We start from the raw sequence: 72,089 nt of genomic DNA, 5'->3' as shown, positions 1-72,089 counted from the left end.
AAACTACCCCACCCATGACTTAGAACTTGCCACAATTATCCACGCTTTGAAGACTTGGTGTCATTACTTGTATGGAGAGACTTTTCATATCTATATCAACCATAAGAGCTTGAAACATATATTCACTCAAAAAAATCTCAACAAGCGTAAGAGGAAATGGATATAACTCCTCAAGGACTACGATTGCAACATTTTGTATCACCCGAGCAAAAGTAACATGATAGTCGATGCACTCAGTAGAAAAAGTGCAGGTATATTAGCTCACCTAATGGTATCAGAATACAAAGTAATAGGGGCCGCATAACACGTATAACTTCAGGACCTTAAGAGAGTTACATGCTTAGTTCATATGACTATTCAACCTAAGTTGATCCAGAGAATAAAGGAAGCTCAATCCACCAATTCCACCCTAGCAACCCTCAAGAAAGATGCAGAACATAAAGTAAATCCAAAATTTCGAGTCTCTGTCGATGGTGTCTTAGATTTCAGGACATGATGTGTGTTTCATGTGACAGTGAGTTGAAAAGAAACATCATGACAGAGGCTCATAGCTCAAAGTTTACCATACATCCCGAAAATACTAAGATATATCAAAGTATGCGACTCCGATTTTGGTGGAATGGGATGAAAAGAGAGGTGGCCAACTTTATTTCCAAGTATTTGGTATGTCAACAAGTCAAGGCAAAGCATCAACGCCCAGCCAGGCTGCTTCAACCATTATCAATTTCGAAGTGGAAGTGGGAACGCATCACAATGAATTTCGTGATATGATTGCTTAGGGCACGATCGAGACATGATGCCATTTGGATAATTATTGACCGGGTCACCAAGTCTTTCTACTTCTTGGCCATCAAGATGACCGACCCATTAAACAAGGTAGTAAGAAGATATATCCCATAGATAGTCAGTTTACATGGAGTGCCAGTAACAGTATCCGACAGGGATCCCAGGTTTACTTTTCAGTTCTTGTCTAGTTTTCAGCAAGCCATGGGAACGAAACTGTCCCTTAGTACCGGATTCCACCTTTAGACCGATAGATAATCAGAAAGGACAGCAGACTGGAGGATACGCTTCGAGCTTGTGTTCTTGACTTCGAGGGTCATTAGGATGATTATTTACCCTTAATAGAGTTTACCTACAATAACAATTATCAAGCAAGTATCGATATGGTCCATACAAGGCGTTATATGGCTGCCCATGCAGATCACCGATCTATTGGGAAAAAGTGGGTAATAGAAAACTGTTCGGTTCAGATCTTGTAGAGGAGACTCCATCCAAAATAGTTAAGATCAGAAAGAACATCCAGATGACTCAAAGCAGGTAAAAGAGTTATGCGGATACCCCAATGAGGGATTTGGAAATCAAAAAAAGTGATCAGGTGTTCCTTAATGTCACTTCTTTCAAGGGAATCAGTAGGTTTAGCAAGAAAGAGAAACTAAATCCCTGTTTCATTAGGCCATTTGAAATCTTAAACAGAATTGGCACCGCCACCTACAGACTAGCACTACCTCCAGAACTATCTAAGGTCCATAATATATTTTATGTGTCCATGCTACGTAAGTACAACCCAGACTCCTCTCACGTCTTGGCTCACGAGCCCCTTTCACTCTAAGAGGATCTGTCCTATGAGGAGTTATCAGTGGGTTTTGAGGACCGAAAGAGCAGAGTACTCCGCAACTGAAAAATTCTCTTTGTTAAGGTCCTATAGCAGAATCACACACAGAGAGAGGCTATATGGGAGCTAGAATTAGACTTTAGAGCCCAGTATGTTCAACTGTTTGATTGAGTGAGAGAGAGATAAATTTGAGATACCAAATTTTTTTTAAGGGATGGATAGTTGTAATACCTGGGCCCAAAATTTGGTACAAGATTAATTTTAAAATTAAAAAATTTATGTATATAAAAATATAAATTTTAAATTTATAAATTTTATTTAATGTAAAATTAGGAAAAAAAATAGGTGATGATGAAATTAAAAATAATTTTGGAAAAAATTGGTAAAATTTTGGATTCGGCGGTATTTTTAAAAGAAAAATTGAAAACTGGGGGTCAAAATGCAATTAAAAAAAATTGCACTACGTAGAATCACCCAGTCAGCAGTCCCAATGAACCGGAGCGCACCGCGTGGTAAGGCATGCTGACTCGATGCCATACAGGAGGCTATGCTGTCAATCTGCGTACCTGCGATCGGATGGCCTGGATGCGTTCCCGCGCGCGTGGACGGTCCAGATCCGTTTCCTCCTCAGGTACGAACGGACGGTCACGATTAAACGTGATGGACGGTCCAGATTCGTTCAATCTTTAAATGCGATCGTACGGTCCAGATCAAATTACGATGAACGATCCAGATTAATTTTTTCTTTAAATACAATCGGACGGTCAAGATCAAATGCGATGAACGACCCATATTTAAGGGAGATAGGTATAAATATCTCACTTTACACTGAACCCAAACCCTAGCCGTCAACCCCCCTGCCAAAGAAGAAGAACCAGATGATGGAGAAGGGAGGCAACCGCTGCCCACCGCCGCGCCGGAGCCACCTCAGACTACAAAAAAAGTAAAAATTCTCTTATTCCCTCAAAATTTGATTTTGAACACCCTCATAGCCAAATCGGAGCAAAACGAACGACAGATGAGTCAAAAATTGCAAGTAAAACTCGACGGTGTTGCCGTGGAAAAAATAAAAAAATCGCCTCCAATAAGCCCTTTTCCATTTCCCGTTTCATGCAATTTTTCTATCATTCTGTTTACCATTCTCTTTTCTACAGGTTGACTGAAGAAAAATGTTCAGTCGCGGAAGTGAGCTCGCGAAGCCACCGCGTCAGAAAATTCTGTCACCGGTGAGTTTTTGTTTTTTCGACTTTTTTCGGCCAACCAAGGCCCCTTAACATATTTTGTCGCATGGATGAGTATAAAACCGGTCAAAACCAACCAAAACTAGCTAAAAATGGTGATTCCGAGGCAAACCGTCACCGCAGGCGATGGTGCTACCATGCTGGAATTCAAGAATTTGTCAGAAAAGGTTTCTAATACTGATTTTGAATTTTTTGGGGGTATTTCTAGGTACGTGAAGCGTGTTTTAATCTTCGCAGGAAAATTCAGGAAATCTAGGGACCGCCAGTAGGCGTAGTAGAAAGTTCAGTGTTTCGGACACCGATTTGAGTAAGAATCATTCACCTTATTCCCTGTTATGGAATTGAAATCTAATTATAAATAATACAGTATTTTGTATAATTTAAAAAATTTTAATAATTAATTACAGGTTACTAATGGAATCAGAACCCGTTATTTTTTATTGTTTGCCATATTTTAACTGATTGTTTGATTTTATAATTTTAAATGCATGATAACATACTGGAATTGGTTAAATGATTCAGTTTTTTTTTATGCATGTATTGTTTGTCTTGCGTTGATTTACGGTTAAATTGTGAAAATAAAAATTAAATGTAAATGAAAAATTGATTGGTTAAGTGAATGAAGGAATAGTAACCTTATTGGATATCTTAGGAGATGGTGGACGGATCGAGTACATAAGGAACCCTACCGTGAACGTCGTCTCATACCGAACGGGGTATCGAGGATTAATATTTTTGGCGCTCATACTGGAGGTGGTATGGAGATGGCCTATTTCACCCTCACACCGGACGAGATATGAGGGATAGTATCTTGGCGCTCATACCAAATGGGGTATAGGGACGGTCGGTTAGTTAATAAAGTTGGATGTTGGTTTCGCATAGTGGGACATCCCTATAGACCCCCATGGATACCAGTAGGCAAATAAAAAGGGAAAATTATTATTCTTGCTTACTTGAATATGAGATTATGATGTTGTTGAGCTATTGTCTCTATAGGTCGGTTTTGAAAATTTTGCTACGGTAAGTATGCAATAAATGATTTTATTTATGATAAATAAATTTACTTAATTTAAGAGCTCCATTAGTTATTTTATGATTTTTACCAACCTTCATATATGTATCAGTGAGTAGTGTGATATTCTTACTTGGGTAGTGTAGCTCACCCTTTCATTAACCATTTCAGATCAAAAGGACCAAGATTCAGATCCCAATCAACAAAGGGGCTGTGAATAGTTCACCACCCGGACTCCCTTCAAATGCTAGTGAATGTCGTTCTAAGATACCTAATTGTTTATTTTTCATTTATTTCTTGATTTTTCGCTTGTTCTTTTAGAATGGTCATTCTCGTAACCCTATTGGGTATTCTAAATTATTGTGTAAAGAATGTAAACTATAACTCTATTATTCTACTTCTGCATTCAATTTATAATTTATTTTTTTTCAAGTTCTGGGTCGTTACAGTATAGCCCAATTCGAGGGGAAGGGACTGACTATTTGAAAGAAAATGAATAGAACTGAGCAGCCCAGGAGGGTTCGCTTCGAGAGGATGTTGACTGACTATTTGAAATGCTGGAGAAACTCATCACTGCCCAGCAAGCCCTGGAGGAAAGGAGAGAGCTACCTAATCCTCCTTCGCTGACCAGGTTGAGCCACCCCTGTAACGGGAGGATCCTGAGCCACCCCGGTACGACCCTGCTCCTCCACAGTACCATCCAGCACCACCACAATATGGTCCGATATCCCAACCGCATCACCTGGCACCACCATAGTATAGCCTGGTGCCTTAACCGCATCACCCGACACTACCACAATACAATCTGGTGCCTCCATCGTATCATCCTCCACCTATGTTTTTTTCTAATTTTACATTAAATAAAATTTATAAATTTAAAAATTATATTTTTATGTATTTATTATTATTGTTTTTAATTTTTAAAATTAATCCCGGGCCAAATTTTGGGCCCGGGTATTACATTTCTCTTTGTTTTGCACTCTCTCAACGAAACAAATATATTGGTTTTGATACTACATATGTTGGCTGGAAAAATAGAGCGAAAGACTAAGGAGGACAAGGAACCTTTATACAGGATGTACAGATAACTAAAAAACCAAAATACAAAGAGTAAAATCTGCTAGTTATACAGATATCTTATTAGCCACTAATAGTAAATTTATAGGAACTAACATTAAGGAAAATCTACTGTATAACACCTTGAAACCCTTCTTTTTAACATGCGTCGGACTCCACTAATTGGGTCTCATGGCCATTTAAATTATGTTAATATTTAAAACTATTGATATTTTTACATTATATTAATTTAAATAATTTTTATTTATTTTTTCAAAAATTACTCTCGAATTAATAACATTTTTAGGGAAAACGGTAGGAATCAGCGAAGTAGAAAGCAAAAAATCCTTGTAGCCCGCGGCCTGCACACCTGCATGACCGCAGTCCTGTGCGCGGTCAGCTCCCGCGGGCAAGATTAGGTGCACACACTATGCACGATTGTGGGCATAGTACGTGCGCATAATGCGCAACATGGCTACACCCTGCTCATGGCAAGCAGCCTGCACCCACACAGCGCGCAGCATGGCTGCACCCAACATGCTACTATACGTTGATAACAGCCCATCGACAGGACAATATTTGCCTTGTCCCGTTGGCCATGTTTGGCCATGCCAAGTGGGCTATACCCTTTTACCACCCACCTCTCCGCTTTTTTTTATCGCCACTTTGTCGCACATCAAAAAGGTCCCAAAAAATCTATATAAAGCTTCCTTTCCCTTTCTTTCACACTTCACTTTCTCTTCCATTTTTTCACTTCCTTTAACACTCCATTTTCCCTTCAATTTTCCACTTTTTAAAGGGAGAAACTTTGAGAGAGGAAAAAAGAATTTTAAAGAGAAAGAAAGGCAAGAAAGAAAGAGAAAAGTAAGAGTTTTGCAAGCTTGTCTAAGGAATTTCTAGAAGCCCTTTTCCTCTACTTCTAAAAGACTAAATCGATTCAGTTTTGGTAAGAGATTCTTTAGTATTTTTATCTATATTTGTAAATTCTCTTTTTAGTTAATTAATTTGGTAAAATTAGAGATTTTTTGAAATAGATTTCTATGCTTGTTTTAGTGGTTAACTTTTGATATTTATTCATGATAAATGTGTTATAATGACGATTTAGGATATCTATGATTTTGATGTATGAACTCATATGCTTGTTTGGTGACTAATTGTTTAAATATAATTTCATGAGGTATGATACATGATAGTTATGCTATATGACTATGATGCATGAACTTCTATAAGATTGATGTTGTTTATATAATGTGAGACATGGTATTATTGAATACGATGGTTCGATGTATAAGTTTCTATGGTGATTGATCATTGTTTAACCACAAAAAATGTTGAGCACGATGCATGAAGGATATGATGATTGAAATTTACATGCAAGTTTAGCCCTTCGCTTTACCTTGGTAATGACGAGGAAGGTTATTCAAATGGGCCTCGACTCAAGGGGATGATTCAAAGGTCAAGAATGGGTAAATGGGCTTTCAGGCCAGATATATGAAATGAGCCTTCGTGCTGAACAGGTAAAATAAGCCTTCAAGCTGGATATTAGAAAATGGGCCTTCGAGCCGGATATGTTGTGGATCCCTATCATATCCGAAAATGGTTGTATTGAACATGTAACATGCAAATGAAAAGAATATAAAATTTGTTGTTAACATAGAATAAACAAGTAAAGAGAATAGAAAATTTATTCGACTGTTATCTCTAAGAGGTTTATGTTTCTCCCTCATATGAATAAATATTGGTGAACTACTTTCTGTGATGATTTTCGTTCCCTCTAACGAGAGAGGATACGTATTAGGTACGTGTAGGGCCACTGTGGCGACGTATGACCATGATCATAGTTTAGATGAAAAAATGATAATGGTCCGGAAATGGGTCGGTGATTCGGAGCAGTAGCCAAGGATCCCTTCTGCCCTCAGTAGATATAAATTATAATAGTTTCACATGAAGGTCAGTAAAAGAGTTAATAAAACTTACATATGATTTAGAATACTAATTGTATCTCTATGATGATTTGTATGATGATTCTTCTGTTTACTGAGCATTCTATTTGTTTGATTTTTATTGGACATTTGGTATGTACGAATATGCCAAATGTGACATAATATGTCTGCTTAAATGTTGAATACTGGTGCTTTTAGGTTGGTTATATAATTATCTCACTGGATTTTCTTAATAAAGACAAAAGGTTTTCTAAATAATTGAATGTCTTTATCCCGTGACAGTTCTCCAAGGTAAGAGGTACATATAAAGTATTGTTCAAGTTGTTTATTTTTTAAACCATAGTCGTATGGTTTTGAACATTATTTTCTTTACTAAATTTATATGGAACTCACCCCCAATCTGTGTCCTCCCGAATAATTGAGAAAATTGAGGATTCGCTCTCGAGTTGTCTTTGAAGCTTAAGTAGATCCATTCATAGATCTCTAGTAATCTTTTATGAGATAATTCGAGTGCAATGGTTATTCTGCACTCTGATGTAAAAATCCTGTAAAGACTCTATTTTTTGTATTTAATACTTAAGATTGCTAATTTATGACCTTTGATGAAAGTTTTAAATTTTAAATAGCTTTCTAAAGAATTTTTATTTTTCAGTTTAATGTCTAATAATGTTTTTAGCATTCGGAACTACTAAAGTAGTTGGCTCCCTTCTATCCATTTAATATTTAGGATGCCACATACTACATATGTAAATAAATGAGAACTAACTTATATACAAATAAATCTACGGCATATGTAGATTGCAAACTTATAGGAACTAACTTTGACCAATTCATTTAGATGACTGACTTTGAATCATTCTCAAAAGGATAAAGAGGGAGTTATCCCATAGCATGCATAGGCCATCTTTGGTACCATTAATTGGCTAAAACATGAAGGTTGAGTAGTTTAACTTTTTAAAGGGGAGGTTTGTCTAAAAGGCTGAAAACTTAGTTTCAGATAAAAACAAAAGGCAAGGTTTTGATTTATTTACAAGGGCCTTTAGTAATAAGACTATTGAGGAATGTTAATCCTCAAAAATTAGCAACTAGAAGTTTAATTTAAGGGCAAAACCATTGGGATTATAAGTTTTGTGGTTAAGAGAACAATAGAGGAGGCAGAGCTTGGAAATGAGCTTTTTAGTGGCACATGAAAAAGAGGTCTAATGGAGTATGATGAATCTGGAACAAGGGGAATGTTTAAATGAGGAGACATGGCCAGAATCTATTAGGGGAGGTGTTATATTATAGACGAGCTGAAAGGGAAGGCAGAAAACTTATTATAGATTGATCTCTATTTTTTATAGGAAGGGCTCACTAATTATCATATAATTGTTCATTTTGGCTATAGGAAAGTTTTGTGGTTGTATAGACCTTTTTCTAGGCTTCGGTACTAATAGAGCGAGTTACTATGGAGAGTCCAATAGATGGGGGGTTGGGGCGAGGAGAAGCGAGCAGAAGAGATAAAGGTTATGATTGAAGGGGGAACCCATAAGGCAGAGGAGGTGTTAGGGGTTTTATGGGTAAGGGTGATGACTTGTGCGTAGAGGTAAAGGGTTAGTGTGGAAGGAGCAGGGAAGTTGAGGAGAGAAGGCGTAAGCGAAACTAAATTGAGACACTTAGTTGGAAGTGGTAAAGACAACAGTTTGAATGGTTTGAGGAATGTCATAATATGCCAAAATAATTTGGTCTACTCATAGAGTTTATTTTTGGACTGCCACATATGAGGAAGTAAGAACTATTGATACTAGTATTGGTGATTTAGCAGGACAGAGAGATGATATATGGACCCACAATTATAACATATTTCATATATTATCTCATATTGGAAGTAAACCTAGATTTCTTCCCATTTGTACAAGGTAATGAACATATTTGGTAGGAGAAGTTGATTAAGATTAAAAGTCATTTTAATCATCAGACAATCAGACCAATGGGTTAAGGAACTTGAAATTTCAATATCAAGGTGGCATTTTGAGTGTTCATCATACCTAAAGGCAATACCTTGACACAAAACAAAAGTTGACCTGTATTGAAATCCATAATTTCTAAGAGGGTATAATGAGAATAGTGTGAAGAATCAGTGGTTTGCCCTTAATAGAAGAAACTCCTCAATTAAAGCATTTTCCTTACATAGTGGCGAGCAAAATGAAACAAAAAGAAGCTTGGCCTTTATTCTCTAACTTCAACCGATTGTTGTGTTTTACATATACTATTTAAACTATGTGTTATGAAAAGAGTAGAAATGATATTTGTAGATAAGATTTTGTCTAGAAGCACACTTGACCATTTTATATGTGTGTTATTGGCATCCACTATTAGCTTTAAATCTGCGCAGGTTTACTAGCTTGCTTGCTAAATGATGAGTTCTAAATTTTTAGGAGAAAAAATGATTTTTTGGAGGACATGAAAGTGTAGCCTGGGTAAAAAAAAAAAAGTTGACCCAAGATATCGAACAAAATAAAAAACAAATATTGGAATGAACCTACAATTAGGCAGAGAATAAAGATAATATACTGAAGTGTTGCAAAAAAAAAATAAAGGAATGAAGGGAAGTGAAAAGGAAAGGTGGGACGGTAATCTGTAAAATGATTAGTACAGGTAAAGGTAGAAAATTAATGACTAGATTGGTCACTAATGGACGTTTATATAACAGGTAAGACATGCAGAAGGAGGTAACAAAGAAGGAAGTTACAGCTCTAGACTGAGAGATATTAACCTAGAGATAAGAACAAAGACCTTTCTTTCTGTTTCAGTTCCAACATTTCTTTTATCACTTACATATGTTGTAATTTTTGTTGCTATTCGAGGATAACATATATGTATATATATAGTGCCTATATAGATACAGTTGCAAATATATATATATTTTTTAATTTTTATTTCTACGTTTTAATTATTTTTTTAACATCTTGTGTAATACCTGGTCCCGGAAAATTGGCTCGCAATAAATTTTATTAATTTAGAGATGTCTAAAAAATATATTTTATAAATTAATTTAATGAAATTTTTGTTATATTTGAAAAAAATAAATTAGAGATGAGATTGAAAATAATTTTGAGACAAAGAGATAAAAATTTGGGTTTGGATAGTGTTTTTAAAAGAAAAATCAGAAACTGGAGGTCAGAATGTAAATAAAAAAATTTGGCCACGTAGGACCATCCAATCAGCAGCCTCGACGAATCGGAGCGCATTGCCTGCCAAGGCACGCTGACTCAGTGCCAAGCGGGAGGTCACGCTGACGATCCATGTGTCCCATAATTGGACGATCCAGAAGCCATCCTGCATGCGTGGACGGTCCAGATTCATTTCCGCCTTAGGTGCGATCGAACGGTCGAGATCAAACGCAATAAATGGTCTAGATTTATTTTCTCCTTAGACGTGATCGAACGGTTGAGATTAAACGTAATGAACGGTCTATATTAATGCAAGATGGGTATAAATATTTCACATCACACTGAACCCGTACTCTAGCCGCCAGTCTCCCACAGGAGAAGAAGAACTAGTCACCCAATAAGGGAGCCGACCGTCAACTGCCGCCGCACCAGAGCCACCTCCGACCACTAAAAAATGTAAAAATTCTCCTACCCGCTTGGAATTCAATTCTGAGCACCCCTATGGCTATTTCGGAAAAAAATGAACAGCGGGTGAGCCAAAAACCACAGGTAAAACCCTGCAAAGCCGCCGCAGAAAAAACCCACAACCTCCTCCGATGAGCCCCTTCTCGTTTCCCGTTTCATGCGATTTTTCTACCGTTGTGTCCACTATTCTATTTTTTACAAGTTGAACAAAGAAAAAATCTTAGCCGTGAAGGTGAGCCGATGGAGCCACTGCATTTGAAAAACTCTACCACCGGTAGGTTTCTGTTTTCTAATTATTTTTGGTCAAACGAGGCCCCTTAACATCTTTACTCGCATGAATATGTATAAAGGCGGCCAAAATCGGCCAAAACTGATCGAAAACGGACATGCCAGGTAAACCACCGCTGCGGACAGTAGTGCCATCGTCGGAGCACGGTGGTGCCGTCATGCCAGAACCCCAAAATTTGCCATAAAGCATTTTTAACACCGATTTTAAGTTTTTGGCATATGTTTTAAGTGTGTGAAGCGTATTTTAATCTCCGTAGAAAAATTCAGGAAACTCAGAGACTGCCAATAGGTGCAGTAGAAAGTTCGGTATTTCGAACACTGATTCAGGTAAGAATCCCTCACCCTATTCCCTGTTATGGAATTGAAACTTAATAATCAATAATATGGTATTTTGTGAAATTTAGAAAAACTTTGAGAATAATTATAGGCCACTAATTGAACTAGAACTGGTTAGTTATTTATTTGTCCTATTTAACTGATTATTTGAATTTACAGCTTTAAATACATGATAATATATTGGAATGGTTAAATGATTTAGTTATGCTTCTTTGATGCATATATCGCTTGTCTTGCGTGATATACAATTGATTTGTGAAATTTAAAATTAATATGCAAATGGAAAATTGTATAGTTATGTGAATTAATGAATAGTTGTCTTACTGTATATTTTGAGAGATGGTGGATGGACTAAGTATATAGGGAACCATACTGTGAATATTACCTTATACTGGACGGGGTATCGATTGATGGTATTTTTAGTGCTCATACTGTACATGATATGGGGACGACCCGATTCACCCTCATACTGAACGAAGTATCGAGGAATTTATTTTTAGCGTTCATATTAAATGGGGTATGGGGACGGCTGGTTAATTGACAAGTTTAAATATTAGATTCACGCGTAGTACGACACCCATATGGACCCTCAGGGATACTAGTAAGCAAAATAAAAAGGGAAAGTTGTTATTCTTACTCACTTGAATATGAGATCATAATATTATTTGAGTTATTGTCTCTACAGGTCGATTTTAAAAATCTCACAACGGTAAGTAAGTAATAAATGATTTTCCTTATGATAAATGAATTTACTTACATTAAGAGCTTCATTGGTTGTTTTTATGATTTTTACCAACCTTCGGTTTCTGTATCGGTGAGTAGTGTGATATTCTTATTGGGCTAGTGTAATTCACCCCCTCTCCTATTAACCATCTTAAATCAAGAAGACGAATATCCAGATCTTAATCAGCAGGAGGGCTATGAGTAGGTGTCCCCCTTCCCTCCGAATTCTATTAAAAGCTAGTGGAAGTTAACCTTCCTATAATATTTATTTACTATTTTCATATATTATTACGTTTTTTATTTTATGAACCGTTGTGAAATTGATATTTATGTAGTCCTATTGGGCATGTTAATTTATTGTAAGGAATGTAAACGCTAACGTTATTATACGCTTATGTATTTAATTTACGACCTTATTTCTATTTAAGCTTTGGATCTTTACAGTTGATCTTAGAGCCGTGTTTTTTGAAAATATTCCTTACACAAAGACCTAAGGAAACACCAAAAAAATGAATTATCGTTCAACCAGTCCTTGTGAAATACAGGTACATATATATGAGGAGACGAAGACCCCCATGAAACCGAACAGTCCGGGAGGGTTCACTTCGAGAGAATGTTGACTGACTATTTGAAATGCTGGAGTGACTTATCGCTGCCCAGCAAGCCCGGGAGAAAAGGAGGGAGCTACCTGACCCTCCCTTGCTGCCATAGTTTGAGCCACCCCTGCAGCGGGAGGATCCTGAGCCACTCTGGTATAACCCTGCTCCTCCACAGTACAATTTGGCACCACCACAGTATAATCGGGTGCCCCTACCGCATCACCCGGCACCACTACAGTACAATCCGATGCCTCTACCGTATTATCTAGTACCACCACAGAGCCATCCGGTCCCTTCTCAGCACAATCCCGTCCCTCTTTCATAGGATCCAATTCCACCACGGGACCTAGTTCCACCCATGATGGACCCAGGCTACATTGACAGGTACAAAATACTAAATTCATCTACTTTTATAAGGGCATCCTCCTTTAAAGAGGCTTAGTACTGGTTAACTAAGACAGAGAAGGCTTTCACGACTCTTGGGGTAGTTCCCGAACAGAGAGTTATACTTGCCACCTACATGCTAGTGAGAAAGGCGGGTTGTTGATGGCAGCTCAAGCAGGCCACCATGCCCATTCTAGTCACTTGAAAACAGTTTCTGATGGCTTTCAATGCAAAGTATCTCCCAGAGCATCTCCGACATATGAAGAAAATAGAGTTTATACAACTAGTCCAGAGTGATATGATTGTGTTAGAGTATGCTTGAAAGTTTCTAGAGTTGGACCGATATTCCCCTGAGAGCATGATGGATGAAGGCAGAAAGGCAAAGAAGTCCAAGTGGGGCCTCCGTCCTGAGATTAGGTAGCAGTTGTATGTGTTCGACCTCAGTTTTACTCAGCTGTTCTGGCCAAGACACAGTTAGTGGAGAGGAACCTTCACATTTTTCCTCCAACAGTGGGGAATCTTAGGCCCCCAGTTTCATACCGCAGACCAGCACCCACTACACCTGTTCAGCAGAACAAGAGACCTACGTCAGTGACTCAGGTTCCTCCTCATATTCTGGTAACAGAACGCGGTAGAACTTGTTAGCACTGTGACAATGATCATGGGGACCGACCCTTTTATCCCTTCAATAATGCTTGTCGTATATGTGGGAGTGCTCAGTACTACGCGAGAGAGTACTTGAGGAATCAGAACTAAGTCAGACCTCCTATTCAGGGCAGAGCTTACAACCATACTCAGCAAGATGCAAAAGATAACCCAGATGTGATACAAGGCCAACCTAAGAAAGAAATTCACAATCGAGAGATTTCAGTAGTTTGAGAATTTCTGGATGCATTTTCTGATGAACTACCTAGACTGCTAGTGGATAGAGAAGTTGAATTCACCATAGATCTTCAGCCAAGTACCCAACCTATCTCGATTTCCCTTTACCACATGAGCCGTGTTGAGGTAGAAGAGATGAGAAAATAGGTCAATGAATTACAGGATAGTGGGTTCATCCGACACAGTGTGTTCCTTTGGAGTACTAGAGTCACATTCGCAAAGAAGGATGATAAGACGTTAAGATTATGTATTGACTACACGGGACTGAACAGGGTCACGATTAAGAACAAGTACCCCCTCTCCAAGATTGATGACCCTTTTGATAAGTTGTAAGGTGCTTAGGTCTTCTCAAAAATAGACCTGTGTTCAGGTTACCATCAGGTAAAGATCAAGGTAGAGGACATTCCCAAAACAATTTTTCGAACCAAATACGAACACTATGAGTTCCTGGTCATACCATTTGAACTAACCAATGCACCAGCCATCTTTATAGATTTGATGAACAAGGTTTTCAGATAATTCCTGAATCAGTTTGTCAATGTATTTATCGATGATATCCTGGTTTATTCAAAAAGCAGAGAAGAGCACGCTCACCATCAGACTCAGGTTTTGTAGGTTCTTAGAGAAAAGAAATTATATGCAAAGTTGAGTAAGTATGGGTTTTAACTCGAGCAGACTACCTTTCTAGGGCACATCATATCAAGGGATAGAGTGTTAGTAACCCCAAAAAAGTTGAGGCAATGCTTGGTGGGAGAAATTGACCTTGGTTAAAGAGATTCGTAGCTTTCTGGGATTGTCAGATTATTACTGCAGGTTTGTAGAAGGATTTTCTAGCCTAGATACTCCTTTGACCTAGCTCATAAAGAAGAACTTCAAATTTGAGTGGAACGAGGACTGTGAAATGAGCTTTTTAGAGCTAAAGAAGCGGTTGACTATTGCACCTGTATTGTCCTTGCCAAGTGGGATAGGTGGATACACAGTTTATAGTGATGCCTCCTACCTGGAGTTGGATTGTGTTCTAATGCAGCATGGGAAAGTTATAGCCTATGGGTCTAGGCAGTTGAAGAGTAATGAGAAAAAAACTTACCACAATTATCCACGCCTTAAAAACTTTGCGCCATTACTTGTATGCAGGGACTTTTCAGATCTATACCGACCAGAAGAGCTTGAAACACATATTCACTCAAAAGGATCTCAACATACTTCAGAGACGATAGATAGAACTCCTCAAGAACTACGATTGTAATATTTTGTATTACCCGAGAAAGTACAGTGTGGTAGTCGACACACTCAACAGAAAAAGTGCAGGTATGTTAGCTCACTTAATGGTTTCAGAATGCATGGCAATAGGAGCCACACAACAGATACAACTTCAGGACCTGAAAAGAGTTACATGTTTGGTCCACCTAACTATTCAACCTGAGTTGATCCAGAGAATAAAGGAAGCCCAATTTGCTGATTCCACTTTAGCAGCTCTCAGGAAAGATGCAGAACAGGAAGTAAATTAAAAATTTCGAGTCTCTACTAATGGGTTGCTCAGATTTCAGGATAGAGTTTGTGTTCCATATGATAGTGAACTGAAAAGCGATATCATAACAAAGATTCATACCTCAAAATTTGTCATGTATCCCGAAAGTACTAAAATGTATCAAAATATGCGATCCCGATTTTGGTGAAATGGGATGAAAAGAGAGGTAGCCAACTTTATTTTTAAGTGTCTAGTGTGTCAACAGGTCAAGGCAGAGTATCAGCGCCCAGGTGGCCAACTTCAGCCATTACCAATTCTGAAATAGAAGTGGGAACACATCATAATAGATTTCGTGACATGATTGCCTAGGACACACTCAGGACATGATGTCATTTGGGTAATTATTGACCGACTCACCAGGTCTTCTCACTTCTTGGCCATCAAGATGACTGATCCCTTGAATAAGCTAACAAGAATGTATATTTGGAAGATAGTCAGGTTACATGGAGTGCCGGTAACAGTAGTATCTAACAGGGACCTCAGGTTCACTTCTCGATTCTGGTCTAGTTTTTAGCAAGTCATGGAAACAAAACTGTCTCTTATTATCTCATTCCACCCTCAAACCGATGGACAATCAAAAAGAACGATTTGTACACTGGAGGATATGCTCTGAGCTTGTGTTCTTAATTTCGGGGGCCATTGGGATGATCACTTAACCTTAATAAACTTCGCCTATAATAACAGTTACCAAGCAAGTATCGGCATAGCTCTGTATGAGGTGTTATATGCCGCCCATGTAGATTGCTGATCTGTTAGGAAGAAGTTAGTGATAGCAAACTGTTCGGCCCAGATCTTATGGAGGAAACTACAACTAAAATAGTTAAGATCAGAAAAAATATTCAGACGGCTCAAAATAGAAAGAAGAGTTATGCAGACACTTAGATGAGGGATTTGGAATTTGAGAAAGGTGATTGAGTGTTCTTCAATGTCACTCCTTTCAAGGAAATTTATAGGTTTGCCAATAGGAGAAAGGTAAATCTCCAGTTTATTGGGTCATTTGAGATCTTAGACAGAATTGGTACCCCCACCTACAGACTGACACTACCTCCAGAACTATCTAGAGTCCATAATGTCTTTTATTTGTCCATACTATGTACGTACAACTTAGACTCATCCACATCTTGGCCCACGAGCCCCTTTCACTCTATGAGGATTTGTTCTATGAGGAGGTACCGGTGGGCATTGTAGACAGAAAGAGTAGAGTACTCCGCAACCGAAAAATTTCATTCCTTAAGGTTCTATGGCAGAATCACTGAGAGAGAGAGGCCACATGGGAGCTAGAATCAGACTTCAGAGCCCGGTATCTCCAATTGTTTGATTAAGTGAGAGTAAGAAATTTGAGGGACCAAATTTTTTTTAAGGGGATGAGAGTTGTAATAGCTGGGCCCAAAAAATTGACCCAGGATAAATTTTATTAATTTAGAGATGTATAAAAAAATATATTTTATAAATTGATTTAATGAAATTTTTATTATATTTAAGAAAAAAATAAATTAGAGATGAGATTGAAAATAATTTTAGGGGAAAATGATGAAAATTTGGGTTCGAATGGTATTTTTGAAAGAAAAATTGAAAAATGAGAGTTATAATGCAAATAAGAAAAATTTGACCACGTAGGACCGCCCAGTCAGGAGCCTCGATGAATCAGAGCACACCGCATGGCAAGGCACGCTGACTCGGTGCCATGCGGGAGGCCACGCTGGCGATCCATGTGTCCCACGATTGGATGACCTCGAAGCAATCCCGCGCACATGGATGGTCCGAATCTATTTTTTCCTTAGGCGTGATCGGACGGTCAAGATCAAACGCGATAAACGGTTCAGATTCGTTTTCTCCTTAGGCGCAATTGAACGGTCTAAATTAATGCAAGATGGACATAAATATTTCAAATCACACTAAATTCGAACCTAGCCACCAGCCTCCCGCTGGAGAAAAAGACCAGTCGCCAGAGAAGGGAGCTGACCGCTGCCGTACTGGAGCCGCCTCCGACTGCCAAAAAAAGTAAAAATTTTCCTACCCGCTTGCAGCTCGATTCTAAGCACCCCTGTAGCCATATCAAAGTAAAATGAATAGCGGATGAGCCAGAAACTACAGGCAAAGTCTGGTGGAGTCGCCGCAGGCAAAACCCACAACCTCCTCCAATGAGCCCCTTCCCATTTCTCGTTTCGTGTAATTTTTCTACTGTTATGTTCGCCGTTCTATTTTTTACAGGTTGACCAGAGAAAAAATCTTAGCCGCGAAGGTGAACCGGTGGAGCCGCCGCACCTGAAAAATTTCACCACCGGTGGGTTTCTATTTTTTAATTTTTTGGGTTAATCGAGACCCCCTAACATGTTTTTTCATAGGAATATGTATAAAGACAGCCGAAACCAGCAAAAATCGATCAAAAACAGCCAGGCCGAGGTAAACCATCGTCGCGGGTGGTGGTGCCGTCGCCGGAGCATGGCGATGCCGCCATGCCAAAACCCTAAAATTGGCCATAAAGGATTTTTAACACCGATTTTGGATTTTTGATGTATTTTTATATAAGTGAAGAATATTTTAACCTCCGCAAAAAAAAAAAATCAAGAAACCCAGGGACCGTCAGTAGGCGCAGTAAAAATTTCTGTATTTCGAACACCAATTCGTATAAAAATCCCTCACCCTATTCCCTATTATGGAATTGTAGCTTAATAATCAATAATATGATATTTTGTGAAATTTAGAAAAATTTTGAGAATAATTACAGGTCATTAATGGAACCAGAACTGGTTAATTATTTATTTGTCCTGTTTAACTGATTATTTGAATTTACAGTTTTAAATACATGATAATATATTTGAATAATTAAATGATTCAGTTGTGTTTTCTTGATGCATATATCGCTTGTCTTGCGTATTCACAGTTGATTTGTGAAATTTAAAATTTATATGCAAGTGAAAAATTGTTTGGTTATGTGAATTAATGAATTGTTGTATTATTGAATATCCTGGGAGGTGGTTGACGGATTGGGTACATAAGAAATTCTACTGTGAATGTTACCTCATACCGGACGGGATATCGATGGATGGTATTTTTAGTAATCATACCGAACGGGGTATGAGGACGGCTTGATTCACCCTCATACCATACGGGGTATCGAGGGATGTTATTTTTTGCGCTCATACCGGACGGAGTATTGAGAGATGTTATTTTTTGCGCTCATACCGGACGGAGTATAGAGACGGCCGGTTAGTTGATAAGTTTAGATATTAGGTTCATGCGTAGTGGGACACCCTTATGGACCCCCAAGAATACCAGTAAGCAAAATAAAAAGGAAAAATTGTTATTCTTTCTCACTTGAATATGATATCATAATGTTATTTGAGCTATTATCTGTATAAGTCGGTTTTGAAAATCTCGCAACGGTAAGTATGTAATAAATAGTTTTCCTTATGATAAATGAATTTACTTAAATTAAGAGCTCCATTGGTTATTTTTATAATTTTTACCAACTTTTGATTCCTGTATTGGTGAGTAATTTGATATTTTTATTGGAGTAGTGTAGCTCACTCTCTCCCCTATTAACCATCTCAGATCAAGAAGACAAGATCTATATCCTGATCAGCAGAAGGGCTGTGAGTAGGTGTCCTCTCCGGATCTTATCAAGAGTTAGTAGAGGTTAAATTCTCTACAACATTTATTTACTATTTTCATATGTTATTATATTTTTTGTTTTATAAACCGTTGTTAAATAGATATTTCTGTAGTCCTATTGGGCATGCTAATTTATGTGTAAAGAATATAAAATATAAAGTTATTATATACTTCTGCATTTAATTTATGAACTTATTTACATTTAAGTTTTGGGTCTTTACATCTTATTCTTAGCTTTAGTTTCTTTTTTATTTAATTGATTTTTAAGTTTTCATTGCTTATCATTTTATATTTTGATATTTAATTTAATTGATATTTTATATATCCTAACTGTCAATGTGTTTCTTTTCACGTCTCCTTATTTTTTAAAATAATTTCATTAAATTAAGTACATAAATCTTTTTTTCTGTTTTTTCATTTACCTTTCATTGATAAATCAACAATTTATATTCTAATATCTGATTTTGTTTCATTTAAATAATTTTCCTTTTTACCTAATTTTTTTTTAAATTTTGTTTTTATTTTTTGTCTAATTTTTTTATATATAACAAGAATTCAACCAAAATTTCAACCGGTTTAGTGTATGCTTTTTTTTCAAATGCATAAATATTTACTTTCATTCATTATTTTATTTTTTTAATTTTATAAAATATAATGAAAACAAAGAAGGAACTTCAACTTTATTATTATTATTGTAACTTACTTCACCATTTACACTGGACTGGATATGTATAAGGTGTGAGTATGAAATAAGTGTGCCTATTTTTATATTTAGAGCGAGTAATAAGTTATATATATTTTTATATGTCTTATAAATAAAATTTTTTATGCATCATTCATTAGGTTTGTGTGTTTTTTTATTTAGATAGAAATTACTCAATAATGATACAAAATATTATAATTTAAATGAAATTAAAAAATTAAAAATTTATTAATTATATACATAAAACAGGTGTAAAAAAATATATTAAATATATATTTAGTTATACTCTCTATTAACTTCAATTTTTATCTACTTCATGGGAAATAAATTAATGGGTAATCTGCACAGAAGAGAAATAAAAATGAAACAAGGAAATATGAAAGAGAATATGATCTTGCAGTTGAATATTCAAACTGGTCGATTCTTACGTTGTCCAGATGTGCGCCGACCTTCCCACTATTCTCTTCTATTTTCTTTAATCAATTCCCCCCCGGGCAATCCTTCTGTCTATGAGCTCACACCCAAACCTTTCCAACTCTTAACCTAGCGTAAATTACCTTTATGTTTGTAACAAATCCAAAACCTATGCAATTTTTATTTGAAAACTTATTTTTACTTCAATTAAAAATATTGAGAATTATTATCTGAAAATAATAGAAATTAAGTTCATATAGAATTAAAATATTATATTCAAAATTTCTCTGAGATTAATGAAATTTAAAATCAATTATTTTAATATTTACCCAAAATTCTATATGACCCAAAATTTCATCATCATTACATGAAAGATTTTTCCCAATAATTATTGTAATCTTTTTTGTGAATTTTTAAATATAAAATTAAGAATAATTATTAAATTATTCTACCCGTAATTCTAATAAAAATATTTTATTTTTTTAATTTATTTTCTATATTTAATGTGTAACATAATGGAAATAAATTATTGAATGTACTGCCTTAATTTGAAAGAATGCATCTTAAAATTTTTGCCAAAGACAAGTTTAAACACAAATTCGAGAATAATTCTGACCATTACAGGAAGAAAAAGTTATAGCGTAAAAAGTAAATTACTTTGTATTATATATATATACCAGTTCACATGCAAGATAAAGTTGACAACTAATACAATTAGATATGAGAATCAATATATAATAATATTGTATTCTGAGAGTACTATATTTTTATTCTTTGGTTTTTCATTTATATATATCATGCGTACATATAACATAAATTTCACGCTGCAAAATATTGGATTACATAAATATAAATGTAGAAGTAATATCGACATTCATTCATATATAGTATAAGGAAAGCACATCGTAAAACTCACAATAACATATATAGTATATTATGTAACACCCAACATTTATTTATTTTTATTTTTATTTTATTTTTTAATAAATATAATTCTTTATTAATTGAATTTAATTTAAATTATTTTATTTTAATTTGATTTAATAATAATAATAATAATAATGGTGAAAAATTAGTTAAGAATTTAATTGAAAATAATTTTGAAAAAAATGAGTGAAAATTTGAGTTCTGGAAGTATTTTTAAAAGAAAAATCAGAAACTAAGAGTTAAAATATAATTTAAAAAAATTGCGCCACGTTAGATGTCCCGTCAGCAGCCCCGACTAACCAGGATGCGCCAGGTGGCAGAGGCGCTGTGCAGGAGGTCACGCAGGGGGAACCACGTGGGCGATCCGCGTGCGCGCAATCGAACGGTTGAGATCCGTACCCGCACGCACGGATGGTCCAGATTCAAAACACGCACGGTCAACCCAGATTGCATTGCGCACGGACAGTACAGATTGGATCACGCACGGATGGCCCAGATTGAATCGCGATGAATGGTCCAGATTCACTCTCTATTTAATCGCGATAGGACGGTCCAAATTAAAAGCGATGGACGGCCCATATCAAAAGCGGATGGATATAAATAACATCATCCGTACCCAAACCCTAACCCTAGCCACTAGAGCCCCTCGCCGGAGAAGACAACCCAGCCGCCGAGGAGCTGACCGCAGCCACCTGCCGCCGCACCGAAGGAATTTACGACAGCCAAACGAGGTAAAAATTTTTCCTCTTGCACGAAATTCAATTTTAAACCCATCCATGGCCAAATTTGAGTGAAAGAACAGGCCAATTGGCCGAAAAATGCCGCCAAAGCTCAACGTCGCCACTGCGGGGTGTTTCAAAAAATGCCTCCGATGAGGCCCTTCCCGATTCCCGTTCGATGTAATTTTTCCACCGTTGTGATCACTGTTTCTTTCTTTATAGGTTGACCGAAGTAAAGCACTCAACCGCAACATGAGTTTCGATTTTTTACATTTTTTTAGTCCACCGATGACCCTAAGTGTGTTTTCTCGCAGGAACCGATGTAACTTTGGCTGAATTCGGCCGAAAACAGCCAACCCGAGGTGGGTCGCCGTCGCCGGAGCACGGTAGAGCCGCCATGCCGGAATTTCAAAATTGGTCGAGTAGGCCCTCTGATTTTTGGGTTATTTGGGACATGTGTAAGTACCGTAAGCGTGTTTCAGTTCCTGAAGGAAAATTTAGAGAACCTAGGGACCGCCCGTAGGCGCAGTAACCATTTAGTTTTCGGTGTCAAATTAGGTAAGGACCTTTCACCCTATTTCCTATCATAGATGTGAAGTTTAAATAAATAATAATACGGTCCTTTATACAAGTTAGATAAATATACATAATTAATTACGGATTGCTAATGGAGGCCGAAATCAGACATTATTTTCTGTTGATTTCTGTTGATTTATTTTACAGTTTAAATGCATGATGGTATCTGGTTTATCTATTCTATGATTTTAAATGCATGTATTACTGTATTACTTGACTACTGTGTGATTTTGGAATTTAAGATATGATTGTATTACTGGGTGCATGTTCATTGTTTATGTGATTGTGTTTAATTTGGTAACGGAGATTAAGGATAAATAGGAAAGGGATATTATCTAATAAACAGAAAAGATGATAGTCTCACTAGATATCATGGAAAATGGTGGACGGACCGGGTTCATAGGGAACCCTACCGTGAATGTTGTCTCATACTAGACGAGGTATTGAGACTTGGTCACTTGGCGCTCATACCGGACGGGATATGGGGACGGCCCGCTTCACCCTCATACTGAACGGGGTATTAAGGTTTAATGTCTTGCCACTCATACCGGATAGAGTATGGGGACGGCCCTAGAATTAAGATTGATAAGGAAAATGGTTCATGTGTGGCAGGGACACCCTTATAGATCCCTATGGATACTAGTAGGCTGGTAAAACGAGAAAACGGTGATGATTAGTTATTGTTAATGAATATAAATTTATGATATGTTCTATGGTACTGATTGTGCATAAAGTTATGATATGTATAATGTTATTATTTTTATAGGTTGTTTCCACAGATTCTCCAATGGTAAGTAAAAGAGAAAATGGTTTTATTTTTAATGAATGTATTGGTTTAAAATTTATGCTATATTGGTTATTTTTTGTTTTCTATCAACATTTATTTCTATGCCAGCAATATAGTGTGATGTTCTTATTGGGCTAGTGTAACTCACCCCTTATTTAACCATTTCAGATTAGGAGGACCCGATTTTCGAGCCCGATCCGCAAGAAGGCTACGAATAGATGTTAGATACTTTATAGTTTTTTTATTTCTGTTCATTTCTCGTATTTCTTTCAGAGAATTTGTTCCTTAATGCTTGTTAGTACTTTTGAGTTATCGTGTAAGGGATGTTAACCTTAATCCTTATTTTGCTTCCGCACTCAAATTATTATATGCATTTCCTTTTAAATTTTCCGGGGCCGTTACATATTATGATTGTGGTTTGCCATGAAAAATTTATTAGGTGTTTTTAGAAAGTTTATAAAGTGTTTTAGATACTGTTCATATGGGCAAGAATTCTATCAAACTGGATTAGTCAGATTAATTTTTTTAATTTTTTTTTTATGTAAGGAAAGACAAAAACAAAAGTCAAAACAAATTAAAAAATCGTCATGCACATAGAAGATTTGATTGAATTTAATTAATTTTTTAAAAATTATTTTTAATTAAAAATAAGTAATAAAATCAATAAGAATTAAACTCATAATAAATTATAAATTATAATCAGTAATCAAATTTATAATTAATAAATTAATAAAACGAATACTTATTCAATATAAATCTATAATTATGATTCTTTAATATATAGTTTTAGATTTTGGTCCATTTGGTCTAATTAATTCAGATTGAGAATTGAATAAGACTAAATACTACATCTAATTATATTTAGTTTGATGTAATCAAGTCAATTGAACCAATATAGTGTAAATAGAATTATAAATACTTAACATTTTAGAAAATTCAAATAAATTTAAAGACTTTATGAATATTATCGTATTTTATAAAATTTATATTAGATAAAAAATAAAAATTGATAGAGTTGTTTATTTAATGCTTTAAATACATGTGATTTTTAGTTCTGATGAGTTTTTAAGCAAATATGGTTTATTCTCATCATCTTGTTTCATTAACCCTTACCCTTTGTCTACATTTTTCGTAGGTAATCAATATTCTCAATGGTTTTTTGATATTTTAGTCTTCCATCTTGTTATTTTACATCTTGTCAATCTTAATATCTCAAATGAATATAAGGGATCTAACCAACATCAAGTCAATAATTGCCAAGGTTTGCAAATTTCTCACATGATTATGACATCTATTGTATCCTCACATTGCCATTTACATTCATATAACATTTTACATGTTCCATCCATAACAAAAAAATTTCTTTATATTAAAAAATTCACTACTGATAATTCTTGTTTCCCCTTCTTTGAAAATTTGGTTGTGAATATTTTTTTTGTTAAGACCATACAAAAAACATAAATTTTCTTTTTATTAAAATGTTGTCTTTACCTTGGTGATTTTTCTTCTCATCATGATAATCATTGTTGTGACTATGACATGTGATAGATTTATATTGTTCGTCACATTAAATTTGTTGAGTATGTTTTTTCTTTCAGATGTTATCCTTTGATGCAAATCCGTTCTATTTTAGTTGCTACAAGTGCCAATCACACAACTAGATCCCTCTATTGTACTAAAATAAAAAATTTAGCTCCTATGTAGCTCCTTTCTACCTTTCCCCTTTACATTTTCTAGCCTTTGTCTCCTCCTCTATTCTTACCTCCATTTAATTTCCAAATTCTACCTCTACTTAATACACTCTACCTCTGCACGCCTCCTTTTCTTCCCCTGGCCTCCTTTAACTTATAAACAATCATATTCATTCTCCTCCTCATCTTTTAGTACGCATTCATCTAATAGTACTGAGATCAAATCTTATAAAAAACAAATTTACCTTCTTAACTTATGTTAAAGTTCCCATACATCCTACCATAGAGCTATCTTGATTTACCCATGCTAATAAATTTGAAGTTTGGTGTAATGCCATATATGATGAAGTATATGTACTTTTATCCAATGGTATGATAAAAGTATGCGTATTTTTATCCATTAATATGTGTTCGTTGGTCTCATCTCCAGTTGATAAGAATATTATAGGAAACAAACAAGTGTTTTGTATTAAACGAAAACCAAATAATGATATTGATCACTATAAAACTCTCTTAGTTACAAAGATTTATAATAATCAATTAGACATTGATTACAATGAAACTTTTAGTCTTATAGTTGGTTAAATTGATTATTATCTGAGTATTAATTGCTTTTGTTGCCAAATATGATCTGTATTTGAGACAACTGACATTTGTATTTTTCTTCATAGGAATCTTGATGAAAAGATCCATAGGAAACAACCTTCAAGATTTGTTAATTCTAAATTTTTTTATCATCCTTCTAGGTTCTATCAATCTCTCTATAGCCTCAAATAAGCACCCCATCTTTGGTTCTTATGTTTGAGCTAATTTCTAAATGATTATGGATTTTTACCCTTTAAAACTGATACTTCTCTATTTATTAAGCAAGATTCTATTGATAAACTATTTACTTTGGTGTGTGTTGATGATATTGTAGTTAAACTTATGCATTATCTATGATTTCATATCTCACTTGTAAAAAAGTTTTTTGTCCGTAATATGGGCCAATTGACATACTTTATTGGCATTGAAGTTTTTAATTCTTTTGATGACATTATTCTTTAAAAATAATCTTTTTTTAAAAAAAAAACATCTACTCAATCATGCTAACATGATTGATTGCAAGCCTAATAATACTCCAGTGGCTATTTCTCCACCTCATTCAAATCAAATAGATCTTCTTTGGTTGATGATGAGCCTTATCAAAAACTTACAGGTGCTTTTTAATGCTTCATATAACTTGCCTTAATATTTTTTTTTGCTATAAACAAGTTGTTTTAATTTATGATTCTCATATAATAGTCCATGTCAAGGCACTTAAAATTTATCCAATATAACAAAAAGGAACAAATTTAAATGGTTTGTTCTTATTGAGATATAATTCTTTTTCTTTACAATGTTTTCTAATAATGATTGGGGAGGTGATCTTGATGATCAATACAATAATACAAGATACATGATCTTCTTGGCAAATCTCTGATCTCTTGGATGGCTAAGAAACAACCAATCTTTGCTCGAGGTTCAATTTAGGGTATAAACAAGGCCATAACAAAGATAACATCAAAATTAGTCTAGCTTAAATATATTTTATCTAAAGCAGGCTGCTATTTAAGAAATTCCAATACATTTGACAATATTGATACAATTTATTCATCTACTAATGTTTCATGCTAGCGAATCGAATGTATCGAGTTCAATTGTCATTTTATTTGGGAACAAATTGTTGAAAATATGTTATGCATCTATTTTCCATCGATACTCAAATAGGAGATATTTTTACCAAGCCATTATTTGTACATCATTTTACTCACTTAAGGGACACACTTCATCTAAGGCCTCTATCGTCCCTTAGCTTGACAAAGGGTGTAAAAAGGGAGTAGATAATTGAAGTTATTTGACAAATTAAGAGTGTTTAAAATTTTACAACTAACAGTACGAAGAAAACAAAGTCTTGTTTTCATTAGAAGACAAACAATAAACACACACTCCAAAATAGAGTTCTACCTGTTATATCTGCTGCTACTACTCTAATATATCTAATACTAAATTTTTTGTATCACTCAACTTCTTTTTCTTTTGTTTGATCAAACAGTTATTGTAGAGTTAATACATATTTTGGATTAGTTTACATTACAAATAATGTTACTCATTAATGAATAAACCTAACTCAAAACTTTCATAAAAAGTTAAAAAGATTATATCTAATTTTTGCACATATAATATATATATTAATGTTAGTAAATTTAACTACACATTATTCTATATAAATAAGTACGACTAAAAAATAAATTGAAAGAGTATTTGATCAATAATTATAAGCTTTAACGTGGTAATGGCAACAGATAGTCTTACATGCATTAAATCTACCTCTATGTTTATTAAAAATATAATAATTAAATAATATATAATACATATGTTAATGTTTATAAATGCAGATACTATTATAATAAAATAAATTAGGATATCACATAAATTAAAAAAAAAATTAATTGCAAGAATTTATTCAAATCACTAATAAAAATGTGATACATAATTATATTAATAATTATATATTCTAATATATGTTATTTCACATAAAGAATTGAGAATATTAGATAAGATAATAGAATATTAAATAAAATATATTGACGTGATTCGAAGTATTAATAGTAATAATAATAATAATAAAATATAAAATCCTAATTGATTAATAGAAAAAGCCTTGTTGTACACATAAACAAATCAAGAAAATTAAAATTTTAACAATTAAATGAAAAATGTGAAGTTTTAAGTAAAATCATTCACAACCTTTAAACAGTTTCAGAGTAATTAAAAATGATTATTGTCATTAATGTAATCCATATATTATAAGGCATAATCTAAATAGAAATAAAATAATGGGTCCATTTCCCATATTATCTCATTCTAAAAATAGAAGAGAACTTTTTATCTAATAAAAAACAATAACAATTTGTTTAATGGTTACTTAATCACAATATTTTTATAAATACGGAATTCTTTAATATATAAATTCACAGCTTAATTCGTGTAGTTACTTAATTCAAAAGGTGAAGATTATAATGAGACATATTGAATTTAGAGAATGTTTGAAATTATTTGTTTATAATTAAAATTTTTGCATTTATTAACGTAAAAAAAACATAGTAATTTAACAAAGTGAAAAATAAGCATATCATTTTATTTTATTTTGAACAAATTACTTATGAATAACAACTATATATTTATATATAAATTCTCTTAATTGCGAAGGTGAAACATCAAATCTATTGTATGACAATAACATTCCACCACCTCGGGTAAAGAACTTCTCCGCAACCAGTGGTAGATTCGTAAAAAAGCTAAGGATGAAGGTCAAAGACATGGAGGCGTGATTCGGGTGAATTGTAATCTCTGTATAATCTCGGCTTTGTAGACTTAAAACACATTGTTTGTGGTGACCACGAATGTCCAAGTAGCCAGCCAGCCCACCCTTTCTTCTTGGACCCCAGCTTGACCAATCAAGAAAAAAAATTACAGAGCCATCAAATTTAGAGAGAGAAACACAGAGGATGATGATGATGATGATGATGATGCTGCTGCTTTAAGAGCTTTTACTTTATATATAAACTACACAACGCTTCATTTCCTAGAGAGAGAAGCAAATTACTAAATCTTAAAAATTACAATAACAAGAAGAAGAAAATTTGGAAAGAGGAAAGTTTTTCAGGACACCAGGAAGATCATTCACACCTTTCTTTGCTTCTTTTTATCGTCTTTTTCTCCAGCTTCAATTCGGACATACTCCTCGGAAGACTATCTTTTTTTGTTCGAGGAAATCATCTTGGGAATGCTTTTACAACTTCTACCTCTTTCTGTATCCGATCTGACTTGCTTACTCCACCTTCCTTCTGCTGCTGCTTTCCTCGGATGAGTTAGAGGAGAAGATCGCCGTGTACAATCGCCATGGTAACCTCCGGAGGAACATTTTTTTGCTTGTTTTCTTTGTCCTTTTGATCGGCCGATTTCTTTGACTGATCGATTTGCTTAGTTGAATCCGTTAAGCGTGTTTTTCTCTGATCCTTCTTATTTTCTTATATTTTATCTTTTTTTATATTACGTGAAATTTGAACTTGTATTAGTTCTTTCTTAAGTTAAATCATTTCAAACTTTAGCAATCTTTTTTATATGTGATTTTGTTTTTTTGAATATCATGCTTTGACAAGTATGTAGTTGCTTTAGATTTATATTGCAAAATTTTTATCCTCTAAATTTGTTAATTGTTTTTTTACGGCGCGGGAAGAATGTAGGATGGATAAACTGGAATTTCTGAACTTCAATCACACATGTTATATTATTCTGACTTTCAAACATTATACTAATTTTCTGAGCGGATTATGTTCAAATTAAGAATTTAGGATTAAAATGAGCTAACTGACAATCTCCATTTGTTCTTGGGTTACATGTGTAACTGATGAACAAGATAAAAAAGACTATATTAGCACTTGACCGATCGTGTTCTCTAAGAAGGGAAAATAATTTTCCTTAGAAAAGACTTATGCAAGGACCTGAAAACTGAAAGAGTTTGACTCTATTTTTCTTTTCTCTATTAAAAAAAATATGTTTTATGTGTTATAAAATTAACACAGTAATGGAAATGTTGGGTGATGGTCACATTCACCTGCAGTTGCTGGGATGCATTGTCTAACAGGATATTAACATTCTCGGTTGGAAGATTGTTCATGCATAGTGGTAGTAATGTTTTGTGATGGAAACTTTGGCTTTGAGGGACTCGAGGGATAAGTTCAGAACCTTCAACTATTGGCTAGGTCCCACAGATGGCCCTTATGCCGGCACAAATGATATTTGACGGTACATCAATATGTTTGATGGCTGACATTGGTGTTTCCGAGCTTATATACCTAGATATATATATATATATACATATACATGTATGTGTAGTAAATACATATATCTAGATATATTCATGCTGTTATTTTCTGGTGGTAAGTTGGGTTATAGCAGGATCTGTGAGAGAGGAGCTTTGGAGTGGAAAGGCATTCAAAGTGATAAGCAATCTGTCTGGCTTATCCCTTTGGCTACACTTTGGAAAATTAGAAAGAAAGGAATAGCAGAGTTTTTGAGGTTATGGAATTTTTGATATTTTGATAGTTTTGAAGACTCATAGTTCTAGGCCTTAAGTTCTTTGATTAGGAGCCAATCGCTATGTAGTGGCAAGGATCTTGGGGACCTTATAGAAATGTTGCTTTAGTTGTAAATATTTTTGTATACGGGTGACACTCCCTTGGTGCTCTTTGAATATGATTTTCTTTTTCTTCTCAGGAAAAAAATATTCATGCAGTGATTTGCAAGTCTGGAATGTGTAACAATTCTATGGTTTCTTTGGCCTAGTGATATCCCCTAGATTGGTGAATCTGCCTTCTTCTAGAGAATGTTTTTCTTTGCTGCATTACAGAGTTGCTGGTTGTAATGATGTATCTTATTTGGATTAAAAAGAAAAGGTTCACTACGATCAGACTCCTTCAGTATTTTGATTACAGAATTATTTTTGTCTTTTGTGACATGGATTGTTTGCAAATATAGGTAATTAGTTATGTAACCTACAGATTTTGAAAGTTTCTGTGTCAGCTACATTTTAATGCTCACACATTATGCAAAAGTTAACATTTCTTAATTTTCATCTTATGTGCTATTTGTCTGTCTAACATGATCATATATTATGCAGGCTGCCCCAGTTAATATAATAGTTGGTTCTCATGTTTGGGTAGAAGATCCTGTGCTGGCATGGGTTGATGGAGAAGTTTTCAAAATTAATGGTGAAGAAGTTCATGTTCATACCACTAATGGGAAAACTGTAAGCTACCTTTGTCGTGAGTTTGCCTGTAACCTAATCAGTTTAGTTATGTGCTTTATGATGTAAATGAAACTTCTTATAAGTGTCCAGATGTACGAGTCCAAGGCTTCCTAGTTAATTAAGTTAATTGGTTTCTAATGTAAACAGCTTTGAAACCTTTCAAATTCCAGTGTTTGGCTAAAGTTATTAATTAATTTCACATTTTCCTCTGACCAATCCGTAACTGGAACTTTACTTATACTTTCCCTCTAATTTATGGTCTTTTGACACCCTTTGTCTGAAAAACTTATGGCAGGTCGTCGAAAATATTTCGAGAGTTTTTCCAAAAGATACGGAAGCCCCTCCTGGTGGTGTTGATGACATGACAAAACTTTCCTACTTGCATGAGCCAGGAGTTCTGCATAACTTGGCCGCAAGATATGAACTTAATGAAATCTATGTAAGATACTTTAGTTCTTGTTTTATAGCCTAGGGTTCTGCATATTTATTTCATGCTAAAGTAACGTACAAGCAATATTTATGTATACATATGTTTGTTCAAATGCTGTTTCTAATATTTCATGCTGAAGTAGTATTTTTTCCCTTTTTCAGACGTACACTGGAAATATCCTGATTGCTATAAACCCATTCCAAAGGCTACCACATCTTTATGATACTCATATGATGGAACAATATAAAGGAGCTGCATTTGGAGAGTTGAGTCCGCATGTATTTGCCGTTGCAGATGTTGCATACAGGTTGAAATAAGGTTCATTCAGTTTATTGGACATCACTTGTTTCCAATTTATGATTTGAATTCTATTGTCTATATAAATAGGGCAATGATCAATGAGGGTAAGAGCAACTCAATTCTGGTTAGTGGAGAGAGTGGTGCTGGGAAGACTGAGACCACAAAGATGCTAATGCGATATCTGGCTTATCTTGGTGGTCGATCTGGAGTTGAAGGGCGGACAGTTGAACAACAAGTTCTGGAAGTAAGACAACTAGTTTTAATATTTTCATTCTTATTTGGTTTTCTTTTGGGAGGATTTGGTGGGACTTGGTTATGGAAGGAGCTGAAACCTCTGATCTGCATATACTTTTTGCAGTGTTTATTTTGTCTCTGTAATTTCAATATGCTAGGAATTACCCAGATTTATAGTTTTGGTTGATTTATTTTACAGTCCAATCCTGTTCTTGAAGCTTTTGGCAATGCAAAAACTGTCAGGAATAACAACTCCAGGTGAATGTTTATTAACTGTGGGTTGTTCTAATTCAAATTAAATTTGTTGTTCAAAGTCTCTGTTTTAATTGTGATTGACTGGTCTTTCACATCTGTGGAACTGCATTGCATGTGATTTTAATATATTTACCTTCAACATATTGCAAACTTCATTAAGTATCTTGTTCGTATACATTTAAGCTCATCTGTTTTTTTTTCATCTTTTTTTGTGCATCTTGGAATCACAATGTAGTCGATTTGGTAAATTCGTTGAGATTCAATTCGACAAGAATGGGAGAATATCTGGGGCTGCTGTACGAACTTATTTGCTCGAAAGATCTCGTGTTTGCCAAATTTCTGATCCTGAAAGAAACTACCACTGTTTTTACCTTCTCTGTGCAGCTCCACCTGAGGTATATATGGCATTATGCTATATTCCTAAACTGAAATCTGCTGTATCCTGTCATCATGCGTGTTCTGTACAATATGAGTTAACCTTTTCAGTTGGAACTAATAATTAATAATGGGCGTCCGAACTTTTCAGGTTAGAGAAAAGTACAAGTTGGAAAGCCCTAGATCCTTTCATTACTTGAACCAATCTAACTGCTATGAGCTTGATGGAGTTGATGATACCCAGGAATATCTTGCAACCAGAAGAGCCATGGATATTGTTGGAATTAGTGAGGAAGAGCAGGTGAGTCTTCTCTTTTTTAAGTTTCAAGATGTAATCAGTTTTTCTGTTGCATGCAGGTTTCTGATAACAAGTAATTCTTTTCAGGATGCAATTTTTAGAGTTGTTGCTGCAATTTTGCATCTTGGTAATGTTGACTTTGCAAAGGGAGAGGAAGTTGACTCTTCTGTCATCAAGGATGAGAAATCTAGGTTCCATCTTAGCATGACAGCTGAACTTCTTAAGTATGTTCCATTTACTTAGATTTGGATAAATTTCTGTTTTGTTTCTATGTATTATTGGATCCTCTGCCAGGATATTCCTCTTCTGATTTATGACCTATTTTATATCACAGGTGTGATGCCAAGAGCTTGGAAGCTGCATTAATAAAGCGTGTAATGGTGACACCAGAAGAGGTTATTACAAGAACTCTTGATCCTGTTGCTGCATTGGGTAGCAGGGATGCCTTGGCGAAAACCATTTATTCTCGCTTGTTTGATTGGTAAAGGAACTTGCCTAGTCCTATACCTTGTTTGTACACATGTTTGTGCCTTCTAAATTCATTAACCTAATAGAATAACAGATTATTTTGTCAAGAAAGAATGTTGTTTCATCTTATAGTCATATGATTCATGCTTATTTGCTATTTGTATTTATGCTATATATGCCAAATCAGTATTTGAAAATTGTAAAAGATGTTTCTTTGTTAATCAGGCTTGTGGATAAAATTAACTCATCGATTGGGCAAGATCCTAACTCAAAACAATTGATTGGTGTTCTTGATATTTATGGGTTCGAGAGTTTTAAGTTCAATAGGTAAGTGATTAGCTTTAAGATATAATTTTTAGTGATGTTTTAGTATTTTGGCTGACAAAACTTCCAAAATTTTTAGTTTTGAGCAGTTCTGTATAAATTTCACAAATGAAAAGCTGCAACAGCACTTCAATCAGGTTTGATAAGTTTTGGCTTCGCTTCGGTGTTATCTGTTTTTTGGGGCCTCACCTCATTCAGGCATATTGTGATTGTACTTTTGCAGCATGTCTTTAAAATGGAACAAGAAGAGTACACAAAAGAAGAAATCAATTGGAGCTACATAGAATTTGTTGATAACCAGGATGTTTTGGATCTAATTGAAAAGGTCTTCTATTTTTGCCTGCTGTAGTATTGTTAATTTTAAACTTCTTCCTAGAAAAGTTCTTTTTATATTAAGGTTAGTAAATCTAGTGTTCATAATACACCATTCCATACACTTAAGTAATTCATTCAATATTTTCCAGAAACCAGGAGGAATTATAGCACTCCTTGATGAAGCCTGGTAAGCAGCTAGTTTTTAGTTCTGCTTGTTATATTTGCTTTTTTCCAACTACTACATAGTGAAATTTCTTTATATTGCTACTTGTCATTCTTCATGAACAATTACTTTATTTTGAGCTTATGGTTCTTCTAACCACTGTATGTAGTATGTTTCCCAAATCCACACATGAAACGTTTGCTCAGAAATTGTACCAGACATTCAAAAATAATAAACGGTTCATCAAGCCTAAGCTTTCTCGTACCAATTTTACCATATCCCATTATGCAGGGGAGGTAGACTCGTTTTTCTTTTCTTTTCTTTTCTTTTTCTCCTTTTTGTTCAAGTAAAACAGATATCATTGATTTTCAATTGATACATTCATTTTTCCTTTGCTTTTCTGAAGGTAGTTTATCAAGCTGATTTGTTCCTAGACAAGAACAAAGACTATGTTGTGGCAGAGCATCAAGATTTGTTGACAGCTTCAAAGTGTCCCTTTGTGGTGGCTCTGTTTCCCCCACTACCAGTGGAATCATCAAAATCATCCAAATTTTCTTCCATTGGGTCACGCTTTAAGGTATGGAGGTTCTAGTTGATCTCGCCTTGTAAGGGATGAACAACCTTCAAATTAGAACCATCTAAATTGCTATTCTCTACTTGAGCTAATAATCCATTTCTTGGAGCAAAATTCTATGGTCAATCTTGCATTATTAAAATGCAGAGTCCTAAGTAATACACGAGTTAGCATGAAAGTGGTGCAAGTGTTTCCATGTGAGAAATCTGGCAAATCGGTCTGCAGCTAGAAGATGTTGTATAGAATTTTAGATAGCAGGAAATGGTCAATCAAAGGAAACTTTGACCCCATTTGGCTCTTCAAACTACGATGTATTCTTAAAGATACACCTCAGAAAAAGGGAATAGAAGTACTTGGATCAGATTATATGTTATACTTGATATGCTCTTTTTGAAAAATATTTTTTCTTAAATTGAATGCCAAATTTTTGTTTGTCTTGTAGGGTGTGATGGGTGCCATAGATGTCGTAATTCACCCAAGCACATCGTTGAAACTAATTTTCAGCTCATAACATGCGTGTAAGAGAGACACATCCCTCAAATGTGAATAAAACATCATCAATAATCTTAACTGATAACATTCCTTTAATTTTGTGACAACATTTATATACCTTTGTTTATCTAACTTATTCTTTTAGTATCCTGATCAACTCTAGAAATAGAGTTCACATCAATGGATTAAATGAAATTGGGACTCAGTAAATTCACTTGTTACGTGCTGAGCTGTAATTTTCTTTCATCAACCATGATCTATGAGTTTGTTACTCACTGATCTTCTAAAGCGTCGCCATAATTGGTAGTAACCCTTTTCTTAAACAATGATATTCCCCACTTGATTAATGTGCCCTAAAGCTGATAATCTCATGTATCCTTCATACGGAGAGCAAGTTTATAGCTCTCCTACTTGGTTTTAGCCTTGTTGGTTGCATTGATGGCAAGCATTCATGTTCATTTCCCATCATTGTGATAGAATTATATTTTATGTTCTGTTACTTCTGTAACAATTTCAGGTTTTACTTTGAAAAAGGAGTTCCACATCAAGATGGACTATGTCTTGTATCTCTTGTATAAATACACATCATGAATGAAATTAATACTTACTGAGAAGTTATTGTGGAAATTTATGTAGTATTAGAGTTTCTTCCTTGAAAAATGAGTTCCAACCCTGATACTATATTTTTGCTTTCCTATCCTCTGTTCCCTCTAAGAATTCTCACCCTTCCTTTTGCATTTCCAACATAAGAAATTATGTCAATGAATCACTAACTTCCTCATATGGAAATCTTATTTCCTTCCCGTCTCTAAAGGTTACAGTGTGCTTGACCTCATTGATGGCACAGACATTTGTCCTCCTTTAATGAATGTGGATGAAGCAAGCAATGAATAACCTAATATGGATGCCTTTATTTGGAAGCAAGTGGATTTCTACGTTCTCTCTTGGATTCAGGTCACTGTTTCTTCTGATATCTTACCTAGTATCCTCAAAACCAACAAGATCTTAGCCAGTTAGGCATAGCAAGAGATTGCAAAACCTTTTTATGTCAAGCTCATCTTTGACTGCTCAATTTGAAATCTCAGTTCTATTGTATTCGAAAAAATGATCTCTCTGTAGATGCTTACTTCCAAAGACTTAAAAAGCTTATACGATTCTCTTATCTCCATAGATCATGATCTATCAAAAGAGGATCTTGAGCTCTAAATCTTTGAAGGCTTACCTATTGACTACAAAGACATGGTCCTTAGTCTAAGTTAGCACAAACCTCTCTCATCATTTATTGAAGTATGCATTGCTCTTTATTTGCAAGAAACACATATGGCAAACACCAAAAACCAACTAGTACAGCTGATTCATCAACTTTATTTTATACTTCCTCCATCTTTTCACCACAAAACAATATCAAATCTTCCTCCTCACCGAACCATAACAACTAAAGTTTCTGAAATGGTTGAGGACGTGGAAAAGGCTACCAAAACAATTCCCCTAGAGGCTACAGTCCATGCTTTCAAAAACGTAATACTCAATCCAGATGCCTTTCTCTGGAAACAGGTGGATTCCTTGTTCTCTCTTGGATCAGGTCACTGTTTCTTCTAATATCATACCTAGTCTCTTCAAAACCAACAAGATTTTAGCCTGTTAAGCGTAGCAAGAGATTGAACAACGTTTTCATGATCAAGCACATATTTGAATGCTCAATCTGAAATCTCAGTCTATGATATCCAAAAATGATCTTTTTTCTAGATGCCTACCTTCAAAAATTTAAAAGTTCATATGGTTCTCTTATCGCCATAGGTCATGATATATCAAAAGAGGTTCTTGAGCTCTAAATCCTTGAAGGTTTATTTTTTGACTACAAAGGCATGGTCATTAGTTTAAGTTTGCACAAACCTCCCTCATCATTTGCTGAACTATGGACTGCTCTTTATTTGCAAGAAACATATCTACCAAACACCAAAAAAACCAACTACATATACTTCCTCCACCTTTTCACCACAAAACAATATCATCAAGTATTACTCCCAACCAAACCATAACAACTAAATTTTTTTAAAAGTTCAAGGACGTGGAAAAGTCCACTAAAATTATTCTCCTAGAGGCTGCAATTCATGCACTTAAAACTGATACTCAATCTGGTGCCTTTCTCTGTAAACAGGTGGATTCCTTAGTTCTCTCTTGGATTTATATCACTGTTTCTTGTGATATTGTACCTAGTCTCTTCAAAACCAACAAGACCTTAGCCTGTTAAGCATAGCAAGAGATGAAGAACTTCTTGAAATAGAATGGATTATTTTATGGATTATATTTTTAGAACAATGTTGTATTTTCTGTCATGTGGTTGGATGCACCTGAGTCAATGATTCAAGTATCTTGATTTCTTGAAATAGCATTAAGAGCACCAAAGCAATTATCTTTTTGAGTTGTTTTCCTCAATCCTATGGTGTTAGTAATGGAGTTTTGGTGTATGAACATTTTTGTAAAGCTTCTATATGCTCTCTACTAAATAAGAATGATTTCCTAATGGAGACAGTTTTATTAATAGAGACATAATTTTTCTTACTTTTTTTTGTTTGTAACGATTTTGTGACCTTTAAATTAGTTGGTTTTTCATGAATTTTTCAGCAATTGTCTCGAATATGATATGATTTTCTATAATGGTCACATCAAGACCTTCCTTTTTTTTACGGATTGTTTGATTTGGGATGAGTGCCTGGACAGTCAGAGCAGAATTGTGCTCAATGTTAGGGCTTGTGAATCCATCTCCCAACATTACAGTTTTTCAGCTTTTTTCTCACCTTACTTTGGAAAATACCTTACGAATATTGAGTAATGATTTCATTTCGAGTATTCTTCTCCATATTTCATCTATATTTTTTATTAAATCATATGAGAAATTTGAAAATTCTTTTTCATTCCAAAATTTTTCTGTATCATTAAGATCATTTGGACAATTCCGACAAGTTCTTCAAACACATCGAGTCGTTGCAAGTGAACGCGTGAGCACACTGTAGTTCTAGGTTATGAATAGATCTACTTGTCACAGGTCATGGAGGTTAGATTCAATGACAAAAATTTATGATGTGTTTTCTTTGCTCAAATAGAATTCTTTAGCTGTTGTTCAAATTTCATGTGTTGTCCCGTACAACTAGAAATTATCATTGATATCACTTGTGCATGGAATTAGTCAACCACGACATGATCAGATTATTATCAGTGTAAAAGTTTGGAACTTTGGATTTTTGGCACTCGGTTTGGTGACTTTTCTAGTGAGTTACTCTTATCTCCCTTTTCAGTGGATAAACATCTTGACCGATTGAGACCATTGAATGCAGTTGCTTTCGCATAGCTTGTGGATGGTGATGGAGATTTGAGTGTCTTTCTATTTGGGTTGTTTGATAGAAATAATTCCATTAGACCAAGATGTGACTTTAGAGAGGTCAATGGTTCTTGTCGTGACGATCTCATATTTGGTCAACAATGAGAGAGAAAAAAAAAAGGTTTTTTAGGGTTTAGAAATCATACTCTGATGTTATGTAAATTTATAATTTTCTATTTTCAGAATTTTTAATCATGATATTTAATTTACAACAGATGGATATATATATAGAAAAAAATTAAAGAGAGTTTTAGTAGAAAATTAAGTACAAATAAGTAAAATAAAGGGTAATGAAGTTCCAGTTATGGAAGTCGACTATGATTCTGTTTTATATGGAGATTTTTTCAAAAGTACCAATCTGTATAGGAATTGAAATTCTAGAAGAAGTCAGATTTTTACAAACTCAATGAAGGTAAAACTTGCAATTCATCATCAATTCCTATCTTCATGGTGCCTTACTGATTTATTAAATTCTAGTTACTCAGATGTTCTACTATAGATCGCTCTTCTTTAAGCTTCAAGTTTACTGACCTCCTGATTTTAGAGGCTTTATTTTGGGAGTTCTTTCTCTTATACATGTTTTATAGGTTTTTCCATAATACATGAGTATCAACTTCATTGCTAATATGAGGATAAATATTGTACTCAACCCATTACCTAATATTTACTTTTTGTGCAATTTTTCCCAATCATTATCAAGTTTCCATTGGGTTTATTTTTTTCTTAATTATCAAATAAATTTTTATAGTACAAAATAATTTTCTATCATTAATTTTCAAATTGAATAATTTATATCCGATAATTTAATCATTAATCCTACCAAATTATCCATTTTATTTTATAAAATTAATTTCACGTCTCACACAATCAGATTCTGATACCACTTATTGCGCTTTGAATAACATTAATTGTATAAAAATTGATCCTACTGAATTATTCATCTGATACTGTATACAACAGTTGGTTCCTTGTTCTATTTCTTGGGTGTCAAAGTCATTTATAAGAAAGAAGACAATTTTCTATATCATTGCACGTATACTTAGGAATTATTCCAGGGAAGTGACCTTAAATTGCAAAGCATCTCCACACCAAAGTTCCTCTTGTCTATGATCCTACTCTTTATCACAGCATAGTAGAGGCATTGCATTACTTTACCTTTCCTCACCCAGAACTTTGTTTTGCTGTCAATTAAGAATGCCAGCATATGCATGATCCTCAACAGTATTTTCAAGCAGGTAAACATATTCTTAGATATGTTCGAGGTACTATCAATCATGGGCTTCGGTTGTACTCTTAATTTTTTCATCTGCTCATTGGCTACTTTGATGCTAATTGGGTGGAGAGAGATACTAAATTTTTTTGGATCCAACTTCATCTCATGGAATGCCAAGAAATAATCTACTGCTGAAGTGGACTATCATGTAGTCTCCTCTATAGTGGCTGATTTAATGTGGATCCAGAATTGTTTGCTTCATGAACTACATGTTACCTTGGAGGCTAAGCCTAGTTGTTGGTGTGACAATTAAGTGCTATTACACTGCTGCTAATCCAGTTCAATGCATCAGTTATGAACACGTTGATATGTATATGCACTTTGTCCATGAAAAAAATTCAATTCAGACAACTTCAGGTTCAAAAAATTTTGAGTCAAGAATAACTGGCTGACATCTGCACCATAGGTCTTACCTTCAAATGTTTTTACTTATTAAGGGCCAATCTTATCAGGCTTCCACCTCAGATTGAGGGGGGATGATAAAATATCTTTATGTTATGTCAATTTTGTAATGGTCTCCAGATTTTATTTTTGAAAGGAATTCCACCCCAAGATGAACTCTCCCTTTTATCTCTTGGATAAATACACATAAGTGAAATATAAAGGAATAAATATCTTTAGGATCTTCCTTTTTGGCATCAGCAAATTGCCAAATATATTTTTTCAGATTATATCTCAAGACTTTCAATGCTGACTGCATACTTTAGAAAAAGATATAATAAGCTTATGCTTTGTTCACCTTTTAAGCATGGTGGGTTTTGTGCATGATGGGGCATGGAAAAGTACGTATATAACTAAAAATCTGTGCTATTATTGTAAGTTTTTAGATATTAGTCACTCAAATCTATTATTTTATTGTGATGTTTCATACTGCGAATCAAACTTTAGTAAGCAGGATGATCTATGAAATGCACTGGAAATTGAAACTTCCAGGGATATTTTCTTTCTAACCAAGAGAGATATGTTCTCAAACTGCAGCTCCAACTCCAATCCTTGATGGAGACTTTGAATTCAACAGAGCCTCACTACATCAGATGTGTGAAGCCAAACAATCTTCTCAAGCCTGCAATATTTGAGAATGCAAATATAATTCAGCAACTGCGATGTGGTGTGAGTATGATCCAACTGTTCTTTATCTGTGAATATTTCATGTTTCTTAGCAAACTTTCCAAAACATACTCGTGCTATGAAATTCTGCCGATGATGCTATTTTCTTTTATTTAGGGTGTCCTTGAGGCAATCAGGATTAGCTGTGCGGGATATCCTACAAGGAGAACATTCTATGAATTCCTTAATCGCTTTGGTCTTCTTGCTCCTGAAGTCCTGGAAGGAAAGTAAGTCTTTATTTCAAATGTGTTTAACTTGTTATAACTCGTGATTGGGGTGAAAATATGCTGTTATAACTAGTAATTTTGCCGTTCATATTATGCTGTTATAACTAGTAGTCTTCTTGTTCATATGATTTGTACATCTTTTTACTTCCCTTCTGGTTTATCCATAGCATGTGATTAACTGATGAAATTAATACTTCCTTGACAGCTATGATGACAAGGTCGCATGCCAAATGATTCTGGACAAAAGAGGATTGAAAGGTTATCAGGTGATTTAATTATCTCCTTTAACTCGTATTCATGGTGAGTAATAGGTTATAGCTTAACTACCCAAACCCTTCAGTTGTGCAGGATGGATTAAGAGAGAACAAACTGTATTTTTAGGTGGTATTTGATTTATTTACATGTTCTTCTGATGCTTGAGTTTCATATGATTTTGGTTACCCTGAGCATCATATACTGCCACAAGCTAGTGGGTATGCTTGAACTGAATGGTATAGTTGCACCAGGAGGGGTGAGTTCATTTATATTCCTTTCTTAGCTATGAAGCTCACTGAGAACACTCGATCTCCTGCATTTCTTGATTGGTAAAAAAATGCTTTAAAATATGGGGAGAAAACTGTGCATAGCAAAATGTCAAGGTGTTCAAAAGTGAGAGTGACTGAGAAACTTCTTGAACTTAAAATATGAAGTCTTGCTACCCATTACGGTTAACTAGCTGTTCAATATGATGCAAGTAAAGACCAATTGACGGACATTTTACACCCAGGGTTGGTTTGCTTATCTTTGGTCCAACAGAAGCTTTATACCTCAGGCAACTTTCCTATTCTTTGTAATGCATGGACTTTTCACCAATGATATGTATATATATGTATAGCACACCTTCCATAATAAACTCACCCGAGAGAAGTTAGTTGTATAACACAATTCTTTCTAAGTATTCTAGTTTCTAAAACTCTAGATAATTGGAAGTAATGATGCATATAATTTGACTAGGTCTGAGGAGATCTGATATAGATTTTGTTCGACATGGCTGTCTTGGCAGATTGGAAAATCCAAAGTCTTCCTTAGAGCAGGTCAGATGGCTGAACTGGACACCAGAAGAGCAGAAGTGCTTGGAAATGCAGCTAGGGCAATTCAAAGACAAATTCGTACTTATATTGCACGCAAAGAGTTTGTTGAACTACGCAAAGCTACTATTCTATTGCAGTCTCGTTGGCGAGGTATCTCTTTGAGCTATTCCTGAAATCACACCTATTTATTAATGGTTGCATCATCATGGTGGATCATCATGGTGGATTATGGTCATGAAATTACAGGTTTACCAAGTGTTAAACAGTACAGATTGTTAAACTGCTGATTTTTTCATTTATCAAATTTTAAGAACAATGTTCTACATCATCACTTGATCAAATTGAAGAATATAAATATCTTGGTGCATGTTTATCATGTTCATTTATGCCATTATGGTGTCATTTATCCTATTGAGAAAATCTTGAATTTATTTTACTTCTGTCCTATTTGATTATGAAAAGGTAAACTAGCTTGCAAACTTTATGAGGAAATGCGTCGGGAGGCAGCAGCTGTGAAGATCCAGAAGATTTTCCGGCAATATATTGCCAGGAAGTCCTACACTGCTGTTCTATTATCTGCAATTACATTACAGACTGGTTTGAGGGCAATGACGGCCCGTAATGAATTCAGATTCAGAAAGCAAACAAGAGCTGCTATCATCATTCAGGTCCTACTGCCACACCTGCTCTGATCATTTTGTTTCAGTTCTTGTGGGATTTTCAAGTGGTTTCTACGATGCAGTAGCATTGAACTAATTTCATTTTCCAAAACTTGTTTGAACTAATTCCATTTTTCTAAAACTTGTTTGAGAGGATTAAGTAACTGATTTCCTATGTTAAATTTTCAGGCCCGTTTACGTTGCCATATCGAGTATTCTTATTATAGAAATCTTCAAAGGGCTGCAATAGTTTCTCAATGTGGTTGGAGGAGAAGGATTGCTAGAAGAGAGCTCAGAAAGCTCAAGATGGTTTGATCACATTCCTATGTCCTGTTTATTCTCTTAAGAAATTTGTAGTGCTTGTTATTATTGTCAGTTCAGGTTATGACCATTATCATAAATTTCTGTAGGCTGCACGAGAAACAGGGGCCCTCAAAGAGGCAAAAGACAAACTGGAAAAGCGTGTAGAGGAGCTTACATGGCGTTTACAGTTAGAGAAGCGTTTGAGGGTAAGTTATTCTGCTTTATAGCCTACTTTTTAAACTTCATAACCTTTAAAAGGTACAAGGGCTGTCTTCTGCGGCAATTTCAAATCTTTTCACTTTACTGCAGACTGATCTAGAAGAGGAAAAGGCCCAGGAAATTTCAAAATTACAGGAGGCTGTTCATGCATTGCAAGTACAAGTAGAAGAAGCAAATGCTGCAGTCATTAAGGAACGAGAAGCAGCTAGGAAAGCTATTGAAGAAGCACCTCCAGTCATCAAGGAGACCCCTGTAATAGTTCAAGACACAGAAAAGATTGATTCATTGACCGCTGAGGTAGAGAGTTTGAAGGTGGGTGGCCTAACTTGGATGATCTTGTTATCTTTATTTATGTCTGAGTTCTTTGAATGGAGTCACATGGAAATAAGTTGAAGGAAATGCATTGGCTTTAACCAAAATGTTTGGTAGATTTTAATAAGCCAAAATATTGAATTGTGTTCATGTCTTGTTACTGCCTGCAGTGAGTGCTGCGATCGAGATGGATATTAGTGATTACTGAATAAACTCAAGGACAATGATACAGATTTATGTATTTGTAGTGTCTTTGCTTGAAACTCCATGCCAAAACATGCTTGGGAGTTTGGCAAGCTTTCAAGTTTTTATTCCTCAATGATGTCTTGGCTTAAATTAATTACAGTCCATGTGTTCTTTTTTTTCCCCAAAGGAAGATTTAACTATCCCTATGTATCATCATTTATCCGTAGACTAGTTTAACGAGTGAAACCTATTATTCCTTATTGAACAAATATGAAGCAATATTTGAAGGTTATTGTATTAATTATATGAATGTGCTCTTAATGGTGTTATAAGGTATATTAGGATATAGAATTCTAATACTATAAAACATTAGGTTGTCGAACCTTAATAGTACAAAATATATAACAATAATAATATACACAAATCATAATGTGGATTAAATATAAGATTTATTTCTCCCTTTAGTTATGCTGCAGGTAGCATGTTATGTAGATGGGTCTAGACTCTTGAGATTTCACCTTGGAATTTGCTTGTAGGCCTCAATTCCGCAATGGGTCTTCCTTTTTGGAAAAAAAAATTCTAATATCTTATGGGATCTGCTATTGATAAGAATATAATTGTTGAGCTCTATAAAATGGCTCAACTCATATGTTACAAATAATTTGACTTTGAGATTTTAAGAGTTGGTGGTTTGAGTCCAAAAAAGTTATTGGGTTAGTGGTGCTTGGGCTCAAGATATGACAATAATATTGGAGCACGTGCCAATTTGGTGACTTTCGACTGTTGTAATCTTTAGACCTTGTGACATTTGATTGCAATTTGTGGTCCTGATGTGTGGTTTTAAGGAGTATATCAAGAGTTTTGAGTGATGAAGTTTGTGATACCTTAATCTCATATCAAAAAGAAATATGATTGTTGAGCTCACTAATTAAGAACTTAAATCAAACACCATAAATAATTTGAGTTTGAACTTTTGATAGATAATAGTTTGAATTTGAAAAAATATTAGATCAGTAGTGCTTGATTTGAAACATTACAATTTAAATTAGCATGACCAAGCTATGAAAGGACCTTGGGACATTACAATTTAAATTAGCATGACCAAGCTATAAAAGGACCTCCTTGCTTGGACTTATTGAGGATCAAGTAGGTTTTGTTATAGCTTGGCAATCATTAAGAATCATGATGATAGTGACAAAAAAAGGGAATTCTTTCTTACACTATCCAGTTAAGTGTTATTGGTTCACTAAATTTATCTGGTGACTATAAACTGACCTAGAATTTGACATTTGAGAGGGATAAATATGTTAGGATAAATATATCATGCTGGAGTTCTTCGTCTAATTTACTCTCATGTCTATACAGGCTTTGTTGCTATCTGAAAGACAGGCAGCAGAAGATGCCAAGAAAGCTTGTTCAGATGCTGAGGCCAAGAATGCAGAGTTGATTAAGAAACTAGAAGATTCAGAACGAAAAGTGGATCAGCTTCAGGAATCTGTGCAAAGGTCTGTAAACCACTATCATACTAGAGCTATTTAAAAATTATTGGTTAACGACGGAAATACAAGTATTTACTGTCAACTAAGTCATCATGAGATTTTCTTCTTTTTCTTTTCTTTTTGAAAAAACAAAAGCTTGTTATTTCTTGTCATTACGCTTCACATGCTTCCTGCTTTGTATAAGTTGCCTTGATTTTGATTGTTCTGCAATGGTAAGTTTTCCAATACCTTATTCCCTTCTTCTTCCTGTCACCTTTATCTCCAAGAAGATGTTTTTCTCTTTTAAATTTCTGGACTCGTTTCAAGTCATTTTATTTATTATACAGGTTAGAAGAGAAACTTTCCAATTCAGAATCAGAGAATCAAGTTCTTCGTCAACAAGCACTGACAATGTCACCAACAGGAAAATCTTTATCTGCACGATCAAAGACAATGATTATTCAGGTATCAATTGAATATGAACTCTTTAAGTCATCACTTTATGATAAGCTAAGATAAAGACAATTTATTTGCAGAGAACACCCGAGAATGGAAATGTTATAAATGGAGATATGAAGGCTGCACCGGTAAGAAGCTCTCACTGGTTTTATATTGTACGAATCTGAAATAGTGACCAAGATTGAGGATATTTACTTTTTATTATTGGTTGCTTCTGATATGTCTTGATTTAACAAGGAAATGACTCTTGCCATATCAAATGCACGCGAACCTGAATCTGAGGAAAAACCACAGAAATCTCTCAATGAAAAGCAGCAGGTAATTTGGACATACCCGAAGAAAGGATTTGTTTCAACTACATGCATCCTTATTTCCTTATTGACATCAATTTTACGTGATACGCCTTTGGATCCTTGAAAAGCAAAATTTATTGACCAAGTACAAATTTCTACCCTGTCTTGCAACTTTCTGTTGTTCAGGAGAACCAGGATCTGTTAATCAAGTGCGTATCACAGAATTTGGGATTCTCTGGAGGCAAGCCAGTGGCTGCTTGCGTGATATACAAATGTCTTCTTCACTGGAGATCATTTGAAGTTGAAAGAACTACTGTTTTTGATCGCATTATTCAGACAATAGCCTCAGCTGTGGAGGTTAGTTCCGGTGTATGACTTTTTAAGGGATTTTTTCATGTATGCTTTCTTGAATGAATCATCAACTCTCATAAGACAAATTTTGCGAACATAGTCATTATGTGGAGAAATATCTACCTGACTGCAGGTCCAGGATAATAATGATGTATTAGCATATTGGTTATCTAATGCATCAACCTTGCTGTTGCTGCTTCAACATACACTCAAAGCAAGTGGAGCAGCTAGTTTGACTCCCCAACGAAGAAGGACAGCATCAGCATCACTTTTTGGGAGAATGTCGCAGGTAGGAAATGACACATTTTCCAAATTCAGATAAATATCATTGTTTTTTTTTCTTTCTATTGTCCTTTTTTTTAAGTTCTTTTCATGCTTTCCCCTTTCCAAATTTTAGGGATTACGAGCATCTCCACAAAGTGCTGGCCTCTCATTTCTTAATGGTAGAGGGCTTAGTAGACTTGATGACTTGAGGCAAGTTGAGGCAAAATATCCAGCATTGCTATTTAAACAGCAGCTTACAGCCTTCCTTGAGAAGATATATGGAATGATAAGAGACAATCTGAAGAAAGAAATCTCGCCTCTTCTTGGATTATGTATACAGGTTGCTGTCTCCATACAGTGGTTACTATTTGTTTAACTTAAGAGGTGCTAATACTTTAAAAGTGGTGGAGCTGAGGATGGGAAGGGGAGAGCATAGAAGGTGATTTGTGTCAGCTGAATATTAATACAAGGGAAAAGAGGATAATCCGTAACTTGATAGTTTCATCTATAGAGGCTCAATAATTAGCTTGAACCTATTTAGAGGGGCTAGCTTAGACATGCGAAAAACCTTGAATGATGTACACAAAAGTGCCAAACCTGCTGTTAAAATTAGTAAATGAGGAGCTGTCACTTAGTTCTACTAGAATAAGGAGTCCCTTTAATTGCTAGAAGCTCTAACTGCAAAAGAAAGGAAAGAGGTATTGTTTTTGTTTAATCCCCTAGTCTCTATCTCCCAAAGAATGCTCATAATAGGTGCTAAAATGTAAGAATTTGTATTGATCTACATTGTTGCATGAGATTTTATTTCTAATCAAACCATCTGCCCATGCAATGAAGGCACCAAGGAAATCACGGGCAAGTATGGTGAAAGGACGTCCACAAGCTAATGCTGTTGCTCAGCAAGCTTTAATTGCTCACTGGCAAAGCATTGTGAAAAGCCTAAACAACTATTTGAAAATAATGAAAGAAAATTATGTAAGTTCTGAAGTTACCAATAAAAAATGTTGGAAATTATAAAATTTGTCAACTATATTCAGGATTCTCTTAAATTTTCTTCTTGTACAGGTACCTCCATTCTTAGTCCGGAAAGTCTTCACTCAGATATTCTCCTTCATCAATGTTCAGCTTTTTAACAGGTAACTCTATCTGAAAATTAGAACACCTCTCTCTCTAGTCCCATGTGTTTTATGTTTGTGTATTAACAAGGCTCGATATCCTATCACAATTATATGGCATCTATGATGGCATTTTGCAGTCTTCTTCTGCGGCGTGAATGTTGCTCTTTCAGTAATGGGGAGTATCTGAAAGCAGGTTTAGCTGAATTAGAACAGTGGTGTTACTCAGCAACTGAAGAAGTGAGCACAAATAATGGTTTTTTTTTTAACTCTCTCCTGCACTATTTTCCTACTCTTCCTAAATGTCCATTGTGTACAGTATGCAGGCTCTGCTTGGGATGAGTTGAAGCATATCAGGCAGGCTGTTGGATTCCTAGTGAGTCCTATAGTGCTCGATGTTTGTTTGAACATATTTTTAATCGTTGCAAGATTTCCTCACTCATGTTTTCTTTCTTGGGATTTGTCACTCAGGTCATACATCAAAAACCAAAGAAAACCTTGCACGAAATAACAAAAGAACTTTGTCCAGTAAGTACCTCATCTATTATATAATAGTTGTTATTTTTCAACTCTAAAAGTTTTTTTCTATTTGTTTATTTTCATATTCAGGTTCTCAGCATTCAACAGCTGTATCGGATCAGTACTATGTACTGGGATGACAAATATGGCACGCATAGTGTGTCTTCAGATGTAAGTTTTTAACTTCTACTAGACTTTGGATTATTTCTTTTTGAAATAGTGTTATAGACTTTGGATTATTCCTGCTCCACAAACTCCTTTTATACTGTAGGTTATTTCGAGTATGAGAGTTATAATGACTGAGGACTCCAACAATGCTGTCAGCAGTTCTTTTCTTCTAGATGATGACTCAAGGTATGATGTTCTCGTCTCTATCTCTCTACAAAGTTCATTGTTTTTTCCATCTTTATCCATGAAGACAATTTATGGTCTCAATGTCTGAGGATACTTGGGTGAAGGCAGTTAATGGCCTTAAATCTGAGACACTCAATTCATTGCCTACCTAGAACAAATTGACAATGTGTCATTGACAATCTAAATAATCAATGCAGCATCCCGTTCTCAGTGGATGACATCTCCAAATCAATGCAGAAAGTAGACATTGCTGATGTTGATCCTCCTCCATTAATTCGTGAAAACTCGGGTTTTGGGTTTTTGCTTCCACGCTCAGAATGATGGTCGTAATCATGACTTATTGAATCTCATGTAAACTTCGCGCAGTTCTTTGCGCTGAAGCTTGTGCATACATACATCATAAGTCATATCCTCCATGTGTATAATATCTTTTTGTCCTCTATCAACTCAGGTTCATATTATTCATGTCTGGGTCATTTCATTCTTTTCCCCAAGTTACTACAGCAAGGGGTATTTGTTTAGAAGCCATTATCGCTAGTCATGTGATAATGTGCAATTATAGGAAAAGGCATTTGGATCTCTGCCCACAACGGGCTCCTTCCAATTTTTTGTTTTTTTGGGGGGTCTGAGCGGCTTCTTTCATATTGTTGTTTGTTGGTTTTAAGGGTCTTGTAGTGAATATTTTTGTGTGTAATTAGTGACATGGGTCTTATAGGTTATACTTTATCATTTATTTGTACAAGGCAATTTGTATTTAGTGTGAAAAGTGAGAATTTCTTTTTTCTTTTTGGAATTAACACCTGTCTCTTTACCGTTGCCTCAATTCGTTCCCTACTTTCAGTTGTGCCAATTTGAACGGTGTTTTGATAACGTATAAAATAGAATCATTTACTTTTGTTTGTATTAAACTTATATTTTATATTTCAAACATATTCACGGTAAACTCTATAATTAAATATAAATACTGTATTGGATCATTTCTTATAAGCTTAATATTCTGGGATGATTAGTGAAATAATTGCTTATTTCTTATGGTATTAGATGTGCAGGCCGAGAGTTTGGATTTGCTTCCTAGTGAATTAAATGTTAGTAGAGAGCATGGTGAGCATGTGGTTAATTTAAATTTTTGGCACAGCAAGTTTATGTAATATAATAGTATATTGTATTATTTCATAGAAGTTTAAAATTTTTGGAATAACTATCATTTATTTCATAGTTATTGGCAATAGATTGTTTTTTTTTTTTTTTTTTATAGCTAAAGACAATAGAACTTTTTCTTATTCATTTGATATGTGAGAACACAACTATAAAATTTGAAATTACTGCCTGGACTTAGTAACTGCATTTGGACCGTATGCCTCAAATTCATTACGAATTTGTCACTCCCAACTGATGCCTATACGTATCATTAGAACACCTATTAGCCTCGTTTTTCTTCTGTCTCATAAACTCGTTTGCTCTCACTCCAAGGATGGTATTCATACGGTGAAGTCTGTTCTATCAACAGCTAATTTTGTTAGGTTAAAATAAAAATATAAAAAAATAAAATATATTAGTTGTAATAATGATAAAATTGATTATAATATTTGATACGAAAAATTGAAAAGAATGAATTAATTTATGATTGTAAGGATTGTCATTATTATTATTATTGTTGTAACTATTATAATTAATAATAATAATATGCGTTATCTGTCTTACACTTTTCCATAATTTTTATAAAGATGAAATGGAAAAAGGGGATAGAGAAAACAACAGCAAAGAAATGAAGGGAAAAAAAAAAAAGAAAAAAAATGGAAAACGAAAGTAAAAAGGACAAAACTGAAAAGAAGAAGGAAAAGAAAATCTGAGGGAGGAGGAGGAGAAAGGTTTCAGGTAAACGGAAACAAAAAGAGGGAAAAAAAAAGTAAAACATGAAGAAAAAGAAAATAAAAAAAATTAGGCCTGGAATGTGCTCTGTTTTGATCTAGCCCAATCACAAAGCTCAAAACAGGAAAGCTAGAAGCACGACGTAAAATCAAAACCCGGATTAAGATTTTAAATCCAGGACTGAAATGACGCCGTTTCTAACATTAAAAAGACCCACAACGACGTCGTTTAGCTGGTAGCACAAACCACGCCGTTTTGGAGCAGGCTTTATAAATCAGCCTGGGGTTCATTTTCAGGAACCCTCTTCTTCGTTTGTCCTCTTCTTTGAAAATTTGCAGGCGCGGTCTCTGGGAGAGGAAAAGTGATGCGCGTCAAGAGTGGAGTGAAGCGTGGAGCCTGGAGTACCGCGTGCGAGATGGCGTCCGTGCTATACAAGTCTTATCGAGTCGATGGAAGAGAGAGAAGGGAAAATGCGAAAAAGTGGCGTGGTGCGCAGGGGAGAGAGGACGGATGCGTGAGCTAGAAAATAGGACGAAGGTCGTTAAGGAGAGAGAAAGTGGGACGTGTAGGAGGGGAACATCTATTGGAGATTCTAAGCATGATCATTATCATAATCTTTTCTTTTATTTTTGGATTATGATATTTTCTTTGATTTTAGACTTTAACTCCAATATCTGCTAATGCCTAAAATCAAAGAAAAGATCTCGATCCAAAAATTAAAGGAAAGATCATGATTATAATCATGCTTAGAATTCCTAATTTTTCGTGAGTCAACCAAAATAATCAAAAACAATATGCTCCACCAGCTCTGCCACCCAACGAACTTAGGCCAAACATGGAGGATATACTCACTAAATTTACGACGACAGCAAACATTAGGGTGCTTCCATCAAGAGTCTAGAGAACTAAATTGAACAATTGACAAAGTTAATTTCCGAGCGTGCCCAAGGAACTTTGCCATGCAACACAAAGACCAACCCAAGAGAGCATGTGAATACTATAGCATTTAGGAGTGGAAAACAACTAGTGAAAGTGGAACCAAGGAAGAGAGCACAAACAAATGAGAACAACCCAACATTTCATATATGGGGAGATTGAAGCAACAACAATTGGATAAGTTATTTAGTAAATTTTTTGATATTTTTAAACAATTATATATTAACATTCTTTTAGTTGAAGCTTTAAAACAGATGTCTAGCTATGTAAAGTTCTTAAAGGAGATTCTCTCCGACAAGAAGAAGTTAAAAGACATGGCCATGGTAATACTTAACGAAAAATGCTCAATTATTCTACAAAATAAAATGCCACAAAAGTTGAATGATTCAGGTAAGTTTACTATTCCATGTGACTTATGTGATCTTTCAATTGAAAAAATATGTGATTTAGAAGCTAACATTAATTTAATCTCATATGATATTTACAAGAAGGTAGGATGGGGAGAAGCTAATCCTACTAGAATTACTTTGCAATTAGTCGATAGGTTTATCAAAATTCTAGTTGGAATAATAGAAAACGTGCTAGTTAAGATTGATAACTTTATATTTCCAGCAAATTTTGTGATCTTAAATATAGAAGAGGACTTTGAGATATCAATTATCCTATAAAGACCATTTCTAACAACTACTAGAGTTTTAATTGATGTTCATGATAGTAAATTGACTCTCAGGGTATTTGATTAAGAAATTACTTTTTATATATCTGAATCCATAAAATATACATATATTTCATATGATACTTATTTCATTATTGATGCACTGGATCCAGTCATCCAATGTATTTTTTAGAAAAATTACTTTAAAGATGTATTGAAATAGTGTATAATGAATGGAGAAAGGAGTGACATGAAGAATGAAGAAGTTATGGCGTGAAGCATAAATTAGCTACATCTTATCATCTTCAAACTAATGGCCAAGTGGAAATCTCGAATAGAGAATTAAAAAGGATTCTTGAGAAAATTGTTGCACACACTAAAAATGATTGGGCATTGAAACTTGATGATGTTTTATGCACATATAGGACTGCATTTAAAACTCCTATTAGTATGTCTCCATATAGGATTGTCTTTGGGAAGCTATGTCACTCACTAGTAGAGTTAGTGTAACGACCCCGAAAATCTCCAAAAGGAAATATATAATAATTTAAGTGCGGAAGCGAAATAAAATGTTAAGGTTTACATTCCTTACACAATAACTAAAAGTAGTAAGCAACATTACAGAATTCATCCTTGAAAGAAATACAGGAATAAGGAAATAAAACGGTAAATAGAAAACATCTAGCATCTACTCGCAATCTTCTTGCGGATCGGACTCTGGAACCTGGTCCTTTTGATCTGAAAATGGTTAGAATAAGGATGAGCTACACTAGCCCAGTAAAGTCATACTATATCACCAACATAGAAGTAAAGGTTGGTATAAAATCGAAAACCACTAATGGAGCATTAAATTTAGTAAATTCGTTTATCAATCATAAAATCATTTCTCGTTTACTTACCATAGTGGAATTTCTGAAAATAATTTATAAAGACAATAATACCGTACAGATCATAACTTCGTGAATAATCAGTAACATAGAACATATCATAAATCCATATTCATCAACAATAAACTCAATCATAACTGTTTTTCTCTTCACCAACCTACTACTATCCATGGGAGTTCATAGGGATGTCCCTACTATACGTGAACTCTTTCCTTTAACAACCTCAATTACAGGGCCGTCTCCATACCCCATCCCGTATGAGCGCCAAAATATTTAAACCTCAATACCCCGTCCGGTATGAGGGTGAAGCGGGTCGTCCCCATACCCCGCTCGATATGAGCGCCAATTTATCAAGTCTCCATACCCCCTCCGGTATAAGACAACGGCCACGGTAGGGTTTCTTATGTACCCGGTCCGTCCACCATCTCCTAGAATATCCAGTAAGGCTGTTGTTTCATCTATTCATTTAATCATATAGCTTTCCCGTTTTCCTTTAGTCTCATTTCTAAATCAAACATAATCATATGAGCAAATAAGCATGCATCAAGTAATGTAATCACATCTCAATCCCAAATCAAACAATAGTTATGTAAAACAGTAATACATGCATTCAAACCATAAAATAGATAAATCATATATTATCATACTTTTAGACAGTAAAATAAATCAACAGAGAATAATTTTCGGTTCGAACTCCATTAGCACTTTGTAATTAATTATACACGTTTATTTAATTTGTACAAAATACTATATTACCATTTATTTAGACTTCAACTCTACGATAAGGAATATGGTGAGGGATCCTTACTCGATTTGATGCTGAAAAGCTAAACGATTTACTGCGCCTATGGGCGGTCCCTGAGTTCCCTGAATTATTCTATGAGAACTGAAATACGCTTATAGTAGCTATAAATGTTCTAAACAAACCCAAAATAAGTCCCAGAGCCTACTCAGCCAATTTTGAAAATCCGGCACGGTAGCTCCGCCGTGCTCCGGCAATGGTGGTCCGCCTCGGGTCGGTCATTTTTGGTCGATTTTACATCGATTCCTGCGAGCACACACGTTAAAGGGCCTCGGTGGGCCAAAAAAATACGAAAAATCGAAACTCACCAGTGGCGGGGCTCTCTGGTGCGGCGGCTCCTCCGGCTCACATTGCAGTTGAGTGTTTTGCTTCGGTCAACCTGTAGAGAAGAAAACAGTGATCACAACGGTGGAAAAATTACGTGAAACGGGAATTGGGAAGGGTCTCATCGGAGGCGGTTTGTGAAATTCTTCTTGGCGGCGGCGTCGGGTTTCATCGATGTTTTCCAGTCAATTGGCCGATTTTTTCACTCCGATTTGACCATGGGTGGGTTTAAAATTGAATTTCATGCAAAAAAATTTTTTTTTACCTTTTTTGGCGGTCGGAAAAGGTCTCAGTGCGGCGGTGGGTGGCGGCGGCTAAGTTGTCTTCTCCGGTGAGGGGTTCTGGTGGCTAGGGTTAGGGTTTGGGTACGGATGGGGTTATTTATATTCATCCTCTTTTGATATGGACCATCCCATCGCGATTAAATAGGGAGAGATTCTGGACCGTTCATTGCGATCCAATCTGAGCCATCCGTGCGCGATTCACTCTGGGCCGTCCGTGTGCGCAGGAACGAACCTCAGCCATTCGATCGCACACACGTGGATCACCTACGTGGCTCCCCCCGCGTGACCTTCTGCGTCAGCGCCTTTGCCACCTGGCACGTCCTGGTTGGTAGGGGCTGCTGACCAGACGTTCGACGTGGTAAAATTTTTTTAAATTACGTTTTGACCCCTGATTTTTTATTTTTCTTTCAAAAATACTCCTGGAACTCAATTTTTCACCCATTTTTCCTAAAATTATTTTCAATTTAATTCTTAACAAATTTTACTCTATTTTTTTTATTAAATTAAAATATAATAAAATAAATAAATAATTATATTTATTAATAAAAAATGAAAAAAATGTTTTGGTGGGTGTTACAGTTAGAGCATAAAGAATATCAGGCATTGAGATTTCTAAACTTTAATTTGAAAAGTGCAAGTAAATATCGGGCCCTTCAACTCAATGAGGTAGACGAGTTGCGTCTCGCATATGAGAATGCAAAGATTTATAAGGAACGGACAAAGAAGTAGCATGATCAACACATATTGCAATATGACTTCAAGGTTGGACAGCATGTGCTACTCTTCAACTCTCGACTTCGATTGTTTTCTAGTAAGTTGAAATCAAGGTGGTCGAGACCATTCACAATTACTCATATATGACTAAGTGGAGCAAGTGAAGTGACTCACCAAGAGAAAGATACTTTTAAAGTTAACAGTCAACGATTAAAACCATAAAATGTGGGAGATGAGCTCATGACTGTTACTATCCATCTTGTCAATTCTTGAAGACATTTGTTACGTCAAGCTAAGGACAGAAAACAAACACTGTCGGGGAGGTGACCAATATATTTTTTCTTCAAACTTTAGAAATTTAGAAAGTAGTGGTAGCTAATAGGTTTAAAATCATTTAGGATAGGAAATACAGAGTTTCAAAACATGCAATAATTATCACATGGTTGTGTGCCTGAATAAACACCCATGTCGTATTGCATTGAGCGAAGAAAACAGGTGTGGCTTATGCCACAATCACTTTTGAAACTCACTACGCCTTCGACACAGCTGTGCGTCAAGTGCATATGCTCGTGCTTTTCCTGCACAAACAAAAAACAGTCGTGGCTTAAGCCATGGTCATTTCTGTAATTTCTAGACCAAAGACACGGTTGTGTCATATTGAGCAAAAAAAGGTGATGCGGAACCCCAAGACCCTTGCTTGAACCTTAGAACTCTTCAATCGGTTTAAAACAGAATTTAGATCACAAGTAAAAAGGAATCAAATTTGTTCAATCACCCAAATGGTAGAAGTTAAATAGAACCCAAGAAAGATAAATGATATCCCTTGAACCCAATCTAAATAAGCACTAAGAACAATTGAAATAGAAAATCAAAATTAAAATACAGGTGATAACAATTGTATTCCAAATCAACACCTTGTGCATAAAGTGAAAAGAAAGCCAAAACGCTCTCAACTCAATTCTGAAATATTTGATTACAACTTTTGATGTCCACAATGAAGAGTTCATTTGGTATTTATAGCCAAAGAAATCAATGATAAGTTACAATTCAATAACTACAATTGTAACTCCCATAATAACTAGGCTAATTATGTGATAATTATAATTATAACTCCAATAATAATTAGGCTAATTATAGATATATAATTGTTATGTAACTCCAATCTTTTTAACCAACACCATTAATTGTTTGTGGCGTCATACAGTTATGGGTTCATTCTTATAATAACACTAAGACAAGACTTAAGCTCAAAATGAGTTATACTTAAATACATGGGTTTAATTAACTCAAACTAAAATAAAACAATCTAAAATACTTAAAACAACTCAAGTAATCCAGTCTATACACAAGGTTTATTCACTCATTACCAATAAGAGTCAAACAAGCACAAATAATCTCAAATCATTTAAACCCAATTAAAGTTACGGATTTAGGCTGTTCAAAAAGCTCATATTTGAACTTTTCACAATTGGCCAGACCATCATCCACATGTTTTTGAGTAAAAACTTGGAGTAACTTTTTAAACTTCTTTGTCTTTGATCTTGTTACTGATCCGCTGAAACTTTCTAGGTTTGGAACTCTATTTGCGTTTGCATCATTTGAAATTTGCTCCAAGTCACCTTTTGATGCTTTTTGAGTATCTTAAGTGTTTTTAGCCTTATTTGTATCAGAAGGCATTTTTTGAAGTTCATTTAATGCAACACGGCTGTGTGGGAATACGACATGACCATGTCGTACGTAAAGGAAAAAATAAACCCCCCCTCCTCCTTTTAGTGGCTCCCCATCTCCAACCCCAGTCTCTCTTTAAATTTTCTTAACTTTATCACTCTAAAAATCTCTCTTTTTCAAAGTTCACTCAATTTCCTTGCACTTTACTAAGGAATTCACATCATAAGGTAAGCTTCTTCTCCTTTCTCATGTTTATTCTTTTATTTTAGGTTATTTTTAATTTCAAATTCTCATAGCGAGTATATATGGTGAGTAAGTTTATATAAAAAATCAAATAATCCTCACTTTAGATTTGTGCAAAGAATTCTATGATACATCAGATGTAGTATCAATTGTAGTATATCATACATGAGGTAGTTGGGTATTGTAATGCCAACTATGTCCGCGTGATCAGGATACAAGATGTTGAATCATGACATAAGAACGTGTTATATGTTGAAGCTTGAATCAAGAGCTATTTCTTGTTAGCAAAAGACAATTAATAGTCCTGCTGTAAAGTATTGAAGCATGATAGAAAAGAGCAGCCACATTAGCTCAAGAATCTGCAGGGTCAACACAATTATGAAGGATATTCACATCAACCAATTAGTAGAAAATCCAACATTTCATGGAAAAAGTAAATACATAATTATTATGTGAAAGAGAAGGCAGTAACTTGCATGCTTTGTAAGGATAAAAAAGTCTGGGTTTTGGAAAAGGTAGAATGCTTAGCATTCCTCTATTTGTTTTACTAATTATTTTAGTTTCTTATCAAGACCAGTGAAATTATGATTTTTTTTCACGTACTTCAATCAAAAGTTGGTGTAAAATTCCAATTTAAGAAATAGATTAAAAATTCTAAAATAAAATTTTCTCCTCTTGTTCAACTAATCAAAGTTATTGTTAACAATTATTTAATAACTAATTATTTTCGCTGCTTGATAAACTAAAACAGACGAGAATTATTTCTTTCTCTTTTTTTAAAAAAATATATATATATTTTTAGTTATCCAAAAATCCATTTTCTTCATTTTCCTATCTGTTACTCTTATAATACATACTTAACTAAACATTGTATCTCTCTAACCATCAAAAACTAACCCTCCATGGATATATATAATAACTTGAACATTTATCCTAATGATTTAGAGGTACTGCTTGGAATCAAACAAAAATGTGAAAATAAAATATAAGGAAACATAAATAGTTCCTGTGAAGCTTGTTACACATTGGGGGAAGACGAGAAGCAGAAAGTCATGAAATTGTAAAGAGCATTCAAATGATTACATGCTAATTGACCTTAACAACGGTCCATTCTACACCCTCACAACTCTGTTCGAATACCTACACTACATCTCTTCTACAAAAATTACTTTCAGGCTCAAAAAAATACAAGTCTAAATTACGGTACTTATTACACATGTTAAGTGGGAACTATGCGTTAAAATACATGTCAAACAACTAAACTTCAAAGTTTGCACATAATTCCCAGAACCAGAACTTATCCAGATGGAAACTATCTTCTTCTAAAAGGTATATTTATCTAGTTGCAAATTCTCAAGGACTACGAAATATGACCCCAAAGATGTCAGGATTGGCATGTTCCATTATTGTCTTCTGAGTTTTCAGTTACGGGCAAGAGCTGGTCAGTTGGAGTTTGTACAGGCTGCCTCTCTGATTTCTTCTTTTCTTTGAGAATCACTTGCCTAGGCATGACATCTAGCAGAAAGCTTCCTCCATTCCATACAGCAGCAGAAACCTTGAGTATTTGGAAAATAGCATGCAATTCATATGACAAGAAAATGGGGACGGTTAGTGCCATGGTTGCAACAGTAAAGATTCCTTGGAACAAAATGTACATTAACAGGCGATTCTGATCCCCAAGCAAACCACTTAATCGCCACCAGATGTTGTTTGCTTTCTGCGCTTTCTTAGAAAGCTCCCTATCAAGAAAATAATGATCAGATCAGAGGGCAAAATAGGCAAACAACAAAATAAAGAACACTTCATCATTGGAGACATTGCATTTCTCTCTGTGTTTTATGTACCTATAAGAAGTCATCACCTCAGGATCTCTTAACAATCTCTGGCGACGAAGAACATTGACAATGAGAAAATAAAGAACTTGCCAGAGAGTGTATGCAACTAAGGGTACCAGAAACAGCCATTGCAACAGGTATGATTTGTCTTCTACATAAGGCCATGAAACTCTGCGAGCAGTGCCTTCAGGATGCATAGCTGCAAACGTTGCTGGATTCCACCATCTAATAGTGAAAAATACAAGTCCTGAGAAGACAAGTATTAGAAAGCTCAAATCAAATGACATTGTAGCAAAATGGGCAGAACATTAATTTGGCCTCTTTTACTGTGCATAATGCCCCAGGTACCAAACTTTTTTAATGACAAAACTTAATTGCAGCATATGACTACTGTTTGAACAAGAACTCTTATTACAAATCTACTTTTGATAAATGCCTGTCAAAGCATAAGATGAGAACGCCTAACTTATATTTAACACAAAAGCAGAATAATAGTTTGTTTTAGATAAAATTTATCACAATAAACATAAAAAATACCCTAGAAGACTATTTTTTACCAACTTCTCCATTCACATTAAAATATATATATATATATAACTGTCAATAACAAACAACATCATGATATCTAAGATAAAATATACCATGACTAACTAACAGTTTAAACTGAACCAGAGACAAAAGCCTAGCGGTCATGCTTCCAAACACTCTAAAGAGTGCTTACGTTAAAATCTTACAAAAAGTGCTTTCCATCCTTAGAGCGTAAGAAAAAAATATCAGTGTAAACTAGGTATAACGAATTTATCACTATCTTCCAGATGTATTGTGCAGAGAGTAAAATACCAATTCTTGTAACTTTTGCAAGAATCAATAATAAGAAGTTTCTAGTCAACAGGTAATGGATGAAGAATGTCTATAACTTACCAGGTAAAAGATGTATTAGGACGCTAACAATTTTATCAGCAGAACTGAAAACCAAGCTACAACGCCAAACAATTATTGCCCATGCTAGTGGCCCCTAAAACAGCATTAAGAAGAGTGAAAAAGGAGTCTTGAATGGAATTTTATATACCAAAAGGTGCATATAACCCTGTGTTGATACCTTACCTCAGCAAATGAAAAGCAAACCATGAAAAGTTTTTCATTCTTTGGATATAGAAGAAGGTCAACCAGGAAAATTGTGTTGGCATAATAGCAAAAATCCTGACATATGAACATTGCATCAATTTCCACATTTTTCATCTCTAGTTGAATCAACAAACTTATAAATTTAAGAAAAAAACATGGGTAAGCAGAACAGCTCAGTGGCCGGAGTGTTGCCCTTTGAGAAATTAGATAATCGTGTTTATGCATGTAGAAAGCCAAAAGAAAAAAAAATATAGCAATAGCTTCCTTCATCTACCATAAATGACAAGCATACTAAACTGCCTATTACCACATTTAATTGGCAACTACCAATTGCTAGTATTATCTACATTCACTGCATCTCTCTTATAGTCAACTTAGACTTTCTAAGTGCCAAAAGCAAAAGGAAAAAGCAGACCATAAACAACTAAAACATTGCATAAAGTTTGTTCTAAGATAATTGCCTCAGTTTGTTAAAAGAGGTTCCTCATCATTTTGCTATAGGACTGGATTTCTCATTTAGAACTACTTTTTTTATGGTAGACCGTGCAATAAGACTATAAAAACACTGCTTAATCCACACCAGTTTAATCCACTCAACAATTACCGGCATAATATCCATATAACAGAACCTCCCATTAGTTTTTTTCCCCTATAAGAAAAAAAAAAAGAAGTGGCAGTATCTTCCAGCGGAAAACTCCAATTACTTCAAAACAAATAAAGGTTCCTAAAATTAGTAGAAACAGTAGCGGATATTCTTGTAAGATATAACTGGCGCTTACCAAAAGATAGTAATGCCATTTCTTGAAACGATAATATATCCACCGAAGAGGAACAAAGATGACATAGAACAAACAATATACATAAGGTATATCTTGAGGTCCTGAGAATTGAAAATCCACAGAGAATGAGAAGAAAAAAATAAACAAATCAACAAACGCCTTAAAAATAAATTCCAATCACTCCATCAATCAATTTGCTTCACTCACTCGCTCCCAAAAGGAAACAGAAGCCCCCAAACCCAAGAACCCCAAGCAGATGAGTCACCTGAACATTTGAAAACAAATCATTGTCGAATTAAAACTCCAAGTCCAGTATGATAGCATACAAGACTAAAAATGTAAAATCCACAAAATTTTGCAATTCTGTAATACCTAGCATGTTAGCGTCGTAGATTGACTGGACTGAGAGCTAGAAAAATCCCACGACGCTAATTTGTTTTAAAAACGGGGCAAACATACCTTATTGATAAATCTTTCATGCTCTTCGGCTTGTTTAGCGATCTTAATTGCCTGCTTGGACAGGATCTCCTTAGTCTGTACGGCCTGTTTCGACAACATCTCCTTCGTTTGAACTACTTTCTACAAATCCAAACATACGCAGATCGAGAATATTAAAGAGATAAAACTCAAAAGTCGATTAAAACACCTAGGAAAGTGAAGCATCGATTGAAGCACACCTTGGTTCGATCCTTTAACCTCTGCTTCACCGTCTGAAATGAATCTCCATTCGTATTCATGTCCTCCGTAGACCCCTCGTTGATCGCCATTTCCTGGATATCCACAGAGAGAGAGAAGGCGGAGGACGAAAGGTGACGGTATGTAGGTGAATAAAATATTGGAGGAAGAAATATGTTACCAAATGGAGAAAGAATGCTCCTATAAAGGGAATTGGCGTGTCGTATTTAACAGTTGATTAGTGAGATGCTAATAATTAAATTAATCATGATTAGCGATAATCCTGTTTTTAGTTTATTCCTTGGGAGCAATCCAAATCCTACGTGTCCGTATCAAGTTTACGTGGCATTTGAAGAAACCAGAAAACAAGACATTATAACCAAAAAAGAAACTTGCCGACTCAGATTCCATTCAGCAATAAATTTTGAATCAAAACCTCCTTTCATATTAATTTAAATTTATGTTTAATTTTAGGTAAATGTTGAATTATAGAATACCTTGTAAATTTTAATTTCTATAGCTTTTTTTAAAAAATTTTATACTTATAATTTTAACATTTTAAATTTAATATTTTATTATTTTTGAAAATATTTAGCATCAAAATTAAAAAGTCTAGAAAAATAATTAAAAAAAAACTCCAATGGTGACGTGTTAATTAAAGGTCAAGGTCAATCGGGGAAATTACAAAATGAGGGGCCCTTTACGTGATGTCACGAGAGAAGAGGAGAAACTTCTGGGTGTAAGCATAAAATATTGATATTAGCGTGTGAGCACAGTGGAGTGACTCCACGTGGATAATTAATATATACCAAACGACAAACTAGTCCTTCAGCCGAAGACAAAATTACGAAATTGTCCTGATGACATGACAACATATAATGATGAATCATGTAAAGCTCCGGGTTGTCACGCGCCTCAAGGTGCATTTAAAAAAGAAGATATAATTTTGGTAAATTCCAAGGTCACATTTTCCAATTTTTTTTAATGTAAGAAAATGTGTACATATGACACATTTAATTTCCCAATTAAAACCTGCAAAGATATATATAAATATATATATATTTCCCAGATACAAAGCCGATCCTAGAATGCGCATCAACAACTGTTCAAATTTACCTTGATATATATCATATCCATTTTTTATATGATAATGCATGGAAAATTCATGATTAATTCAAATGGCATAATTCAATCGTTTTAAACAACTATAATTATATTAATTTAGTAATGTTAGTATGTAAGCTTTAGTTTATTTTAAAATTTGTAATTTTTTTCTAATTTATTAATGTATTTTCAAATGAAAGTTTGAAGTGTTGGTAATTCATTCTTTACAAAATGAGTTATGAAAATATACTTTGAAACTCATATTAAATCATCAAAATTATAATATGAATTGGAAACGTACCTGAATCAATCATGATAGAAGAGAATAACACGTTATACAATTAATCCTCTAAATTAGTACATAGTCTTTTAGAGTTTTATTTTACTCTCTCTATTTCTGATGATGGGATATCAAAATATAATCAATTGACTATTTGTAATTTGGATATCATAATTGTATATATAGGCTAACCACTTATTAATTTTTATTATTTATAATTTGACAATTAAAAATAATAATTTGGTATTTACACATATAAATACTCATATTTAACTTGATGCATTAAAGCCCAAAACACAGTTAATATTATCAAATAACTTTAAATGGACTTAATTAATTTGATAACGTTTTATGCCTAATAATTTTTACATAAGCCCACATGGTAAATTAAAACTCATCAACCTCCAACTTACGTTATATGTGTCACCTTATAATTGTGGATTGAACAACTTTATGAGTACTCACCGAATGCATCCCAAAATGATTTTGTCCATCAATCATATCAATATAGGATCAAAGCAATTTCGCTACATTTGTCGTAACTAAACCCCTCAATGGTAATATATATCAATATAATCGAATGACATGAATCAAGTATGGATATGTAGCATGGAAATTGCATGCAATTTGATCCAAACATGTCTAGTTCTAACTTGTCATACCTTAAACCTTAATGAGATCAACTTAAGCAAGTTTAGAGATAAAATAAATCAAATTCTTTATAATTGAAAAATAATCAAATGTGCATAAGCCATATATGAAATTTACCATAACACGTGTTTAAATCTAAAAAAACTAAAGTACAAACTCACATTAAAACTACTTATCCTCAAGAGATACAACACTCATATGAACACTGTGTTCATGAAAGACCTTAGGTAGTAATCCTTTAGTGAGTGGATTAGCAACCATAGAGTCTGTTTCGTTGTGCTCTATAGATATTTGTCTACTTTGAACTCTTTCTTTAACAACTAAGAACTTGATATCTATATGTTTTAACTTATCGAGCTCCTGTTGTTATTGGAATACAAAACTGCTGACTTATTGTTACAAAATAACTTGAGTGATCTTTTTATATCATCCACAATACATAGCCCAATGACAAACTTTCTATAATAACCTTAGGTCTTTACACTTAAACGTGGTGTTGAAAACTCTATTTAGGCCTTAAGGTCGTTTATATTTAATATTTTGCGTATATTTTGTAAATGCATGCTTTTAAAACTAACTTGTGCTTTAGATAATTTTTAAAATATGCATACGAGATATTTTGGTATTATCAAGGAAGAGAGAGAAAAATAGAGAAAAATTTGAAAAACAAAAGATGGGGAGAAAATCCCCTGGGTGGGGAAAAATCGATGGACTCACAAGAAAACTCTCGCGGCCACGAGCATGCGTGCCCACGCGCTTACGCACATACATGCGAAGGCATACGTGAATGGTGCTATATTGAAGCGTCAACTCACCACTACTTTAATATTGATCCTCCTCGATAATACAAGACACTTCCAGGTTTACGGTGATGCATCTCGTGTTAGTTTGAGTTGTGTCCTTATACAACATGGTTGTGTGGTTACGTATGGATCCCAGTAGCTGAAGCCCCACAAAGGCAACTACCCCACGCATGACCTTGAGCTTGCCATTATTGTTTTTGAAGATATGCATCACTACTTGTACGGTCAGACTTTTGAGATCTATACAAATTACAAGAGCCTAAAGAACTTATTCTCTCAGAAGGAATTGAACATGAGATAGAGGCGTTGGATGGATCTTCGTAATCATTACAACTGCAAAATCATTTACCACAAGGGAAATGTGGTCGCATATGCCCTTAGTCTCAAGGACTTAGTCATACTGGCCCAGTTGATGGTTTTTAGTTGGAGGATGCTTGAGATAATCCAAGACCTCAAGATTAGTCATCATGGAGAAGGCGCGTATCTCACCCAAATCCATATCCAACCAAATATCCTTATGCAGATTTAGAAAGCCCAAGCAATGGACTAGGAGATTTTGAAGCACATAGACAAATTCGTTTTCAAGGACAACTCTAGTTTTAGGATTTTGAATGATGGACTGTACCGATTTTGAGATCGCATATGGGTGCCTAGCGACTCAAAATTTAGATTAGATCTCCTAAAAGAAGTCCATTCATCCAAATTGTCCATCCACCTTAGCAGTATTAAAATGTATCGTGATATGAGGCGTCGTTTTTGGTAGTCTGAAATGAAGAAAGAAATTGTTGAGTACGTCTCTCAGTGTCTCACATACCAGAGGATTAAGGCAGGGCATCAGAGACTAAGTGGCCTTTTACAAGATCTCCCCATCCCCGAGTGGACATGAGAGCACGTGACTATGGATTTCATCACTGGTTTGCCCAAAACTAACTCTAATCATGATGTCATATGGGTCATTGTGGACAGACTGACCAAGTCTGCCCACTTTTTTATAATTAAGACTACTGACTCGACAAATAAGTTGGCTCGGTTATACATCGAGGAGCTTATCCGACTCTATGGAGTTCTTATTTTTATGGTGTCAGACAAGGACCCTCATTTCACCTCTAACTTCTGGGATAATTTCCAAGAAGCCTTTGGCTCCAACCTCTATTCCAGTACTGCTCACCCTCCCCAAATCGATGGATAGTATGAGTGCACTATCCAAATGCTGGAGGATATATTAAGTGCATGTGTACTGGATTTTCATGGCAGTTGAGATATGCACCTTCCCCTTTGCGAGTTTTATTATAACAACAACTACTATTCCAATATCGGTATGGCTCCATTTGAAGCTCTTTATGGTAAGTCTTGTCGATCTCTAACTTATTAGAATGAACTTAGGAAAAGGCATCTCCCTACTACAGAATACGTCTAGGAAACTATTGACAAGATTGATGTCATTCGACAAAATTTTGTCACTACACAAAATCGGCAGAAGAGCTATGTTGGCATTCAGAGAAGACCTCTAGAGTTGGCGACCATGTCTTTCTAAAGGTCTTTCCATACAAGGAAATGATACGGTTCTAGAAGAGATGAAAGCTTAGTCCTCATCACATTGGACTTTTTGATATCATAAAACGTGTTGGCCCCATAGCATACTGTCTCTCCCTTCCCCATAATTTTATGGCCTTCACGATGTTTTTCACGTCTCCATGCTTAAAAAATATCATCATGACCCTTTTCACATCATTTCGTATCAATAGATTCCCGTTAACTCGGGCATGACCTACACAGAGTACCCGACGAAGATTATCGATCAAATGAAGAAGATTCTACGCAGCAAAAAGATCCCAATGGTCAAGGTGCTATGGCGACATCGCACACTAGAGGAAGTGATGTGGGAACTTAAGGAAGAGATGTGGGATAATTTTTCGAGTTGTTCTGAAGGAAACTACAAATTTGGAGGACAAAATTTAATTGAGGTGGGGAGAATGTAACACCCCTAGGCCTCTACGCTTAAATGTAGTGTTGAAAACTCTATTTGGGCTTTAAGGCCGTTTATATTTAATATTTTGCGTACATTTTATAAATGCATGGTCTTAAAACTAACTCATATCTTAGAGAATTTTTAAAATATGTATACAAGATGTTTTGATATTTTTAGGGAAGAGAGAGAAAAAATGGAGAAAAAGCATAAAAATGGAAAGTAGAGAAAAAATCCCCCTGACCGGGAAAAATCCACGAATGCGCGAAAAAACTCCCGCGGCCGCGAACCTGCATGCGTGTGTGTTGCACTGCACGCACAACGTGCCCATGCCCTATATGCCAGCAAGGCATGGCTCTACCTGCCGTGCAGGTCCCACCGTGGCAGCCTCTCCCTTGTTGTCACGTGGACAACTGCGATGCGTGCCATGTGGCACACACCGACGGTCTCCCCCTCAATTTCCACCCATTACCATCTCGTTTTCTTCTTACATCCATTCAAGAGAGAGAAAGTAATAAAAAAATTTGTAAGAGTCACCAAAGGAGTTCTAGACGCAAAACACCCTGTTTATCCACTTTTAGAAGTCCGGTTATTCACCAAGTATCAGGTAAGGGACCTTGTATTTTTGTTTATATATCTAAGTGCCCTTTTTATATATATTAACTTAACTATGATGATGCATGATCTTGTTTCCTATTTAATATGATTTTAAAGGCATGTGTATTATTGTATTGCATTATGTGATCTATTTTATATTCATTGAATCTGGATATAATAACCTTATGCCGAAGCAAGAAAAAGGAAAAACACATAAAAATTTTTTTGGATGTTATCTCTAAAGAGTTTTTATTTCTCTCTATTTTCGTCTCTGAATCTGAATCTGTTGATGAATCGCTCCCTATGAATGATAAGCGCTCCCTCTAATGATAACGGATACGTGAAACCATAAGTAGGGCCCACAGTGGCATTGTACAATCGTGGTCATAGATCCCACCTTTATTTGGTTTGACACACCGAAATGTGTTGTGGCTTGGCACACCAAAACGTGTCGATATGATATGATCTGGCATCATTCACAGTGATAGTTAGGAATCCCTTTTAACTTCAGTAGATATATGTCGGAACAGCTTCGCACGAAGAAATAATAAAAGACATAAACATATTGTTATTCCTTATGTTCTATTTTTGTTTGAAAATATGATCTTATCCATTCTTCATAAGATTATTTCTCTATTTGGTAATAGCTCTCTAATTTTATCTATCTCTATGAAATACTGCTCTATTTGATATTTCTAAAGGGTTTTCCTAAAATAATAAATATTTGTCTAAATGTTTAAATCTATCCTTCCACAATGGACCTCCAAGGTATGTTATTTATTGGGTAAGCATGTTCACTTAAGGCTAATAACTTTTAAAACTGTAGCAGTATAATTTTAATACTATTTTCCTTACTGAGTTTCATGTAACTCACTTTTCTATGTTGGGACCTCCCAAATGACGATAGCAATGAGCTGCCCACAATGTTGCCTCGCAAAGCCTACTCTGACCCCTCTTTGGATCCTTAGAGTATTTACAAGTGCTTATTTTGTCCATACTCTCATAAATAATATTTTTTAAATTAAGTAATTTTGTGTATATATTTATTTGATGACCCTTTGATGGTCCTAGTTGTATAAACATTCATCCTATATTTTGGTTGTAAGGGATTTCTAGTTTTTGCTGTATATAATTTTTAGTGCTCATATTTGTTTTTATTATCAGACACCCTTATACCACTAGATATCTGGGATGTTACAGTTTTGCAGTCATATTCCATGATTGGATGTTTTATCACCCTTTCAAAAAATAACTCCTCCAATAAACAAGTAGACATTGCCTAATGTGGATCTTTTACTGTCTTTGTATCTAGCGAAATCAGAATTAGAATAACTAATGATTTTTAACTGATCTGATCTCCTATTTGTGAGTATGTAATCTTTTGTGTTCTATAAATATTGCATAACTCATTTGATTATTTTTTAATGATCCATTCCTAGATTACTTAAATATCTCCCTAATATTCCAATCATGTACGCAATTAATTTTGAAGTCATACAAGACTCCATACAACTGAAGCATAAGAAATCTTTTACATCTATTTAATTTTGAAGTCATTCTTGGGACATTGACTTAAATTGAACTTATCTCCCTTAAACACAGGGGTGTCACCTGGTTTACAATCCTAAATGCCAAATCTCTTAAGAATTTTTTTGATATAGCTCTTTTGTGATAATTCAAGAATATTATGAGAGCGATTGATGCAAACAAGGCAAAAAACACTCAAGATACTCAAAGAGCATCAAAAGGTGACTTGGAGCAAATTTCAAATGACGTAAACACAAATAGAGTTCCAAACCTGGAAAGTTTTAGCGGACCAGTAACAAGATCAAAGGCAAAGAAGCGTAAAGAGTTGCACCAAGTTTTCACTCAAAAGTATGTGGATGATGGGCTGGCCAATTGTGGAAAGTTCAATTATGAACTTTTTGAACAGTCCAAATTCGTAACTTTAATTGGGTTTAAATGATTTAGGATAATTTGGGCTTATTTGAGTCTTATTAGTAATGGGTGAATAAGCCTTGTGTATGGGCGGAATTAGTTGAGTTGTTTTAAGTATTTTGAATTGTTTTATTTTAGTTTGAGTTAATTAAGCCTATATAATCAAGTGTAACTCATTTGGGTTTAAGTCTTGTCTTAGTGTTATTACAAGAATGAGCCCATAACTATATGGTGCCACAAACAATTAGTGGTGTTGGTTAAGAAGATTAAAGTTACAATGAGTTACATAACAATTACATACCTATAATTAGCTTAGTTATTTTTGGAGTTGCAATTGTAATTATCACATACTTAGCCTAGCTATTGTGGAAGTTACAATTGTATTTATTGTGTTTTTATTTATCATTAATTTCTTTGGCTATAAATACCAAAAAAACTCTTCTTTGTGGACATCATGAGTGGTAATCAAATATTTCATAATTGAGTTAAGAGCATTTTACCTCTCTTTTCACTTTATGTACAAGGTGTTGATTTAGAATACAATTGTTATCACTTGTATTTAATTTTGATTTCCTATTTCAATTGTTCTTGGTGCTTGTTTGGATTGGGCTCAAGGGATAACGTTTATCTTTCTTGGGTTCTATTTAACTTATACCATTTGGGTGATTGAACAAATTTACTTTCTTTTTACTTGAGATCTAAATTCTGTTCTAGACCGATTGAAGAGTTCTAATGTTCAAGCAAGGGTCTTGGGATTCCGCATCAACAATCCCGGTATATCTGAATCCCTAAAATAAATAGGCATCCCCAAGATCTTTCATTTCAATTTTTTGTCAGAAATTTCTTGGTTTCGTGCAATAAGTCTATATCATTACTGATAAATAGTATGTCATCTATATAAAACTAGAAAAATGTGTTTATTCCTACTGACCTTATAGTATACACAATCATCCATCACATTCATCTCAAAACAAAGAAGATGATAATTTGATAGAATTTATGATACTATTGATGAGAAGTCTGCTTGAGTCGATACATAGATTTTTTTAATTTACAAACCATTTATTTTGCTTCGCCTAATACAAAGTTTTCTAGTTGAACCATAAAAATCATCTCGTCAACGTCACTGTTAAGAAATGCGGTCTTGACATTCATCTAATGGAACTCAAGATCACAATATGTCACTAAAGCTATTATAGTTCTAAAAGAGTCTTTCGATAAAATCAAAGAAAAAGTCTTTTTATAATCGATGCATTTTTTCTGTGTGAAGCCCTTAACAACAATACGTGTCTTGTACCTCTTCACATTACCTTTTGAATCCCAAAAGGTCTTAAATGTCCATTTGTAACCAGTGAGATTTATACATTCAGGTAATGGAATAAGATCCCATACATTATTGTCCTTTATGGACTTCATTTCATTCATAGTATCAATCAACTTTTAGGACTTAGAACTTTCCATTACTCGACAGAAGTTTATTGGATCATCTTCCACTATTCCAATGTCAACCTCATGTTTTTTGAGAAATATGATGTAATCATCCGAAATTGCACTTCTCCTCTCTCTAGTAGATCTCCTTCATGACGTTAGTTCTTAAAGTTGTGAAATTTATTATTCTAGAATAACTTCTTGAGTATGAACATGAGGTACTATGACATTGTATAAATCTGGAATTGTTTTTTGAGCAATGTCAGGTATAAGAGTTTGATCCTAATCATTGTCAATAGCAATCGAGGATATATTAATGTATTCATCTTCAAAGACAAGGTCATGAACTCTTTATACCCACACAAACTCAACATCCTTAAAAAATCATGTATTTCTTGTCTCAAAAATTAATCTAGTCATGGGACCATAAAATTTATAATCCCTAGATCTTTCAGAATATCCAATAAAATAATAACTGACATTTTTTTGGTCTAGTTTCTTTTTCATTCGACCTATAAGACTTGCTTCAGCTGGACATCCTCAAATATGTAAATGTTTTAAACTAGACTTCTTGCTCGTCCAAACCTCATAAGGAGTCTTAGCAATCACTTTAGTTGGAACTATGTTGAGTATATATATTGCAATTTTTATTGTTTTTCCCCATAGAGATTTTGGTAAGGTAGAATGACTAATCATGCTCTTTACCATATTCTTAAGCGTTCTGTTTCACCTTTCAGCAGCACCATTCATGCTAGGCGAACCCAGCATGGAATATTATGGGACAATATCATATTTCTATTGGAATTCAGCAAATGGTCCTGGACGTTATTCAGTTGATCTGTCATATGATCATAGTATTCACCACCACGGTTAGATCTGACACTTTTAATTCTTTTGTTAAGTTGGTTCTCAACTTTAGCTTTATATTTTTTAAACCCATTCAATGACTATAATTTCTCATGAATGAGATAAAGGTAGGTATATCGAGAGAAGTTGTCTATGAACATTATAAAATATTGTTGACTATTTTAAGAAGCTATGGGAAATAGTCTACAAATATCTATATGTATGAGATCTAAGACATCCACAGTCATATTGGCATCCAATCTTTTGATGTTTGTCTGTTTTCCCTTTATGCAATTGACACACATATCAAAATCTACAAAATTAAGGGAATCGAGAATTTCATCTGACACAAGTCTCTCAATTCTCTTTTTGGAGATATAATCTAATCTCTTGTGCCACAATGAGGCAGAATTCTCATTTTTTAATTTACGCTTTACACCTCGTGTACTCACATGCAATGATTCATTAAAATAGGCAACTATATCAAGTAAATATAAATTATCATAACCTGACAAAGAACCAGTACCTACCAAATTTGAATAATGAAAAAGAGTAAATGTTCCATTTTCAAAAGAACAAATCTTAATTTGTCTAAAGTAGAAATAGAAATCAAATTCTGTCTAAACAACAGTATAACGAAAGTTTCATTTAAATCTAAATAAAAACCAGTTATTAACAATAATCTAAAAGTTCAATTGCCTCAACTTCTATTGGCTTGTCATTACCAACATAGATGTATCTTGCATCATCATTTGGTTTTCGGCAAATCAAACAATCATGCATAGACACACTAATGTGAGTTGTTGCACTAGAATCTATCAATTATGTGTGTCTAGGTACTGAAGTTAAATTAATTTCAGAACAAACAAAGTTAATAAATATACCTTTTTTTGCATGTCATGCGTGATAGTTGGTACACTGCTTCTTTTTATGATTTGTAGCTCCACAAAAGAAATAAGAATCCTCATTTTATTCCTTCTATTGTTTCTTTTGTAGTGTTTGAACTGCAACATCTTTATCGTTCTTTCTCTTTTTGTTCCTTTTGTCCTTAGATGTAGTGACTAAGTGAGCAATTTCTGTCTTTTCATGCTTTAATAAAATCTTCTTGGACACAGTGTGAGATGAGTTCATTAAGCCATCAAGAGTCCTTTTGATAACTATAGCTCACCTTGAATTGACTGAACTATATCGAAAGAAGTATCATAACCAAGTGCCCTGATAAGTCTTCAGATAATTCCAACTTGAGTGCTTTCAATTTCGAAGTTATGTGAGATATTTCCATAATATACTCCATGATGTTTCATTTTCCTTTGTACCTCATCGAGATAAGGTTTGCCAAGAGTGTATTTATTTTAGCCTTTTAATTCTTAGGAAATCTTTTCTCTACGTCCTCAA

General features: G+C 34.7%; 2 protein-coding genes across 4 annotated transcripts; one reads left to right on the top strand and one right to left on the bottom strand.

Moving 5' to 3' along the window:
* The first annotated feature begins 28,090 nt into the window (after positions 1-28,090).
* LOC110817657 (myosin-17) lies at positions 28,091-49,082 on the top strand. Of its 2 annotated transcripts, none has more exons than XM_088208012.1 (38): positions 28,091-28,583; positions 30,361-30,489; positions 30,785-30,928; positions 31,081-31,226; positions 31,307-31,463; positions 31,653-31,711; positions 31,944-32,103; positions 32,235-32,605; positions 32,716-32,862; positions 33,075-33,176; positions 33,253-33,310; positions 33,397-33,498; positions 33,638-33,675; positions 33,821-33,947; positions 34,058-34,228; positions 40,348-40,479; positions 40,594-40,703; positions 40,909-40,969; positions 41,746-41,923; positions 42,236-42,441; positions 42,622-42,741; positions 42,843-42,941; positions 43,045-43,266; positions 44,818-44,957; positions 45,278-45,395; positions 45,467-45,517; positions 45,627-45,707; positions 45,869-46,039; positions 46,167-46,322; positions 46,431-46,637; positions 47,135-47,272; positions 47,363-47,433; positions 47,553-47,652; positions 47,732-47,788; positions 47,884-47,940; positions 48,022-48,102; positions 48,203-48,285; positions 48,483-49,082. In XM_088208012.1, exons 1-38 carry the CDS (start codon positions 28,581-28,583, stop codon positions 48,604-48,606), a joined length of 4,677 nt encoding a protein of 1,558 aa, XP_088064138.1. In that variant the 5' UTR covers positions 28,091-28,580; the 3' UTR covers positions 48,607-49,082. The 2 variants fall into 2 exon arrangements, with proteins under 2 accessions (XP_088064138.1, XP_088064139.1); XM_088208013.1 differs by lacking the exon at positions 28,091-28,583 and having other exon boundaries at positions 30,355-30,489; positions 32,235-32,384; positions 32,469-32,605.
* An 8,610-nt stretch (positions 49,083-57,692) lies between these two features.
* LOC110817712 (glycerophosphocholine acyltransferase 1) lies at positions 57,693-61,280 on the bottom strand. 2 transcript variants are annotated; one of them, XM_088208057.1, is made up of 8 exons: positions 61,084-61,279; positions 60,866-60,985; positions 60,614-60,671; positions 60,407-60,507; positions 59,607-59,702; positions 59,424-59,517; positions 58,512-58,749; positions 57,693-58,406 (listed from the first exon to the last, which is right to left on the bottom strand). In XM_088208057.1, the coding sequence occupies exons 1-8, from the start codon at positions 61,171-61,173 to the stop codon at positions 58,052-58,054; spliced, it is 1,152 nt and encodes a 383-aa protein (XP_088064183.1). In that variant the 5' UTR covers positions 61,174-61,279; the 3' UTR covers positions 57,693-58,051. The 2 variants fall into 2 exon arrangements, with proteins under 2 accessions (XP_088064183.1, XP_021902056.2); XM_022046364.2 differs by lacking the exons at positions 60,407-60,507; positions 60,614-60,671 and having other exon boundaries at positions 61,084-61,280.
* Positions 61,281-72,089: the final 10,809 nt, after the last annotated feature.

Source organism: Carica papaya, chromosome 7 (assembly GCF_054855325.1).
Source record: "Carica papaya isolate Zhongbai chromosome 7, ASM5485532v1, whole genome shotgun sequence".
NCBI classification, from domain to species: domain Eukaryota; kingdom Viridiplantae; phylum Streptophyta; class Magnoliopsida; order Brassicales; family Caricaceae; genus Carica; species Carica papaya.
This window is presented reverse-complemented; position numbering and strand designations above follow the sequence as displayed.

What these genes read in the sequence shown, in the direction of transcription:
- LOC110817712 (XM_088208057.1), bottom strand. Translation starts at nt 61,173, where the DNA reads ATGGCGATCAACGAGGGGTCTACGGAGGACATGAATACGAATGGAGAT. An exon ending in AATGGCATTACTATCTTTTG is followed by an intron (nt 59,703 to 60,406) that starts GTAAGCGCCAGT and finishes TTCATATGTCAG; the next exon opens with GATTTTTGCTATTATGCCAA. An exon ending in CCTAATACATCTTTTACCTG is followed by an intron (nt 58,750 to 59,423) that starts GTAAGTTATAGA and finishes TTGTCTTCTCAG; the next exon opens with GACTTGTATTTTTCACTATT.
- LOC110817657 (XM_088208012.1), top strand. An exon ending in CTGAGGTAGAGAGTTTGAAG is followed by an intron (nt 43,267 to 44,817) that starts GTGGGTGGCCTA and finishes ATGTCTATACAG; the next exon opens with GCTTTGTTGCTATCTGAAAG. An exon ending in TTCTTGGATTATGTATACAG is followed by an intron (nt 46,638 to 47,134) that starts GTTGCTGTCTCC and finishes CATGCAATGAAG; the next exon opens with GCACCAAGGAAATCACGGGC.